Consider the following 70,358-nt stretch of genomic DNA (forward strand, 5'->3'; position numbering starts at 1 on the left):
TGCAGTGTAATTTGGTGCTTAGCTTCTAACGATCACAAGCAAAGTCTCAGGTATTGCTCATAAAAGGTATAAAACCACTTCGCGCAATAAGTCAGTGATAATTGCACGTATAGCTATTATGGCATGCAGTGAATTTGACGCTTAGCTTATAAAGATCGCAACCAAAGTGTCAACAAAAGGTATAAAAACACTTGAGATGTTTTATAAATAATACTATGTGTGAATAGGTTGGCAACGAAGCACAATTTTATGGTTAAAAATGGTGTCAGCACCACAAAGTGGTCAGAAAACGTTTATCAAAAGGCTGCAAAAGCAAGCAAAAGGCGTGTGTTAAGTTATTTAAAACACACAATCTTTTTGCCCCTGACCCCAACCAAGACCGCCGTCAAGCCTGAGCCAAGTTCCTCGTGGAGAATATGGGGACGACTCCCGCGCCTGTACGTCAATGCGGCCGAGTACGGCAACGGCCGATGCGTGATGGTTGCGATCAACGCCTGCACGGTCCAAGCTACCCAAGCCGCCAGCGCATGCTGCAACAACGCCACTGCGGCCGAATAGTTGGCTATCGCCCTCGCCATGACCGAACCGGACTGCGACATTATCCTCAGTGATTCTCAACAAGCCCTCCGCAACTTCGCAAGAGGACGCATCAACCCCCAAGCCGCCCGCATTAGAGAGCGAACAGCAATCTCGCCAGGCCCACGCAAGGAATTAAGATGGATCCCCACCCATGCGGGAGATTGTTCACCATATGCACCGAACCACAATGAGACGGCCCACAGGTACGCGCGCGCTCTCACCCACGGTGCCCCCACCGCAAGTGCCCGTCCGGAGTGGGAATGGTGGAAGGCGACTGAAGACTCACCGAGTGGATACGGAGAAATCCTCAAGAACATGAGGGCTGCTCGTCAGCTACACCCCTTAACCCCACAAATATCTAAGCAGGGAAGAAGCAGTACATCTACGACGCCTCCAAACTGCGTCAGTGCTCACACCGGTGCTCCTCCATCACATGTACCCCGACGATTGTCCCAGCGCACAGTGCGACATCTGCAAACAAGGTAGGGCCAATCGCTGGCACATCCTATGGGACTGTGCAGCCATACAAGACGGCGTCAGCTTCATAGAACACCCCGCAGATCTCCAAATCGCCATCACCTCAACCAACAAGTCGGATGAAGAGTGGGCCATCCAGCAGGTTCTCAAGGCGCTCGAAAGGCACGGACTCCGCAAAGGGGTCCCTGTAGAGTAGGGCTGCCCAAGAGAATGCAACGCACGGCCACGTTGAGGTCGGCCCGTCAACCGGGCTATATCTACTGCAGGGTTTACTCAATAAAACCTTTCCGTCCGTCCGTCTATTTATTTCTCGTAATCGGTTTAAGTAACATATTTGAGCTCCGTGTTTCAATGCAAGCTGTCTTGCGTTATCACCTTGATCGCCGTAAAAGACGGCCCTGGTCGCCGGTTGTATGACGCGGGAACGACTGCGAAACGCTACACCTGATAACGGCAGAGCGTACTGATGCCGCCGCTTCAGGCATTCGTCGGGCTCGAACTAAATCTGCGTAAAAATAAAAATAACCGTCAATTTCCCTTCTTTTCCAGGTTTACAACCTGGAAAACCGTAGTCGAAGAAATAACGTTTTAATTTATGGCTTAAGTGAAGAACCAAACGAAGGCAACAAATCCCTGCGAGAAAGAGTTATGCAATATGTAAGTAAGTAGTTACTTGGCGTGGAAGTTCATTCAATCGACCGGATTAACAGGTTGGGTTTTAAACATGCCGCGGAACACTGGCCGGTTATACTACAGGTTTTTGATTTTCGTAAAATTAATGGCATTTTGCTCTAATCTAAAGAAAACGCAGATTCCAGTATCAGAGCACTTTTTAGAAAGCCTGCTTGGCTTGCGCGGTAAGCTGTTGCGTTTTGCAGCTGACTGGGGTGGCTTATGGGGTAAAGGCTTCAGTGTCTTTTGATAAATTGAAGGTACACGACAAAGTTTACACCTCGGACCAGCATCTAAACTGCCGGGTCTAAACGCGCTCTGTTGCGCAGGCGGGACATGGCCCTGGTTCAGCTGCGCCTGCCCGTTTGACCACGCGAAGCCTCTGTAAAAATGACAATCTGTAACCAAAGTGCTCCGAGTGGTTTCGCTGAATGCGTGCAGCATCGTGAATAAATCTTCTTTAGTAAAAGATGTAATTTCCTGTAACCAACGTCATGTCTTAGTAATTACGGAAACATGGTTGCATGCAGACGTGCAGGAGTCGGACGTCGTACCATCTACTTATAAGCTTATTCGATAAGACGGAATCACGAGGGGGGGGGGGAGCTATCACCATTAAAAACAATATTTAATTCACTCTTCTGGATGGCATTTGTGACCCTAGAAATATACGGTGCAAACTGAATTTTTTTGGCAAAGTATAATAATAATAATACTATTTTTATTTTTCTTAGAGGAACAAAATACATGACGCGTCAGCCCAAGCCAGACAGGCTTGTCGGGCTGTACTCGGCAGCCACTGTCAGGACACTACAAAATACTGCAGGGGTAAAAGAAGAAAGAAAAGAAAAAGAAAAGGGAGAGGAAAAAGAAACGGTAGTACAATGAAACCAAAAGGAAAAAAATCAAGGAAGTAAGCAATATGTGATGCATACATACAATATGGCATAGGGTTACGCAACTTCAGAGAAGTTTTTTCTTAAATACATTTTCAGAGCGCTTTTAGATGAAATGGAGTAAATAGCAGTGGGCATAGAATTAAATATATCGGGAACGTAATAATTGCGTACAAAACGTCCAAATCGCGTATAACATCGGGGCGTGATAAACAACGGATGACGTCTCAGTGGTCTTGTAGGGACAAAACGAAACAAAAAATCACTATTCCAAAAATTGCGAGAGACAACAGTGTGCAAAAATAAAGCGTCAAAAGAAGGCAATTGTAAAGCAGAGAACAAACTGGTATTTTCGGGAATGTTGATATTGTAGGCTACATTTCTTAGCAAAGTTTTTATAATGCAGTTTATTTTCGTACGCCAAGTGAAAGAACAGTGAAAAAATACAGTGATTCCGTATCTCAAGATACTGTAGCCAAGTGCATGTAGGATAATCTTACGCACTGGAAAGGGGAGGAGGAAATGACTGTTATAAAGAGTACATGACAAGCCCCGAAGCTTATTGCAGAGCATAGATAGGTGACTGTTCCATGTCATATGCGAGTCTAAGATAATTCCAAAATATTTTACATTCGGCGATAATAGAAGAGGAGACTTCTTCTGGGTTTAGTATACAGAACGCCTAATGCTTACTGCAAATATTTAGAAGCCATGTACGACTATCTTGCAGAAAATACAAAATTCCCGATGGAATAATATAGTTACAGGAGACTCCAACTTGCCAGGTATAAACTGTTCTGACTTATCCCATAATGGCAAACAGCCCAAAACTGCTGGTGTACTGCTCACGAAAGCGTTCAATTTATCTTTACACCAACTAGTTCCCGATGCTAGTAGAGTTGTTGACTCGTCATCATCACTGTTTGATTTGGCATTTGTTAGTAGAACGCTTCAAGGCTCATGCGTTAGTGTTGAAAAATAGATATCTGATTACAAGTTGCTTCCTTTGTCATGTCCTGTCTCGGGTACACATTCTTTTACTAAGCCTTCAGAAATTCTTGCCAGAGATTACACCCATGTGGACGACAATGCCGTCTTAAAATATTTGGAATTGCGCTTCGGAAGTTTTAGCCTATTCACTGATGTTAAAGAAATGTGGTCAAACTTTAAATCAATTGTCGCCTTTTGCGAGAGAGTGTATGTACCATAAAAGGACATCGCATTAATAGAGAACACCCTTTTGTTCTCGCAAAAAATGATTCATTAAAAACAAAGAATTACGCGACGTCGGAAACGTGTTAATGCAAGGGACCTACAAAGCCCTATTTCTAATCTGAAGGAAGAAACGCGATTGGCAAATTAGCATTTCTTTTACGTTACTCTGCAGTCATTCATGAACAATGAACCGTGAAAGTTTTGGCCCTATCTCTCATAAGATAAACAACGCATTTCGGAGATAAATGTTTAAGGCGAAAGTATTGTTAATGCAAATGCAATTTCTAACATATTTAATGCGCTTTTCAAATCAGTGTTCAAGTGGACAGCTTCGCACGCTGTGCTGTTATATGTTTTTGATTGTCCTATGCCTGAAGCAAAAATAACAGAGGATGGTGTCCTCAGCCTTTTGCATAAACTACACATGAAGAAATCATCTGGTCCTGACAAACTATCCAATACATTTTTAAGTCGATACGCTGCATGGGCAGCTAAGCATTTACATCAAATTTACTTTGTCTTTACGAACTCCGACTATTCCTGATAATTGGCGCTCAGCAAAAATTGTTCCCGTGCATAAATATGGCTCTCCTTTAGACATACAACTAGAGGCCAGTTTCCTTAACGAGTACTTCTGATCATGATGATAATGATGAACATGGCGATAATGATTATGATGATGACGATTATGGTTCGTGTTCAATAGCGCAAGGCAAACGAGGGCAAAGAGCGCCAGAGAAATTATTTAATGAAAAGAAGTGATTACAACAACAAGTTAGGTATAAAAACGTATAAACCTGACACAGCAAAATCAATGAAAGATAATGGTGATAGCTGGTGTATAGGGCAAGATGTGATCATGCATGATAGGAAATGAGGTTTAAAACTTAACGTCTGACAAATACATAAACACACGTTTCACAGAAACCATTGCATCGTCCCCAGAAAAAACGATGGGTGTAGAGGAATATGTTGTCTGTAGATTTCTCTGAAGGGTTTGTGTCGGTTGTGTCGAGTGTCTTGCATTGAGTGAGTATGTTAACTACGGATAAGGTAATCTGAATGCAGTTTGCCTTATCCGTAGTTCACATACTCACTCGCAAATCGCCTCCTTGCGACTACGAGTCTCTCCTTCCAGGTCAATAACCGTTTGGTCAACCTTCCCTTAGAGGTCAGACACTCCCCAAATCGTGCCAACACTTCCCGTGGAGTAATCACCGTGGAACCTGAAGATTCAAATGAAACAATTTTGAATTGGATCCGCTGCGAGCAAGCGATGTCTTGGCGGCGCAACGAATAGGCAAAACAAATCGAGCAGTCCTGACTTTGGACTCCCCTTCGATACCACACGTGGTAAAATATTACATGGCTATAGTTAAAGTGTCGCCTTACCAGCCAAAGCGAATGGTCTGCTTCGCATGCCACAGCATCTGGCACATGGCGAAGTACTGCCGGCACCAACCGGTGTGCCGCAAATGTGGACGCGGTCATGCTGAAGCAGAGCCATGCGAGCGCACACTTTATTGTGTGGCTTGTAAAAAAGATGGTCATCTGGCGGTGGACCCCACGTGTCCTGCCCTCACTGCCTCCCCACCTCGTACCTATTCCAAAGTGCAAGATGGAGTATCCTGGGCGGATCGTGTACGTTCTAACGGCACCTCGAGCACCAGCACTGCCGATGGAGTGCCTCCCCCAGCTAGCGCTACAGCTGGTCCCCCACCTTCACTTTCGCCAACAGGTGATTCGATTCTGCAAACCGTACTAACCCAGCTTGATAGCCTTCGTTCTGAACTCCATCTGCTTCGTGAAGAGAATGCGCAGCTCAAGGCTGAAATTGCAGCATACCGCCAAGGGTCCCATACCGTGCTCGTCCAAACAGCTCCCTCTAGCACAACAGCGCCAGCAACATCAGCTATCGGTACTCAACCCCCACAACTGTATCCCCGACTACACATGCGAAGTTGGCCCTCCGTAACCCCCTGCCCCCGATGCCGAAGCAAGGGAAGAGCCGTAGTACTAGCGTCAAGCGTACCGCTACCTCGCAATGGGGTACTGAAACGAACGATATTATGCAAGTGCTGAAATTCATTCGCGCAGACATACAGCAAGAACGTCGCGCTCGGTTGGCTGATATGGACAAGCTTCGGACCTTCACACAACCGTATGCTCAGCAAACTACGGCTATGATGAACTTCATCCAAACCCTTCCCGGTGTTCCAAATGAAGTGGACCCACCGCCAAGAAAGATTACTCCCCGGAGTACCCTTGGACAATGAAGCGGTCTCTCTGCGTGTTGCAGTGGAACTGTCGCAGTTTTAATCAATCGGCTCCCATTCTTTCAAGTCGAGTAGCGTAAATTCTGCCTATTCTAATCCTTCTTCAAGAAACCAGATCCATGCCAAAAATTAGAGGCTACACAACTTATTCGGAACCGTCAATAACTCACCAAGGCAAAGTCTCATCTCCCACCCAACCATCAGTGGTGGAACAAGCGGCTGTCTTAGTGCGGTCAGACCTTGGTTGCTGCAAGGTGTCCGTCCCGGGCCAATGCTCCAAGGATCACGAAGTGGTCATAGTGCAAGTGCGCCTACCTGTTGGGAAACCACTACTCGCGGCGTCTGTGTATTACCGCCCAGTCACCGGCTCTCAGAAATCTGTAAACTATAATTGGTTACGCCGCCTTGTCTTGCAGTATCCCCACACCCCAATTGTCATCGGCGGGGACTTTAATGCGAAAAGCACTACGTGGGGATACGACTCTACGGATGGACGATTGCGGTCTCTCTCTTCTTAATGACCCTACGTTAGCCACCCGTGTGGTTCTTCATCGACGGCAGAAAAACACTTCGCCTGACCTAACCATTGCCACTACAGGAGTGATTCGCACGTGAAGCCCCTATACCACCACTTGGGGTAGTGATCATTATCCTATTCTTCTCACTCTCCGACGCAAGCGCTTCCGCACTCGACAATATATTTCGCACATTGATTGGCAAACCTTTCGAACCGCCCTCCATATCCCTCAGAATGCAACCTTACCGCAGTTCACTGCTGCCATACACTCTGCGAAAGCACACGCTACAGAGGAAATCTTATGTGACTCTGCAACACCCACACTGGACGCTCATCTTACCAACCTGTGGAAGCGCGTGCAAACCCTCACTACTCGCTATCTAACCAACGGCAAACGTCACCGAGACCTGATTCGTATTCGTCGTCAGTACCAAATCATCCGACAATACCAGCGCTCCCTTTCCAACGAGCATTGGCATAGTCTCTGTGCTAAGCTCGGTAAAGAACGAGGCCTTTCCAGGCTGTGGAGCACGTTTCGGAGCTTGTCGGGCAAGCGCAAGGGAAAACCTACTCTATTCGCTTCCCTCACTCTCCGGGACCCACCAGCGGACGTGAAACATCGCATGATAACGACTTTTTTCCTACGTGCCTCACTCAGTCCCCACCCTCCGCTGCCGACCATAATGGTTTCAGACGTGGATAGAAATCTCGATGCCCCATTCACCATGGGGGAGTTACAAGTGGCTCTTCACCAGGGCAAACCACATTCTGCACCTGGGCATGATGGCGTGACATGGCAGCAGCTGCGTAACTTGGACGAGTCTGCACACTCAGTACTGCTAAACATGATTAACACTTACTGGGTCTCTGGTGACGTTCCGAATGAACTCAAAATGACACTGGTTCACCCGATACCGAAGCCAAACAAAGACCCTTCTGTGCTGACTAATCTCCGGCCTATTTCTCTTACACCCACCATCTGTAAACTTATTGAACGCCTGATCAACAACCGCCTTCAGTATTATTTGGAATATGTACGCCCGTGGTTCCATCCGTCCCAGACTCTCTTCCGTCCTCACCTTGGTACTCACGATTGCCTTTGGCTACTGCGACGCGTTCTGAACCGTGCGTCACGAGCTGGTGATCCAGATTATGTCCTCACTTTGGACGTGCGAAAAGCCTTTGACAATGTTAGTCAGGCAGCGATCCTTGAAGAGCTCGCTATAGCCTTTCCAAGCCAAAGGACCCAAAACTGGATCAGGAATTTTTGAGAAAATCGACCGATTCGGCTCCACAGCACGCATCCAGGATGGAGCCCCAGGACATTTTATTTAGATAGGGGCGTTCCACAGGGCTCTGTCCTTGGACCGGTACTTTTCAATTTGGCCATGGCACGCGTCGCCCGGACCTAGAACGGGACACTGCAGCTCGTTTTGCCATCTATGCCGACGACCTCACAGTATGGGTTGAGGCCGCCGACTACGACTGCACGGAGGACATGGCAACAGAACTGCAGGCGGCGGTGAACAGCCCTTCCACTACTCTTCCAACTCTCGGCCTTGAGTTAGCACCCGAGAAGACCTAATTTCTCCTGGTCCACGGTCTGCACCAGCCACCCACTAGTATGCATCATACAATTTACATCGGCGACACACCCATTTCCTCCCACTGTGGTCATATTCGCTTGCTCGGCATCCCCCTCGCCAGCCACAACAGCGCTCGACAGTGGATAAGTCAACTGCGGAAAAATTGGAAGCCAATGCTCCACTTAATCTCTCGTCTCTCAAACAAATTTGCCGGTGCTCACCAATCGGCGTGCCTCACGCTCTGTCGGGCGGTAGCGGTCGGTCGTCTCACTTATGGCGCTCCGGCCTACAGCCTATCCCCGACTCATAAGAAACATTTAGCGGTCCTTTATCGGGCCATGCTCCGCACCATCACTGGACTTCCCAGGCATACCCGCATCGATGCTCTCGAACGGGCTGCTCCTATGCCTCCCATGGAAGAGCTTCTCGCGGAAACTCTCGGACAGCATGACCTTAGGCGGACATTAACGCCACAGGGGGCTGCACTCTCCGCCTGGGACCTGCGAATTCTTCCGACGCTTGCCTCGGCCTCACCACCGCCACCCCCTTGGTCACTCCCGCCTGTCACAGTGGCCCATCAGTGAACTGGTATCCCCCGCACCCGACCAGTTGCCCGTGAGAAAGCCCTTCAGCGTGTACTTGCGGCAAAATTGCCAGATGAAGTGGACATTTACACGGACGCCAGCCTTTCGCCTTCCCATATGGGTCTGGCCTGGCGCTGCCCAGCTCGGCCGGACTTGGATGGCTCTGTCATTCGGCCAGGATACCACTCGTCTCCCTTAGAAGCAGAACTTCAGAGCATCCTCTGCGTATTGGATCACCTGACCTACAATATTGCAACGCCACCCCCTCCACATTTTCGGATCCTCACGGACTCCCATCAGGCACTTCAAGAACTCCGCAAGCCCTTTAGTGATCACCCAACTGTTCACGAAATCCAACACGTGATCGCCATTTTGGCTCGCAATGGGACCACTGCCCGATTGGCATGGGTGCCGGGTCACACGGACTCGGAGGGGGGCAACCAGGCTGCACACGATGCAGCAAGGGAGTGTCTCACTAATACCCCTCCCCTAGACGACGACGCGTCGCGCCCCTCTCCTCACCCTCGCCTACAACTTGACCGCGCACGCCATGCTCGGAAAGTACGCCTTGCGTCCGTTACTCCCGCTGGCTACCTGGCTCTGGCTCCTCCGATGCCTCGCTCTGCGGAAATCTTCATCAACAAAACTATTGCTAACGCAGCCCTCACACCCCACATCATGAGAAAATGGATTCACCCGGCAAAATCTCCACCTCCTTACTGCCCCTACTGCCAAACGTTAGTGTTCGCCACCCTCAACCACTTAATCTGCCACTGCGCCGCATTTTCTTTGTACCACCCAATACTCGTCAACGCTTTGCCACGTGATTCCTCTCAAGACTAGCCCCCATTCGAAGACGCTAATTTTCTCTCAGCCCTCGGGGTGTTCGGCCTAGAGAGTGGTCTCTCGAGATTAGTGTAAACCGGGGCCTACCCCGGTCGTAAAAGTTGACTTGACTGCACTCACATGATCCCAGTAACCCTAGCCTGGCTCTGCTGACGGCAGTGATCTCTTATGAATCGTTCAAGGACCCACCATTTGTGCTACTCGGCTACTCCTCCCTGCCTCTTACCCCTCCTCCCTTATTATGGCCGCATGGCCTTCCCTTCGAAATAAAGGATTACAACACCAACAACTACGGATAGGGCCTCTCCGCACCTGCCAAACACAGGTGTTGAAGACGCTGTACACAGATACGAGTGTGTGACATGTGTGTGCCCTATCTTTAGCCTGGCAAGTGCACCTTCTACGTATCTACTTCGTGTTTAAATTGTATATAGTCCCAAAAATTGGCTTTATAACGTGTAATTTATTCTCTGTATTTTCACTCCAGTGTATTTGCCATGTTTTGCGAAGGTGTTGTCTGATGTGCGGCTTTGTGTCGGTGTAGGGTAATGTAGTTATGTCTACAGTATTCAAGAGTGTAGCAGCAGCAGTCATTTGATCTGCGGTTTCGTTCCTGGCCATTCCACAGTGGCCAGGAACTCAACATATTGTTATCTACAGACTTGAGCCGTATGCCGACATAAGGGCCTTAAAGGCAAGGCTGATTACAGGGTTTTTTGAAGGTTTTCCAGACACAAGTGCACTTACAACCCTAAGAGAATCCGTAAACACCATGGACTTTGAAATTTGATCTTGTACGACGTGATGTAAAAGAAGTAAAATGCCATGTGCTTCAGCCGTAAAAATGCTGTTGTGGGAGTTCATTCTTTTACACACATTGAAGTTCGGTCCATGTGCAGCAAAAGACACAGCCGTACCTGTCTTTGATGCATCGCAGTAATAATCTCCGCACTGGTGCTTCTGCTGCAGGCAGAGCAAATGCTGCATAATGGCTACAGTTGGTGCCCTGTTTTTATCACATTGCAGAAAAGACAATCACAACAAACAGCCGGGAGTTGACACGGTGCAATAAAATGAGTTATGGGTGTCTTGCGGATGTGTGAAAATGACACTGCTTGCACAGAAGCTTGTGCTCTAACTCTGAGAGGGAACAGCAAGAAAATAGATGGACGGTTTAAAAAGATCTGCTGTGAGAATGCATCCGGAATTATTGAATTAAAAGGATGATTGTCATAGACATAATTTTAGAGGCATACAACAAGTCAGTGTATGTCCTCTGATTATACAGGGCCATTTGTGACTGTATGCAAAAAGAATTTCAACGGGGCTAGTGCGAAAGGCGCCACAGGCAAGACGAAGCCCCAAATGCAGCACCGGTTCAAGCATTTTTAGCTCCGTTTTTGTCACCAATCCATACACGACACTGCCATAATCCAAGCTAGATCCTGCCACTGCAGTATAAAGGCGAAGGACGAGCTTCTTCTCAGTGCCGTAGGATTGCAGTGACACGACTTTAAGAAAGTTCATTGTTTTTATGCATTTCTGTTTCAATTGCTTCAAGTGAGGGATAAATCTGAGTTTAATACCGAATATTAAGCCGAAAAACTTCTGTTGTCTTTTGACAGGGATGACTACACCAATATTAGATATATCAGGGTCCACAGGAATCCCGCGCTTCCGGGAGAACACAACACAAGTACTTTGTACAGGGTTCAGTTGAAAATGTTTGTGTCCGCCCAGCAGGCAAGTTTGTTCACCCCCCGCTGGACTTTCCGTTCACACATTGACAAGTTACAAGACCTAAAAGACATTTGGACGTCATCTACATATACACAACATGGAATAGTTGGTGGCAATGCCTTCCGAAGCAAGTTCGTCTTAACGATAAACAGTGTACCACTCAACGCAACGCCTTGAGAGACGTCATTTTTGGGGAACGTATACATTCCAAAGAGCACTGCCATCCTTCACTTGAAAGGTCCTTTCCCACAAGTAGCTAGCGAGGGTGTGCAACATGTTTCCAGAGACACCAAACAACTTGAGGTCACTCAAGTTGCCATACCGCCAGGCCGTGTCGTACGCCTTTTCCATATCGAAGAAGGCTGTTATACAATACTAGTTATAGACGAAGGCATCTTTTATTACATGTTATTCAAACGCAACCAGTTGATCGTTGGTGGATCTTCCCGCCCTGAAGCCAGCCTGGCGGCTCTCGAGAAGACCATTGTACTCTAAGAACTACATGAGTCTCTTAATAATCATCTTCTCGAGCAGCTTACACAGACAGCTTGTCAGGGCGATGGGACGATAACTTGCGGGAGAGGAAGGGTCCTTCACCTCTTTCACAAAGGCCACTATGATGGCCTCAATCTAAGACCCTGGAAGGCTCCCCGAAAAAAATATTTTGTTTTAAAGGTTCAGGAGGGTTTCAAGTGTCTCTGCGTGTAAGTTTTGTATCACAGTGTATTTAATGTTGTCTGCGCCTGGAGCTGAAGGTTTACAAGTACTAAGGGCGATCGTCAGCTCATGAAGTGAGAAGGGCGTGTTGTAAGATGAAGTCGGATTGTTACTATCTTTCAAGGACTTCTTCTCACGGGATGTTTTTTTGTCTTTTAAAGTGTTGCTGTAGTGTGCTGAACGGGACACATGTTCGAAGTGTTGTGCGAGTGCGTTAGCATGGTCTTTAAGGCGTCCCCTGTAGTGTGGACAAGGGGCAGGCTGTGTGTCTGTTGTCCGTAAATTGCCATTTTCTGTGTATGACTTGATCGGAATGAGGAAGGTGCGCCAACTCTCTGTTTTCGCCTCACATTGCACTCGCTTCCCAAAAGCCTTTCCGCTTTTAAATAAATGAGATTATCTGACGTGGGGTACTGGAGAAGGACACCCCACGCCTTGTTCTGGGTCTCTCGGGCCCGCCTACAGTCCTCGTTCTACCAGGGGCTCCTTGGGTTGCGGGACGCCCTGGAGGCCTGTGGAATGAACTTTTCGGCGGCGTCGAGGATGGGCGCCGTGATGAAATAATGTGTCGGTGCGAGCTAGTTGGTACTTCATCATGTGAAGTGCTTGGCGCTTAACCTGTTCTCATGACGCTGCGAAGAGTTGGGCGGGTTCCTCCAAGTGTAGGTGGTTTATTTACATGTGGTGTGGTTTAGATGATTCTGTGAATGTACTCCAGTTTGCTTTTGATTCAAAAAACCTGTTATGGGAAGATGGACTGTTTGGGCCTTTACCTATGTACGTTAGTGAAGTGGTCACTACCATTAGGGTCCGTGCCCACGCCACACTCAAGTCATGGAAAGAGAACTGCGCAACCAATATTCAAGTGAAGAGCGAGTATGCGTTGTGTCCTAAGTAATGGTATGCACGCTCTTTTATTTTGTTGAAAAGGCATGCTCCAGAGAGTGTACGAAACTTCTATATCAGGCGGCCTCGGGAGTCCATTCGGGAGGAGCCCCAAAGAGACTTGTGCGCATTAAGGTCGTCTGTCAGAATGTATGGTTTGGGTAGCTGGTTAACCAGTGCCTCGGAATTACAGCTTAGAAGTGCAAAATCACGACGGATGTAAATGGAGCATACCATTATCAACCTAATAAATATTATCGTACAGGTTGCTAAAGCCTCAAGAACCCTGTTTAAAGATAGAGGGTGACTGGCAAAAGATTTGCCGGCGACAAAGGTCACACCACCCGAGGAGTGTGTGCAGCGAGCCCTGTCCTTTTTAATACCATGTACATTTTTAAGAAATTTGTTTGTTTGGAATTGAGGTGTCTTTTTTGGAGACAAAGGACACTTGGCTTATTGGCATGCAGCACCTCATACACATCGTCAAGATGTTTAGGGAGGCCTCTGCATTTCCATTGAGTGATGTTTTCTGTTCCCATTGCTTACATTTAGGAATGAATGGAGTGTGTTTGTGTTCATGTGTTGTCTTTCGGGGCTTTCACTCTGGGATTGGGCTTTTTGGCCTTACTGTAGGCTTGGAAGTCGAGAGGCCACTCCTTGCGCTACGTTGCAGGCAGGAACGGCCCGACATCCATCTCCTCATCAGATTTCAGAGAGGTACCCGACGAACTGAGCCCCCCGGACATGGCCCCCCTTCGGGACCCTTCGTTTGAACCGCCACCGCAGATGGCGTCAGGGGCGCACACAGGTGGCACGGTTGGTGCGGTGTGGGTTGGAGCGGATGCGGGAACCTGGTGTCCATCCCCTTGGCCCCCTCCAACGTACTGGAGGACGGGAGGTAGAGGCGAGAGTGGCATTGGTCCCAACAAAGGCGGTTGGCAGCACAACAGCTGCTGCATCAGCAAGCGGAGTCGTGTCTGGATGGGCTGCCTGGGGCATCCCTGTGGAGGGGGAAGGCAGGGACCAGGTCAGACTTGCTGAACTGGGTCACTGTGGAAACCAGACGCCGCTCCGTCCCCGGCGAGCTGCGTCGGCCAACTACCCCAGAGGGAAACAGGCGAACCTCTTTCGCGCCTCCGGGAAGGAGATGTCCTTCCCAGACGTTGTTCTTTATTATCTTTTTCTTCATTTTGATGTTTTTCACAATTGCGGGAGTACGCTGCATGCGGCCCCACGAAGTTCACACACGTGAGGGTGTCGGATGGGTAGTTGTCGCACGGATGATCATGCGCTGCGCATTTTGCACAGGTCGTTCGGCAAAGGCCCGAACCGCTGGCACTTAAAACAGCACGGCGGGTTCGGGATGCAGGGACGTGTTCATCACCGGATAAAAGCTGCATTTATATGTTGTGGAATTACTGCGTGGTGAAAGATCAAGATGATGTGCTTCGTGCAAATCTCCTTGTCGTCTCTGCGGATGGTGATGCGTCTCAGGGCAGTGACGCCCTGATCCTTCACTCCCGCAAGGAGATCTGCAACCATCTCGTTGAAAAGATCTGTCTCGGATATCACACCCTGCGAGCTGTTGAGGCTCCGATGAGATGTGACCCTGATGTATAAATCAGCGAGTCTAGTCTGAGCTAGAAGCTTTTTGGACTGCTGCTTGTCATTTACGTCGATGAGGAGTTCACCAGACCTTTGTTTTTTTGCCTTATGCGATTTTCCTATTATGGTTTTTAGATATTTTGCGATCATGAAGACTGACAGATGTAAGAGCGTGGGATAGACTGAGGGTCTTCATGACATTAAATCTAGAGTAATGATCCGGTTCAGGAAATGCTAAAGATGGCTATGAGGGAAACGATACTTTGGTGCGGCCCCTTTTCATGGACCGATGACGTTTGGGGGTGGGGTTGAAAATGCTATATAGCATAGTATAAAAACACAGACACCAGGGTGCCTATTTCTTCAGCCTTACCCTGATAGCTGAAGAGGTCCCAGAGCTGCCTGCTTGGTAAACAGACCGAGAGCCCATCCTCCGGAGCTTGTCCTGGTCAGCGACGGCCACCGTTTGTGGTTTCTGCCCTTCACCTTCCAACTCGTAGTCATGGTAGATTACAGCAAGAGTATACAGGCTCGAGGTCCGTGGTGTCGCCAACACCATCAGCAAGATTACTCCAGGTGCCCCGTGCGGGGACTTTTCGAACTTATTATCTATTAGGCCATCATTACTTGCCTAGAAGATATTTATTTGCTTTATTCCAAACAGTATAGTTTTAGATTTGGATTATCAACCGTTACCCAACTAGATGAAATGGCCGATAAAATACTTGTACAGTCAATACAAATCGCCAGACCAACGCTACATTTCTAAATTTGTCAAAGTATTTCATGCTGTTCCCTATTTCGACCTAATTACAACGCTACTCTCAATCGGCATTGAACGAAAAGTATTCGCATAGATAAATTGTTACTAAAGAAATAGAATACAGTGTGTGGCCATTAGGGTGTGTCTCCGAAAATTTGGACGTGTACCCAGAAGTCCCACAGGCTTTTTGCTGGGCCCTCTCCTTTTTAGTATATTTAAATGATATTTATCTTACTGTTGAGCAACCTATTTATGATAAAATAATCGCGGACGACTGCGTGTTATACAAAGCTCTTAAAAGCCGAGACGACCAAACAAAATTAAACTATTCCTTGCACTCAATTGAGACATGGTGTATAAAGTGGAGATTAAGAATAAATACTACTAAGACAACTTCCATTATATTCAGCAACAAAAAAGGCCCCTTGGCTTTGCTTATTCTTTCGGTAATGCCAGCATCAACATAACTGCTAGGGTAAATATCTAAGCATCAGACTTACAAGCAACCTCAGTTTGGAAACCCACGTTGACAAGGATTGTCAGGCCGCACTTCAGAAATTACCATTTTTTTTTTAAATTGCGGAATACCTTTCCTGCTGAGACATTAAACGCTTAGAGAGCACGCGTAGTACGACCAAGTTGGAGCGTGCAGATGTATAAGGAGCCCTTAACAAAAATGCTTGATTAATAAAATTGAGATTTCAGAACTTCGCTTCGCGTTTTCTTTATTCTGTTTAATCGCGTTACTCTAGCCTAACCACTTTAGGTAATAAGGCAGACCTGGAAAAACCCGAGCAGCGTAGGGTCATATCAAGCTTAAAACTTCTTTATCAGTTTTACTACGATCGCTTAAAGTTGTCATGGGATATACTACATCCAACAGCCTTTCAAACGTGCAGCGAGAAGACATCGCAGTTAGACTATTAGGCGACCGATTAGCCATATTATTGCTCATAAATTTTCTTCGTTTCCTCATGCAACTTCTTAGTGGATTAGGTTGCCTGAAGAAACAGTGAACTCGGTGTTGTTAGAAGTGTTTTTTTAACGAATTGGTAATATATGTTTTCTTTGAAGTGTTGTTTCAAAATTAGAATACATTATCATTGTGCTCTCGTCCACGCCCATTTGTGTCAGCATACTTACACCTTCACCTACGTGTGTTGTGCATTTTAAATATACGTCAAGCAACACTGATGTATTGTTCAGTTGTGTGTTGCAATTCTGTCGATGTATTTCTTTGTGTTCACTTCTGCATTGGCCCTCGAAGGGCCTGCAGTATCTGTGAAAAAATCATACAAAATTCTATTGTATTCGATCACGTAACCCACCAGCTTATTAGTAGGAGAATGGACATATTCCATGCCTCGAGTTCGTAGTAACGTAGACGCTTATATTGCCCTCTTATGCTGATGTTACCCAAAAATTTGTATTTTATTGCTAAACATAAAAAATGGGTGACGTTAATTTTTAGGCTCCGTTATTGTTTACTTGGAAACAGCAAATCTATTAAGTCTTTTGCTGGGAAACAGGTGTAATCCATGCTTCATGCGAAGCTGCACCTGCTGAAAATTCATGTGGAGTCCACGGTGCCGAAGGTCGGCAAAATATTTCACCCTATTTCACGGCAACGCCCGCCGCCATTTGCAAGCTGTAACGTGATATCACGTCACTTTTACGCGAGCTCAATTTGCCAATGCTTGATGTAAATGTTCCCTCCAACTGTTTATATTGCATCACGTCTCCTCACCCAATCACAGAAAGTTGGTGGCCTACAAGCCATGTTGTTATTGAATAGCAACAAGGGCCTACGTTGACATCTCTGCGGCACTTCGGGGAAGTTTTCACTGCGCGGCAATAATTATACGCTTTCAGTAGATAGGAACAAGGCGCGCTTAAAAACTGGGGCTACTAGACGCCGTGGAATGTCAACATGACGACAGCACAAACTACCGCTTTGTCAGCCGGAAGCAGGTACGTGCAGTTGCTGAAATCCAATCAGTCAAGGCTTCCGCCAGTTTCACATTTGACGGAGAATTCATTGAGTTGTGAATAGCATAGAGTTTCGTAGTAAGCATAGTAGAGAGAAAACTGTATCTGGTAAACTACGTTATCGTGGTGGTTTATGGGAAGACCCCTGCTTTTGGATTGGGCTTGGGATGCCAATGGGATTCTTTAGCGGTTTTGGGTATTTGCTTTCTTCACTATGCATCAATACGTCTACGAGCTACGAGGAAGCCGAAATCCCCGCTGTTTTGTGGAAGCCATGTTCGGTGAAACAGCAGGCAGTGCGGGATCGTACATGACATGGCCTCCCCGCAGGCTCAGGACGTATAACTGAGCGGGTAATACGACACACCGAAATGTGTAGCTGATGAAAAAAAGAAACAAAACGTACTTCGACGAAGACAAGATGCGACAGATACGGGTGCCTGTATTCGTCCTATCTTGTAATCGTCCATGACTGTTTTCCTATTTCTTAAAGTAAAAACCTCTCAGCAGTATGTTTTTTTTAACAGTAGCTGATGGTCGGTGCGGGGGTAAACCACAAAGGCGACGTTTTCATAGGATGGATGGATGGATTGTAGGGTTTAACGCGCCGACGCAACGCAGGCGATGAGGCACGCGGTAGTGGGGGGCTCCAGAGAAAAAATGACCACCTGGGTATCTGTAACGTGCGCCTAAATCTCACACACACGGGCGTTTTTGCTTTTCTCCTCTATCATAAAAGCGGCCACCGCGGCCAGGAATCGAAACCGCCTCCTTATGCTCAGCATTGCAAGGCATTAGCCACTCAGCCACTGCGGCGGGTGTTTTCATAGGCACGCTCAAAAAACTTTCCAAACTCTTCAAACAACTTATTCTTTTAAAAAATGGTAAAATTAGTAAGCGAAGAGCCTCTAATAAGTTTCCCGCCCAAATATTACATTGTTCGTAACTACCACCATGGCCGCAGAATAGTAGGCACAACCGTTCCGCCAAAAATACGCTTTACCTCCCTTTTCCTTAGTTTTAAAACAGCTGGCTTTAATTTCCACTTACATAATTGCACGCCATTCTTCGCGTTTTAGTCGCCCTTGGTTTTATTTGCGTTCTCTTAAACCTTTCACATCAAGCCAATGATGAATCTAAGGTGAGCGGTTGATCTACTGGCTGGCCATGACGACACTGACCGCCATGATGTGAGCTGCATAGACGCTAGTGCCATATTCCTCTCGAGTATATAATGTAAGAGACTCTAGAGTGAATAGGGCCCCGAATCAATAAAAGTAAACGAAGCAGAGTGGCCGCATGAAAGAAAAGCATTGCGCCAACAGCGAGTGATGCTCTTTTGTGGAGGGGTTTGTCTGTACAGCTTGAACAAACTGTCCTTGATCGCAGCGCAGTCGCTGCCCGCGGGTAACAACCCGCGCTTGTGCCAGCTGCGCAGTTACACGCACGCAGGGGTCACGTGCGGTCAACTCCTGTGCGGCGTGGTGAGAGACTGTATGGTTTTTATGCTCCAAAAGTTTTGGGACTGAACCAAGTATAGAAAAAAACCCGCGTCATTGCAAAAGTTCTTTTTGGAGGTGCAGTAAATGTCACTTCAAAAATCACTGGTATTTAATGCCAGGATCTACGAGAATCTATATTACCAGCAGCTTCGATGCAATCAGAAGAGTTCAAAAGCTGGCTAAAATTGTTTTTCCGCATAAAACTTTACCCATATATGAGAAAAAATACACCATTTATTTTGAATCTGCATTCATTTGACTTTTATAGTGTCGCGCCAAAGGGAGCGTTTATTTGTTGCTTGTGGTTTGGAATATGCTGACTGAGAAAGTGGGGACAATTTTGAGCCGAGCTTACCCTGGCATAAACCCTGATTGGCACGAGGAAAGGTGTATGTTTACTGTACATTTTAGAGCATTTTATAATGAATTTTGATGCTTTGGGTCTACTTTTAACCTGATTCATGCACTGTACTTTGCAACATGTAATCGGTAATATGCTACATAAATTTAATTCAGCATGATTTCTCAGTAATCAGCTTTGGTGCTTGATGCGCACTTTTTAAAGCCAACTGTCTTCGTTAGCGTGCGTTGCTTGAATTTCTCTTTGCAGCAATTCATGTGGAACAAGCAGAAACAAACTCGGAAAGGTTTATAAAGCTAAATAATATGTTTCAGTTTTTTGGTTCACTTTAGAACCTGCACTTGATGTAGACATCAGCGCTTTTTAGATAGCATTTCTTGAAGTACGCTCCACTTGTGAGATAACTGGATAAAAAAGTCCTTGTCTAGCTTCTTTTGGCACTTTGTCACGCAAGCGAGGCCCGTAAATGCATGGTCTCGAAGAGAAAGATACTCTTATACAAGATACCAGAGACGATGATACAAGAGGCGCTTATCTGAGCAGTATTAATGGACAGTTTTATTTCTGTCTGGGCAAAACTTTAGAGCGAACTGCGATTCGTAAGGGCAGAGCTCAAGATGTAAAAAACACTGAAGCATCCTGGTTGTTGGTTGATTTTGGGGGTCGGCGACGCTACGACGCGCCGATGCCACACAGGCCATGAGGCGCGCGTAGTGGAGGGCTCCCGATTAATTTTGACCACCTGGGAATGTTTAACGTTCACCGAAATCTTGAACACACCGGTGTTTACGCCTTTTGCTTCCATCAGAAAAGCGGCCACCAGGACCGGAAATCGAACCCACGTCCTTTGGTTCAGCAGCTCAACGCCATAGCACCTGAGCCGCCGCAGCTGGTTCCCGTTGCTTTTACCGTCGTATGAAACGGCAGTGCACAAATAGCAACCTTTGTGCCAAAGTTTCAGCGCGGTCAAATAACAGCGTGGAAAATGAATGTTCACGTGGATAAGCGCAAACAGCTTTTCGTCAGGCAGAACGTGGCTATACTTATCGCGTATTACCAGTCAACCCATACCCATGTGTTAGGTCAAACTTACAGTGTCATTGGGCTAAATTTATATTTATCACACGCATAGGGTTTTTTTATTAGAAAGGTGGGGGCCGCTCAGAATCTGCACTGTGGATACAAGCTTGAGAAACAGAGGTATAATATACAGGGCGATTTGGGAACGCTTTACTGCGATTGCAAAACAGCACAGATGAGTAATATTACCAAAGGCACTCTTGCAGCATGAAGCTGAATCAACGACACGCTTGAGGCACTCCGAAATATATAGTGCCGGGCGCGATATGAGAACGCAATATTTAACAGAGGCACGGATTAAGCACTTTTCACTTCGTTAAAATATTCGTGTTAGGCGTGTTATTTTTGGTGCGTTGTAAACTCCAACGCGCGGCTGAAGCAGTTGCCGCTTGACGCAAATGCGTGAGTACCTGGACACCTGGAGCGCAAGCTTCCATATTCAACGCCGGTAGGTTAAAGAACGGGGCGAGTACAACTGTGGAAGAGCCTCGAAGCCCTTAGGCCTTCCACAGTCGCGCTTCTCATTTTGCCCTGTAGCAGCCCGGAATCTCGGCTGTTGAAGGAGGAGAGAAAGCAGACGTGGAGCTGGTTTGGACTTTCACGACAAGACTGTTTATTTTAAAAAGATGCGTACGCTGAGAGCGTCCCCCGATGTGGAAAAGAAGAGGAACCCCGCGTCCTTCAAAGGAGAGAGCAAAAAGGGCTTCTAAGCGAGCAGACGGCAACGGCGCCAGGACTAATGCCAGAAGTCGGCCAGACAAAAAGTTAGTCTTCCCCGACGGTGACCGCTGAAGAGGGCGCGGTAATGACCTGCACAGTAACCGTGTGGTGCCGTCACGAATACGCTTCTTCCACAAAGGCGCACTGCCGTCAAGCCGGCGGCGGACCGGAGAGAAAGGAAAAGCCCCATCTCGTGGGAGCCGCTTGCCCTGGGTTACCGAGCGGCTTCCTCTACAGCCTCTTTCTCCAGGTGACTTATCGGTGAACCCTTAACACGCTGCTGGTGCCTGCCGTAAGAACGTGACAAGCTGGAAACGACACTGTCAAGCTAGCTGGCCGTTAAGTCCGAGATCTATAAAAGTGGGCCGCTTCCTCTTCGAAAATTTGTCAGGTGCTTGGGCATCGTACTTTAGGACGAACATCAAATGCGGCTTGTTCTGTTCAGCTATGCAAGCCCCAACACTTCCGACGAAGTAGCTCTACCTGCAGCAGGGTGTGATTGCTATGGGGGTTGCGTTGGATGAAAATAAATTACATTTTTGCTTTGCAAGAATCGGCTTCTACATCCAGTTTTCTATATCGTGCATGCGATGTGCATTTATTTCCATGCATTCGTCATGAACTTTTACTGCACCGCAAATCTTCCAATCGCACCCGTCATTTCTAAGCCGCTTGTCGGAGAGGTGCAGAGCGGTGCAGACGCAGTTGAGGCAAAAGTATTTGGCGCGTTGGGTTGCTCTCGATTTTTGTCTTGTATACAGCTCCGGCTTTCGGATGTGGCATCATCTCCTGGGAAAAGGGGATAATACATACTTGGGCGGGTAACGAGCTACGAATGGGGTCTTGCAATTAATGGCATAGTACTGGCACGTCTAGATCGCCACATTAGTCCACCGTGGCACTGCATATGACATGAGAGCTATTGTAGATCGGGCAGTTTTGCTCAAGAACGGGTGCTAAGGATCGGCTACAATTAGGAGCTGCAAAGATAATACCGCAGGTAACGCAGATGGTATACAGACTGCATTTTAAAACGGCAAGTACAGTCTTTAAGGTAACCCTAGGTTGCTAAAGACAGTTCCGCCCTTGTTTGAGGCTGGTATATGCTAGCCTTTGCGCATGCAACAGTGCGAGCGTTTGGAGTCGCATTAAGCGGAGATCATGTGGTGAGCTTTGGGCAGCACTAGTCTACGAGCATGTGTTTCTATAGTACCTGCTTAACTTACGGCAGGTCGCCATTGAAAATTAGACGCGAAATGAAACACGAACAAGAAAAGAATCGCTTACTATCAACATAAACCTTTACTAAAGCGAAGCTTCTTTATCCCACAGATGGTGACCCCACACGAAAACGCACTGCAGAACCACGGAAGCGCAAGTGATGACCATGGGTGTCCACAAAGGCACATCAGGTGCCTCAAAAGAAAAGGAAACACAACCCGTGGTGGGAACCCAACTATGGTGCCTCACGTTATGAAGCCGACGTCTATCTGATTGTATTATTTCGAAACGGTCGTAGCACTTTGGGTTTGTCCCTTGAATTTCACTCAGGTTAAGTAGGAGGATGCTTCGCGTTTCAAACATTAATCTTGAGGAAGTACTGACATGCAGTTTTCCTGCGACGTTTCATTTGAGCTCCTATCGCTGACTAGCAGCCCAGTAATCATTCAATTGCACACTAAACTGTCGATCGCAGCATAAATAATTATGTCATTTTATTTTTAAACGCACCGACGCAACGCAGACGATGATGCGCGCTGTAGTAGAGGGCTTAGGATTAATTTTTAACAACTGGGCGTCTTTAACGTGCGCCAAACTTTCGTATACGCGGGCGTTATCGCTTCTCACGCGAACTCCATCAGAAAAGCGTACGCCGCAGTCGGGAACCGAACTTAAGAGACAACACACTCGCCAAAAAAAAACGATATAGAATAGAAAATGACACAGCCTTTCAAAAGTCGACCACTGACTGATGCGTAGTTTGAACAAACGAATATTGAGGCAGCCGGCATAAGAGTACGGCGTTTATGGGGTCACTGTTCTTGTCGCATCCCGGCTGGTGTGGACGTGCACCCGAGCGCACAGTCGTGCCACGGTCTCCTCCATCTCCATGCGCCCAAGCAGCACGGCGTCAATCTTAAAACCGCGACGTCATACACACGACGCAAGAGCGCGCGCCAACCGTAGCGAGCGCGCTGGTCACGTTGCGCTAGTCCCGACGTCGGTAGTTTGGGGCCAGGATCTATGCCAGGACTGGATGGCATAATCATAAAGCCGGTGCGGAAACGGTCTTGGTTCCGAACTTGCTCGTGTGCCCAAAGATAAAATGGGTTTGCAATATATCATTCCTATAGTTGGTATTCACTGAAAAGTAAAGCTGGCGATTTCTTCGCTTGGCAACATTGAAAACCGCCATGTCTGTGGCCACGGTGCCTGAGCAAAAGCTCTGCGCCCGCATCTCGCAGAAAAAAAAACACCAGCCTGCATCGCCTGCCGCCTTTCAACCCGATCGTCGGCGGTGGCGTTGAAAGATATATGTTTTGTCTCTTCGCCGACAGTTCACAGTTGTAAACAATTGATCTTCTCCCTCTTGCTACGGTACTTTGAATGTTCTGCAAGGCAGCGTTTTAGGACCCTTGCTATGTTTAACATGCATAAACGATCTGCCTCGTAACTGTTTCATGTTTGTGCAAGACCTGGCTAATGCATATTAAGAAATCTAAATGAAAATTTATCTCTTTCAGCCGCAAGCATACCAATTCTAAATTCAAATACTCTTTAAACACCTCACCCGTCTCTTAAACAAGTTCATATAAATACCTCGGTGTTCACTTGCTTCCAAACCTTTAATGGGCTTCCCATATCACCACAATTTGCTCAAAAGCCTCGCGATCATTGGGGTATTTACGAAAAAACTTAGAAAATGCCCCTAATACCTTATGAGAGCTGGCCTACGTTACGTTAGTCCGTGCTCAACTGAAATTTGCTAGCCCTGTATGGCCTTCTCACCAAAAATATCTTAAAATGCTTGAAGCGGTGCAAAATATAGCATCCAGCTTTGTTTCTTGCGATTATAAGAATTCTCATAGCGTCAACCACATTAAACATGATAATGACATCACCTTGATACACGACGTTCCATTGCGCTTCTGTGATTGTTTCACATGTACCTTTATAGTAATATGCTGCCACCCCTTCCTCTTGAATGAAAATTGCGCCTGTAAAAATGTTTGCATAATAATCTCAGTTACTCTCGCATTTTAGGTCACACACTAACTTTAAATAGTTAGGCGCTCCCACGAGCCACCTATCTGTGGAACAATGTGCCCGATAACATCGTTTCCATATCAAAGTATGCCCCCCTTCCACCCCCGTCTAACCAGTCATTTCTTAGGTTTGCTTTCTTAAATTGTTCACTGGCTTTTTGTTGTCTGTCGTAGTTTTATGAACTATTTTGTGAAGTTGCATTTCGTATGCACTGTGCCTTATAACCCATAGTTACTTCCTGGCCGAAAATTGTGTTCTTGTATTTTCGGGCATACTGTTCTAAATGCATTGTTAGCCTCACCCGATATATAATATGTTTAGCTGCTCTTCTAGTGCTTTTACTGTTTTTTTGCCTCCCGTTTCGCTATGCCCCTACGGGGGCCTGTAAAGTTTTCGTAAATAAAAGTAAATAAATAAATAAATAAATAAATAAATAAATAAATAAATAAAAATAAATAACGTGCCTATTCTTCAAACCTAAGAAGAATACCAGAATGGACGTAACCATTTCCGAAAATGCTATTCAGCTCTCAGCAGCCCGCCTTGACTGCGTATTTTCAAATAACGTGGTAGAACGAATTGGTGATAATATATATATATATATAAATTGTAGATACTTGATCTCTACTGGCATTCTGATCTGCACTATTACGCTAGTTTTGATTCAGTTCTGCAAAACATTTTGTGTGGCAGCTGACCAGTTGTTTATAACTTTTGCTTGTGCTTGAATTGAAATAAGAATTGTATTCAGATAGATTTAAATAGAAAGTTCTGCACCTAAAGAAATTGTCGGTATTGGATTCCGCTAGCTCGCTACTAATTTACCTATTGAGTTTGAGTTCATTTAAACTTTAAATGAGTACGACAGTGCGCTTTGTCATGCGCTGTGCATAGTATGATGTAAACATAAAAAAAGCAGCCATGCTCTTTCTTGAACCCCCTTATTCCCAATACGTCCGAGGCAAACCTTATTTCGTGCACAAAGCCTAAACGGATCGCGCAATATATATAAAGTGGTCAAATAAAGCTCACAGGAAATGTTTAATGTCGAAAGTATTATATTCGCAACTCGGTAACGAGCGCACAAATTGTTTGTTGGTTTTTGTTTAAAACATTTACGTCCACTGGTTCTCAGCTTACTCCATCCGGCGGAAAGAGTTTGGGGGGAGAGGAAGTTGAGATGAGAAGGCGGGAAAGGGAGTCACAAAAAAATCTTAATGGACGAAGAAGAAGCATACAGCTACATAATGTACTGCTATTACATGGAGCACACAGCTGCGGAGCGACGGTTAAAAAACAGTAATACAAAGTGAACTGTGCTTTTTCTGACTGCCGTTGTCTAAAACGGTAAAAGAGAATGACGCACATTTGGACCAAAGAACTCACCCCTGCGTTTACTCTTCCCGTTTTTATTCTACAAACTGCATCCTGGGATATGAGGTTTTGAGGCGGATACATTTTGTCGCAGGTGGGCTTCGGCGGATGGTATAAAACGAGCCATGCATGCCCAGATCCGCACTCGTCCACTGAGCAGCCGCTGCCGTTAGAAACGACGAAGGTGGCGTATCTTGCCGTTGCTGGGGGTGGCTTTACGTTCCACTGGTAAGGAAAAAAATATCTATTACATTCGCGTTTTTAATGCTGAAGCTGCATACTAGAATTTGTCATCCTTGATGCTGGTACCAGATTTCTGGACTACAAAACCGGGAATTGTAGTTTAGAGATGCGAAAAAGGCATTTACTATTGATGATAATGTTGTTTAAAACTACTATTTGGGTTTTTTAGGACAACTGTTTAAATAACATTGATTTGTGTGGTGGTTCGAGGAGGCTGAGATGGTTTACTTGAAGGGTCGAGGCGTACAGTTGCTCTGAGCCTTTAAAGCACCGATAGTGTAAAGTTCGGAATTGTACTGGCCGCAGGTGGTCTTCCATTGTTCGACCAATTCTTCTACTCGAGACAATCACAACATTTCAAAGTCGACGGAAGGCCTCCTAGAAAACTTTAATGTACCAACACTATGATTTAAACATTAAAATACCTCACGCCCTAAATACCGCAGCGCCGCTACGGTCATGGCAATTACAAAAGTCTGCGGTAGTCCTCTACCTTCATTTTTTCCCGACAATGGCAGAAGCTGGTACTCGTGGGAACTGGAATGTGCATATATTTTTTGTTGGTCTTTTTGAACTGATGCAATATAGTATAGCACGAGCATTACACTAAAAAACCTGTAAAAGGCTAATAAAGAATCACGTAACGTAGGATACTAATACCCTTTCTTTTCCCAGCGTTACAGTAGGCTGTCATTAGGCTAAGGCTATCTTCAAGTAACACATGGTTATGAAATTTGCATGCTCTTCACAAAAATTGACACCATTTGCTTTTATAAGACCGCCAAGAAAAGTTGACTGAAATCAATGCTGTGAAAGTGATTGGAAAGCAAAGCTTTAAACGACACCCACAACAATTGCCCATGCGAGGTCACTTGAATTCACACACGTGGCTGTACAATGAGTGAAACCAGAGATCCTGCCAGCCGTTACCTGGAATTCACGGGGGCGGTGTCCCGAACGCAGCTGCGTCGGCCACGGCCACGCTAGAACTGCAGACGCCGCCGGTGTAGCCAGGCCCAGCGTCGGTAGAAAGAAAATAGCGAGGAGTATCTTTCGAATGGTGGGACAACTCAAACTAGCCATCGTGATGTGCTGGCTCACGGCTACACCACCACGCTACACAAGTGCAGACACCGAAACCATTCGGCCTGTGAGGTTAGTGATTCGCTTTTGTGCCTATTAAAATTAGTCTAGTAAACTTGACAATTGCGAGAAATCTGAGGGAACTTTTATAATCGCTATTTATAAGAAACAGTTGCTCGTTTTGTCTTTTGTACTGCCTCTTATAATATAACCGAATCGGCATTCACCAACTTTGACAACCGAGTCCCATTCGTTGCAAGCCGTGCGCAAAAGCTAGCTTTTCTCTATCGGCCAGATGTCTGCATGTGGTCTCTAGATTTTGTTTCCACCATGCAAACCAATCCCTAAAGTATCTTTGCCATATGACCAGTTAATTCGGCGGTGTCCGGGTTACCCAAGAGGTGCTGTCGAACAAGTTAATCAAGCCGTGTGAAGGAATCGCGCAAATGCACTCGATGCCGCGCCAAAACAGGCCCCAAAAAACCGTCGCTAAAGCAGACGACAAAGCTCTACCGCCGACACGCCCGCCGGTGAGCAGACACCTCCGTGCGAGCAACAGTGGATAAATTCGCGGCGCCATCTTTAGTGTGTGAAACCGTGAGAAAAACCCCCCGCCTCCGTTCCCCCCCTCTCCCCCGCCGCCTCTGCTGCGTGTTCAGTTTGCCCCGCACGCCACGAAAGCACCGTTGGCTGGTAAAGCTAAAAAGGTTTGCTTTGAAGAGCAAATTATTGTCCGTATCGATTTCGTATAAATGGGCATACCGAAAACATACGGAAACCTATTTCGCGCTTTATTCAAAAAAGAAACACAAACTCTGCAAAGATCCCCAATGCAAGAAATGTTCTGATTCCTGTTTTTGGAAATATCTGCTTTAGCTTACCTTTGGCGTGTCTTTCTCCGAATAAACTCCATATTCTCCATACTAGGTATGTATGTGGAACGTTTCAGTACGGATGTCATATTTAATGTAATCATATTACCAGGGTGTCAAATTTCTACAAGGGCGTTTATGTTCAATGTAGCCGCAGTTTCTATTTTTCCCATGGTCACACTACAAAAAAAGAAAAACAGAATTCATCATCGTACTGGGGTGCGCTTGCTTGCTCTGATGGCGATAGCCTGGCGGTACTTATAAACAACTTCTTGCTAATACATTGTATTGGTGTCACTTTCTTCGCTTTTGTTTCTCCGTATTTTGGCACAAAAAACTTGGACCGCTTTGCTTTTTGCTACGTCGTGTATGCGTATCTTTATCCGCATTCACTTCGTCTTCCTGCGCGAATAACATCAGCTAGCAGAATGGGGGACGCCACGTCCTCCGTAGAGTCATGGTTCTGCGCGGGTGCCGCGAACGTGTTTTACTCACTTACCATCACGAGCAGCTGTAATGCGGAACACACTACCGTTCAACTTTTACTTTTCCAATTAACAGTTATCTGAATTATCCTTTTGTTCCACCGCTGACACCTTCAGACACCATTTTTTCCCACTGTCCACAACGTGCAGCGATAGCACATATGCATAATTCTTTGCGGGAACAATTCGACTGGTTCCTATTTTCAACGCAGGTGTGTGTTTTGTCTAATATTAGGCATTTACGCTTGGCGAACTTTTAGTGTTCTCTTGTCTTCCTGACTATGTAATGCCGTTGTACTATCGATATGTTTGAGCGTATTCTCCGGTGCTATAAACGAAAATAAGAGATGCTGAGAAAGCACATTTGGTAGTGACGGTAAAGACATCGGTTGAAATGGCACCGGTCAAGCTAGTGCTTTTTTTTATCTCTAGAGCGGCGGCCATTTTTTTGACCGGAAAGCATAAGTGATTTTTGTGAGAATGGGGCACCTTCGGTTTCCGCCTTAAAATTCGGTTGATATTGATGAAGAACAAGGGTTTAATTATTATTAAAATGACCGAGAACTCACTTTTATAATTTTCTAGCAGCTACAAATACCTTATTGGACAACTTGTTATGCTGCAATAGAGCTCTTTCATACGTTTCTCATAACAACTGGAGAAAACACATACACGCAATGAAGAGTGATCCCTGAGGAACACTTTGGAAATAAAGCCTATTTTAAGCGTAAGAATCGATATTTATGTAATGTAGTCTTTGAAACGATACTCATTTAGGAATGATGCGTTAAAGTGACCCTGGCAGCGTCAGTATTCCTAATAAGAAGTGCCTGCCGAGGTTCCCGTGCTAGCGTTACGAGCCTGCTTAGCGTTTGGGCCGAAAGCGGGACTTTCCTTCTGGTTTTGCTATCTTGGATGCGACGCGGTTTAGTCACTCAGTTTGGGTGGCAAGGTCTTTAGGGATTCCGACTCTTTTCTGCGCTGGCTGCTTCTGTACTGCTCTCAAATAGTCGAGCTTTTTCTCTTCTTCTCTTTTTGTTCCTTCAAAAAGCACAACATCAAAAAGCACGACACAGGCAGCACTCACCTATCAAAAATGGCAACGACCAACTAGTCAGGCTAAAGTGCATGTTATAGGCCCTCACAAAACCGGCGAATGAATGTTATCAGCGTCGCCTTTTATAAGGTGGCGCGCTGGCTGACCAGCCACAATCATCTACGGGCGGCGAATTTAAGTCGCAGACAGTTCCATGTTGCCAGCTCGGCAGTCAAACGAGCCAAAGCTTTGGAAAATTGAAACTAGTGGTCGGGCGTGGTTGCTCGTGAGGGTTTGTGGTGTAAGGATAGCACGGATCGTACGCGAGCGTCCCTAAGTGCACGAGGCGACAATGGGGATTGCATTGCTCTCGATCCAATGAAAGTTTTCATGGGACTGTCCGAATACTTCTTAACAGCCAGAAAATTGCAGCACTGAGTAAAGTGGTAGCGGGGCTCTACTGGAAGCCGACTCAAAGGTGAAGAATACAGATTATGATCTTTCCGCTCTTCTTGTACCCTCCACCCCGTCCTGGGCAGAATAAAGTTTTTCTGCAACTAACACTACTACGGTATGCCTTCTCCAGAAAGCATTGTTCGCAAGGCTGTAGGAAGCAACGTGCCCCCACATATACATTCAGTTCGAACGCAAATTGTTTGAACCAATTACATCCCGGCAGACAACCAAAAAATAAAGGGAAGGCAAAGCAGTGGTGGAAATATTTAAAAGTTGAATGGTGGCAATTGCGGTGGCAGTGAGGGCACAACAGGTCAAATCACAGGTCAAAAGTCGGAAATTACATTCATATCTTCCTGCAATGGGAGATTAAGTACTTTCAACTGAACCAAATCCGAGCTCACATAACCGAGATGAGGGAAGAAACCGTATGTGCGATACAAATGGTCTCGCATTTTTAAACCTGTATCGTAAATCCTCATCAAAGAAGCCTCCTCCGTGAAGCCTCTTTTGCAAAACATCCCTTATCCACCCATTTATACCCCGCCTGCAAATAGGTCGATGCGCAGCAGAGGGAGCACCCCAGGCGCGCGTAATACAGCGCAAAAGTAGCCATACACCGACCCTGTGCCTCCAACATCATCAACCCCTACTTGCAGCACAACGTATGACGTTGCTGCGCATGCAGCAAAACTTGAATTAGGTATTTCCAAATGTTAAGGATAATAACACGTTAGCCCCAGCGTCACGCTTCAAGGTTTAACGACCTCATCTCGTTTTTATAAAAAAGCTAGTGATTTTCTCATATTACGCCTCTCAATGAGTACCAATTGGTGGTTCAAGACCTTGAAGGCAAGCGTTAAGCCTAAGCGGGCGTACAACAGACTGTTGCTCTTCATCTTCAATATAAATTCAGAGCAACAAAGTAGCGCAGACTTACTGCGATGTATTCGAAGACGCTTTTAACCTTGTGCAATCTGAGCATACACTTAGCCATCCGCAAAATAAACAAATCATTTAGTCGCAATCATTCCTCCATTCTGCTTAAAATTTTTTGCAGTCGAGGAGCTTCCGGTGCAATTGAGAAGCCTAAGTAAACATGGTGATAGGCTCCTCATTGCCCCAAAACTAACCAACAAAATTTCAAATCGCCATTATGTGCTCAAAAACCATGTAGAAGTGATTTAACATGCCAATTTGAATAAATAAATCCCGGAAATAAAAAAAATAAACGGCAGGACAAGGCAAGCCCAGTCATTAGGAGTCAAAGGGACACTGAAGGCAACCGTCACGTTGGTTTCAAATGAAGGTCTTAGCATCCCATAGCCGATTTAGCGTTGATTCGATGCAGAAATGTGTCCTAATTGCTGATCAATGCAAATAAACGCTTATCAAACGTGACACCGACAGCGACTATAGTTGCTGTTTGCGTCACAATAACCGGAAGCAAGCGACGCAACGGTGATGTATAGCGGTATAGAGGCAACCGGATACACCACTAGCACGTAGGGAGCTGTTTGGTCAGTTTCGGTCAAATGATTCGTGCTTTCCGAACCCTCACGGCCTCTGCAAGTCCGAAGGGCTAAACAAAAATTATCCGTAATAAGGCACAGGATCAGTGTTGACGCTTTGTTGAAGAAAAACATCTTTTTGCGAAACCGCGAATGTCGGCATCGAACCTACCGCTTCTGCATAGCCCACGCTTCCTCGAAAAGCTGCTCCGCCGCCACGGGTATGGACGAGTAGCGCCATCCTGCGGCCGCTGGAATAACGTTGTGCACGCCAGAAGATTTAAGCTTTTCCAGCGCAAGTTGCGCGGTCGAGCCAGTGGAGGCTACATGTGTCGTGCCATTATCACGATTTTATACGTTAGTGGAAAAAGCTACGCGTGATAGTGCTGTATTTGGTGTTCTTGGTGAACTAATCTATCGATCAGGACCAACGTTTAGTTTCACTTCAGTGTAATTTTAAGAGCCACAAAGTCACTCATAAGGCCTCAGAGAGGGGAAGTGCTACTTCAAGAGGAAGTGCCCACGCTGTACAGATTTTGGAATGGAATGCCGTGCACGCAACTAGAAGGGTCAGAGAACGACAAACTGAGCGAGTTGGTACTGCTTCATTGTAAAAGTTGCACAGAAACACACTCACCCAACAAAAGAAGAAACATGTCACAGGCGCAGACTATCAACTACGTTTTATTGAAAGTGAGCGGAATATATATAAGGAGCGTGGAAAACAGCAAAATAAGATTAACCAGTAACCTCAGTGACCTCCACGTGATGAAACCCCAATAATAAACATTCTTCTATATCTCCACTGATCACATCGCAGCGTGCCCGACGACGAAGCGCCAAGACATCTTTTTTCGCTTTCAGTGAGCGCCACCGACAACAAAAAATTCCTGCTCGCTCTCAGAATGTCCGGCGCATATCTTCCGCATATACATATGTTTCAAAGGCGCCCAATTTCGCATGCTCAGTGGGGAAGTTTCTGACAGCCCTATATTAGGAGTAGTCTACGCTGATTTCGCTGTATATTCAGTAGTAGAGACAGCAAAATATTCTATTAAAACTTTTCACTCCCTGAACTGGATACAGTGGTGTATGCTCCGAACGTACGCACCAAGTGTTGTATTTACACGCACGTTGACAAGAACAATGCCCAACTGTGGCCGATGACCTGCAGGAATTGTTAACTGTGCGGCATACACATAGGTGAGAAAATTTCTTAACCAGAAGATTCTTCGCAAAGTTGATGCCAGCAGTACGGGCCAGCAGTTGATGCCAGCAGTACAGTGAAAAGCTGTACCGCTTGTCACTTCCCCGGCTGCTCTCTCGGGCACCGTACCGAGGGTTCTGAGTGTTTTGTTATAACTTTCCCGGGCGAAATCGTGCGTAATCGCAAGTCGCTTTCGGGCCCCGCGGGTGTGATGCGACGACCCCAGCTTTATCTGGTTTAAGTCGAAGTCATACAAAACCGCTCTGCTCGTTTCATCTTAGCTTACTATAATCATACAACTAGCGTAACTGTCAAGAAAGCGACGTTACATCTTCCATTGCTTGCGGTTCCGTCCGAAGCATTTCCGAATTCTTCTTATCCACACGATATTCTATCACAATCCTCCGTTGCGTTCGCTGTGGATTGAACGTGTGGAATTACTATCATCTCGTCGCGATCATTCCCAAAACTTCAACGTGCCTCGCTGTAACAGATCAGCGTACCGATAGTCCTTCTTTTCCCAAAACAGGAATCAGTGGAATTCACTTCTAGCCCCCTTAACAAGAAAACCTGACCGTATACTATCTAAAAATGCATTGTAAAACCTGGTTTAGTGGTTTCGTGTATCATGCACTTATTTTCTTCTTCTTTTTTCTTGGTGACGATTTTTTAACTTTGTATCTGCTTCCTTGTGCACCTTTTGTCTAAATGTATTACATCTTCACTCTCCCCTCTGGAATGCACTTCAATGTACCATGGGGGTATTATCAATAAGTTATTAAAGAAATAAATAAAAGCTAGACCCCAGTGGGGCATAGGGCAAGTACTCTAGAAACCCCGCAAAGAACAAAACTCACTTCGCTTTAAAAAGAAGACTTCAAGGAATCAGAAGTAGCTTTGTTTTCTAGAGAATGCGTGCTCTCTGAAATGAAATGCGCACAGCCTAGGAACGAGATTATAATAGTAGGAGAAAGATTTTATGCCTAGTTCTACGCGCAGGCAGTGTCCACCCAGAAGGTGATGCTGTAACCAATTACCCCTTTGACGAAGTCCCAATATTCCCCAAATACAACGTTAACAAGGCGTTTGAAGGTATAATATTAAACAGGAACGCCGAAAAGCACACTATAGACCTCGATTTCTTAAAGAATGACGGCGAGGTCAGAATTATAAAGTTACGAAAACAGCCACAGAAATCCTGAGAACTCTAAAAGGGCTCGCAGTCCTGGAACAAAACCTTAGGTCATTTATTTCCGGAATAAAAGACATCGCAAACCTTATGTACACGCCCGCCAGTCTATTCTACTATGTAAGCACGTTTTTACCAAGGTATTTTTTACCGCCGTTAGCAAAATCCTAGAACTTGAACAACCGTAGGTATAGGCAAGATTTGGGAGAGAGTTTTCAACAACATTTTCAAAATCATGACGTCACTCAAGCAACAGAAAACTCTGCGGAACGTTACTCAAACATTTTACGCTCAAGTGCGGGAATACGAGAAGCGTTTGAGTCTGTTGACACCTCTGCAGTATTAGCAGCATTGAAGAAGAAGAAAATGGGTGAGGCTTGCATAATTCTCTTGAATGACAAATACACGAAATACAGGGCGAATCCTTCACAAGAATAAAATATCTCGTTCAAGGAGGCACAAAAGAAACAAAATGCTTCCGCTTCAAAAATGTTTGCGGCCTTTCTCTATGGAGATGGGTGTATGTACCCGCTTCGACAGTGAATGTCAGCGACAGGAGTGAACACAGAATCATTGAATCGCTTGAAAGTTGCAGACATGTTTTTCGATGTATACAGAAAATATGTTCATTGAATGGTACAGCAGCTAAATGCAGGAGATTACCAATGTAATTTAAAGAACGCCCGGATAATATTTAGAGGTACATTCCACAGACCCACACAAATCCTCCAACTTAGGATAGGTAATAAAATCTCGGAGAAATGAATGAATGAATATATCTTGGAGACGTCGATTCGGAGGTGATCCCAACCAAGAAACTGTAAACTGGAGCAGAAATATTATCAGCTCTGGGGCATTCGGCATGCCTGTTCAAATGAAAAAGAGTAACTCCCTTTTATGCCTGAAAAGAAAGTCGTATGCATACTTCCAATGAGGACCTAAAGGCCGATACTTGGCTGCTTTGTAAGCGGCTCTAAAAACAACCTAGGGCGGCCCTAAAGGGAAGTACTACACAAACGAGAGGAATGGTGATTTGGGATGTCCTGTGTGTACGGTGCAGATGCCCCGTGACATTAGTTTAGTACAGGCAAGCTGCAGTTCTCATGCAGCGAATCCATCCAGCGGTAGTACCACATTTGCATTACAAGTTTGAGCATGCTAGCTTTTGACTAAGCTCCTGGCAGCCGGTAGGAACAATTTTTTTAGGAAGCGGTGCTCTTTGCAACTTTTTGCTCAGAAAAAAAATATCAGAGCCTATATTACAATTCGGAGATACAATATTTCCTCCAAAATAGTATGCTTGAAAAGTGGTTATAAAAAAGAGCTTAGTTTTATATATAGTCAAATTACTTCTTATGTCAGTGAATGAACGCGGCTCATTGGAGGAAGCAGCTTGATATTGGCATAAAGTATATTGCTCTCTGAACAGTGACATCTCCACAGATGGCATGTTTTTGAGTGCAGTACGTCAATTTATGCGGTCTTGATAAATTATTCGTAATAAATTCACTGTAAAAAGTCAAAACGCTTTAGTTCTCAACTTAGGGTGCACTGACTCCAGCACAGGGTTGTCTCAAAATGACTCATTTCCTTGCGACTGTAAAAACATTGCTGGGCCAAAACTGCTCTTTGTGAGCGAAAAAAGCGCGGAAATGTGGTGACAATATGTGGGATATTTGCTTTAAGATTCAGATCGTTTCATCTTCTGCAGAGTATTTCTTTTGCATCTACGTTGCAATCAGTGCCTTTTCTCAGTGTTTAATCTTTAATCTGTGCCTCCTAGCAGCTGGCCCAAAAAACATTAAATGGACGGCCGACTTATTCAGCGCTCTTTTCACCACGCCTTGGTAAAATAGAAGAGCCCTAGTAAACGGAAACAACAACTTTCATTCGCCGCTTTTCTTGAGTGGGAACTGAGACTTGATATAAAGTTGCAATACCGATGTGTGCTATTACTATAAAGCGAAAGCGAAAGCAGCGGCGTTGAGATACTGGAGCGCGTGTGTGGCAGCTGTGAAGTCAGGCCACATGATCTGCTTCAGAGATGCATCACAGCTGGCTCACTCACAGCCTCGCCGCTGCGGTACCACGTCACTAGGCGAAGGTTGAACTTTTACTTTGCAGCTGCATGGTAGATCTGTTTCTCTATGGATGGCCAACCCCATGCTCTCTCTGCTTGTGCTTCAGCGCGGGTGACATGCTGAATCCAATCATCTAGTAGCTCAGCATTCATGGATTGCAGTGTGCATAGTCCTTGAAAACTGAAGTTAAACAAGGTTTCTTTCACCACAATTACCCTTTAATTCTTTCAGCTTGACTCGATTTATGACTCCATTTATAACCCTTGCGCTAAAAAGAAGCATTTCAATTATTTGGGGTGACTAAGTGGTTAAGAACACTTTTCTGGGAAGAATGTGGCGAAGAGGAGGGCTTCCAGTTGCTTCCATTCTCCTGATAAGGTTATCCCACTGGATGGAACTTAGCAGGATGATCCAATTGAGTTCTCTTTCGGAGAGGTGATGACGAACTAGGAATACCACATTAGTGACTGCAAAAGCATGACTGAAGCAGCATACACAAGCTAGATGTAATGTAAAACAGCAGCATTCTTTATGTGAGCATCAGTACCAAATGATTTGATTGCGATGGTGACTTCACCGTAAAAACACTAGTATTATTATATATAACTTGCCGCTACGTTGCGGAATGAGATCAATACTCTGCCAGAGTTAGGAATTCACGACCACTGGTGTGAAATAGGAGATAGTTTGGGCGATTGTCCTGGCTTGATTTTTCCGCATTTTGTAAATGAACATTTTGACGCTCAAGAAACTGGAGTAACTGAGTGCTCATCGCCCTATTTCACACAGTGTACTGAATGCACTTCTTGCCAGTTTTTGTGCAACGCGACTACGAAGATGACATTGCACTTCTGCTTGGGTCTAAAATCGAATTCGGAAAGCAAGGTAAAAATTGCAGACGGAGACCGAAGCACTTCGAGCTACCATGCCGATACCAAATACCTGACGAAATGGGAATGGCTAGCAGGTGCACAGCTTATTACCGTGATGCTCAGTTACAGTTCTCTGAGATTGCGACAGGAAACATTATAATGACGTGCCACTTCGACGTGCCCTACAGCCGGCTGCTTGGGACATGGCGTCATAAGTAACTCTGGACGCCATGAGATCATTCAGAGTTGACCCTCCTTCCCGAAATAGGGGTCGCGATACGTTGTTCACGTTTGTTGCTGTCTACTCGCTTCACTTTTGTTTTTCTCTGCGTGCGTGTATCTGCTTGCGACGTGGCGTCATGAGATCATTCACAGCAGGGGAGAAATCAGTATTCTGTAGATACACGCGCGCAGAGAAAAATAAAAGTGAACCGCGGAGACAGCAACAACCATGAAAAAAGTATCGGGAGTCTTATTTTGGAAACGCGGTAGCCTGGCACAACAGAAGACAGACGATCTGAAACCAGTTGAGCGGTATTTAAAACAATGAACAGTGACTCGCATGAACTTCTATGTCAGCATTTGTGTCCTTTACAAACTATTGACAAAAGCAATTTTCTGATCGTCTGCAACCTTTGGCTCCTTCCTACCATCAATCGCCATTGCGTGTTTTGTTTTGCATACCCAGGTGGCACCGTCGTTCCACGATTAGCTTGCACTGCCCAATTGGCCTCCATTTTCCCATATGCGAAAATCGTTATTTATTTTTACAACAAACAGTTAAATACTGTCGCTTCTTCCGGTGTCAAAAAAAGACCTGAAAATGCGATTTTCGTGTGAAGTGTGAGCGCGAGCGAAGCTGCGGTTTGCTTAGTAAACCGCAGTTTTTAACGTGTTTTATTTATTGATGTTTTACCCTTTAAAGTTCAATTACAAATACAGGAAGCAATGTAAAAAAACGGTGTACTTCATGCACCGCGGTGGGGTTTTTGTTGGGAAGGGTGGCTGATATAGTTGGTTATATTCATAGGCAGGTCAAATTTAGTTTGTTAGAACGAGGTTTAAAATGAATGGTTCTCTAAGGCGATTTCAAGGGAATTTATGTTGCTTTGTTGTATGGATTATTTTGTTATAAACCATTACGTTATGACGAAGTTTGAGGGTAAACGAAAAAAAGCTACAGACTACCAAAATATTCTCGCTTAAGTAGCGCAAGAAAGACGGGCGTCTTTAATGACACCCTTGTCCAAATCACCAAATAGAATTTGAACCTGCTCCTGTGGGACCCCACTTATAAATACGATCACCACTGTCTCGTTTGATCGTGTGGCCGGAGCCTCGCCTTGAAAAAGAGAGTTTTGGTGTTCGAAATCTGGAGTATCTGATGGATCCAAATTTACACCGCTTATACGAGCATGACAACGGCAATTTTAAAGGATGCCGAAAACAACTCATGGTCCTGTAAATTAAACTAACACAAAAACTAACACAGAAAGGATGCAAACGATGGAACGAGGCCAATGCACCTTCGTAAATAGCGAACGGTAAGTAAGGGGGTTTGAAGATGATAAAGATCAGGTCACAAGTTATGAGGCCGTGGTGCTGTCGTTCTTGTCAACCTAATATTGCTAATTGTCTTCGTGAAAGCAACGAAGATTACTGCTACCCGAATGTAGCATTTGGGCCTATCGAAAACATGAATTGGCAAACACTCATGAACGGGTTATTTGCTACTATTGCATTTCCAAGCAATCTAAAACTAAGGTTTTTTGCAGTCGGGATGTTATCTACATTCACTAATGTCTACGCGTTTCCGGGGCATAAGTTTACAGTGAAACTCTTCGCCTCTTTATGGTTTCAGCGGCATCAGATGATGGTGGCTTCAGCTGCAGATAGCGTCTGCCTTCTTGATGGCCGCGCGGCTAGCTTCCGTTGTCACTTTGCGTTTTATTTTGAGGCTTACAACCACCGGTGACAACATTTCCTAGCCAGTATAATCAACATTAACCCAGTGTAAACAGCATCAACACCCAACTCGCTCACAGGGGTGCTATTGTGCAAGCTCATTATCGTTGGTCATGATCCTTTTTTACATGTCGGCTTTTCTTTCAGTAAATTCGACCCACTAGCTTGGCCGCTCACCCTTTTTCGGCATCTGCATACAGTATTTGCATGAATGTTCTTTTCTGCGTTTGTGATTACTATGCCTGTGATTATCCCATCCCGAGTACCCTCGAGATGTGAGTTTTAGTCTGCTTAACACCATGGTTGTCATGCTTTTCCTGTTGCATTGTTTATTTTTTTGTTTTTTGCTTCCTTGCAATATTTTAATGTAATAGGTTAGCGTAAATATGGTTTCCTACTTCCGAAACAACCATGTTGAGATGACGTCTGTCTCAGCAATACAGCGTTATTATAGACCCGAAACCCCTTTTTAGTCAGATACCGCTACACACAAAGTACGTAAACCCTTACTTAGCAAGAGGCAAAATAGGCTGCGGTTCACGGGATGCGCGTTGGATTTACCTTCCGCACGCCGCGGTGTATAGTAGTTTTCTTTTTTTAATTTTATTATTTTTGCCACCTGAGTAATTTCATCTGGAACGATATTGTTCACAACAAACTAGTAGAACTCCTCACGGGAAGTTTAAATAAAAATATCACTTCATTTGTACTATACTAGGTGCTTCATTGAGAATGTCATTTTTACTTTCGCGCGCTCTTATTTCATATAAATAAAAAGCGCTCGTTTTCTAGCCTATATTAGTAATATAAACGTCTGCGCAGAAGTACCCGTGTGTCTTAGCCGCCAGAATGCAGTACTCTTAAGAAATTGCATTTGTAACTATAGTGCCAATGCATGTGCTTCTTGCATCAACAATAATTGATTACGGCAAATAAAACGCACTATATTTGTGATGCCTTTTGGCAACTCTATGAAAAATAAGATTTCTGCCTCTTTTTGTTGTACTAGTATTGCCGACGAAATGAGTTCCCCGCAACGCAACGACACGAGTCTCGGAGGTGATTGGGTCAGAACCGCAAAAGGCGTTGAGGCTTTCGATCGGTGGACGCAAGCGATTAAGAAGGATAAAAGCATCACGCTCGACTTCTTCATGGCAGCTTTTCAGCCCATTGTTGACGCTGACGGAAATGAACCCCCACCTCGCCAGTGTATCGACATCGGCTGTGGTCCGGGCAGGTACTGTAGGCGAAGCACACATTTTGTACGCGCTAAGCGGCTGCACAGACAGATAGCACATCAGGTTCAATGTTTTTTTAGCGGTATGCGAAATGCACCTGAGCCTTAACAAATTGTGGACCGAAATTTCCATTCTGCAATTTACAGATGGGAAGTATTGCAAAAACATCAAGTTTACTGCAATCCTGTCATTAAGCGGCAGAGCTGCGAAGCACCACCAATCTTCAGGAATCAATTACGAATCGTTCAAAATTGGTCGCGCTAAATGCAAAAAATAACTAGGTTCACATTTAAGAATTAGCGAAACTCTGAGCATCACCATGATAAACTTGGAAGACAGTTTATTCCTGTGGCCGCTATAATGTTTTGATAGGGCTTCAGAATACGGAATAGAAAAGTAGTTATCTTCAGGTCTAAAAATAAAGCACTTTACCTGCAAAGAAACATAATTTATGAGAATAAATTTATTGACATAGTACACGAACCCAAGATTCTGGGCGGTACATTTTCTGCACACCTACGTTGGGACACACACATAGTTAACTTTTGTAATAAACTGTCCTCATTCACCGGAGTATTATCGCAATGCCGGGATTTCCTTCCTGCAGAAGTCAAACTGGCAATTTACAACGCATTATTTCCATCGCATGTTAACTATTGTAGTCTTGTGTGGGCTAAGACAAATAAAACAAATGAAATAAAAATTCTGAGGTTGCAAAAGAGAATGATTCGAAATATCGCCAATATTTCGTATTTGGCATCAACAAAAAATGCTTTCCTAAAATACAACATTATCAAAGCAAACCACTTGTACAGGTTTCGTATTTTAAGTGCATTTGTTTGTGCATCAAACGCACTAAAAAGCGTTTTAATATCACTCTTATCCCTAACAGCAAGGGATGCCGATTCACGCACGCGCAGCACAGAACAATGGGTAGTGCCGCGATTCCGCACTAATTATAAATATCAGGCTCTGCACTTCAACATTCCCAACATTCCAAATGAGCATAGTCATACACATTGCTTTTCCCGCAAACAGTTGCGGCACTACTTCGTAAACTAGTAGTTTCCATCACTGTTACAATCATAGTTGGTGTTTTGTATTTATGCGCTATTGCTGTTTTTTCGTGTCTTCCTGTGTACAGAACTGTCTTTTTGTGTTAATGTTTACGAATTGCGAATTTTGAAACCATAATTGTTGTAAAACTTTTCGTATTCAGCCTATTGTGAACTATTTATGAAGGATGTACTCTTTCAATTGCTTTTGTTATGAGTGATTTTTTTTCCTTTCTTGAACCCTGCCAAGTGAGGGTTTCCGGGCCACTGTCAGGCTGTCTTTAGCAGCTTTTAGCCCTAACGACCTTCCAGTTTCTTCTGGAGAAATAAAAATTTTCTTATCCTAAAATATTTGCGCTTTCCAATAACTTGTGGTTCATTGATTGCTGAATTGCTTTCAACTTTTTTGAGCAATGTCGCATGTGTTCACAAACCGGTGGGGCACATAATCCGATTATTACATTTAACCACCAAGGGGCCAGAGATACTAAGTGGTTCAACTAGATAAACTTAGGTAACCCTTCCTACGTATCCTGTTGGGACACCTAGGCTACCTAGGGGACTTGATAGGTTAATGAAAAGTGGTTACCTTACTGTGGTCATTCACTAGAGATGCTTCATATGTTTTTGTAAGCTTCTATGATTCTGCTTCCAAATGACAACCTCGACACGACAGCGCCGTAAGACCAGAGATCCGTTGCAGGAGCGAAGACAGCTGCAGGTTAAAAATCTACACTTTAAAATTTTGGAATGGCGCTTTTATTGAATAGTGCCTGCATGACCGGTTTGCGTTATTATGCGTGGTATAGGAAAAGCGTACAAGAATGGGTTAATGAGTTTAATGATCATGCTGCTGATGTGCGGTTAAAAGGAATGCAATAGCGTGGTAGGTTCTCCTTGTTAGAAGCCTGTAATAACTCCCTTGAAAACACCATGGCAAATTCTACAATTTTTCTACTATTACATTTCGGCATCGACGCAATGTTCTTAGAAAATCTCAAAATCGGCTCATCCGAGAAGTTTTTGCAGTACTCCTATTTGAGCGTTTCAATTTAGAACGCGTGGGCAAAAACCCAAGCACGAGAGCTCGTGCTCATGGCGACACAATACGCATTTATTTAAATTTTTTGTACTACTGCTTTTCGGCAATAGAAGAACTGTTCATAGAAATTCCTATATAACTAAAAATCGGTTTATGAGGAAAGTTCTTGAAGTACTCATATTTGAGCATTTCAATAAAAGCACACGACCAATCATCCAACCACGAGAGCTCGTACGCATGCGAACACAATATGAATTTATTTATATAATAAGGTACTCTCAATGACTCGAGCGTCATTGTAGAGAGGAGTTGAGAAAAGTATACAACGTTTGATATGGCCATCTTGAGTGATGATAGGTCAGGGCTGCTGGCCACAGAGTCGAAAAGTTGATTCCAATAGTTGACTGTCTTTTGTAAAAACATGTTGAAGTACAGATTTCTTTTAGAAGTCGGTACGCTAACTTTAAATGTGTAATAATGCGATTTCGAAGGTAAGCAGGCAGTCGTGTTCAATATCAGGATTCGTGAAAAAACTTTTTGGGAAAAAAGGCACAAGACACTCTTTGTCTGATAAGTTATTAAGCAAAAAGTCTCATTTATTAGTAAATACTATTGCGTGCGGGAGCAGTTAGGAACAATAAAACGATCTGAGCGGTTCTCGTTTGGCTATACTAAAGAAATATACAGCTGGTTAAGGTCAGAAATCACTAGAGCATACGCAAACTTAGTTATAAGAAGCGTTTTGTACAGAAGTAATGTTAAGGACACTGGAGGGAGCAAAACATGTTGACTTAAGCAGCCAAGAGCTCGATTAGCGTTTTTAGTTGCATAGTGAGTATGCTTTTGCCACGACAGATTGTTGCTAGTGCCAACCCCGACATATTGGTAGGAACGAAGAGTCTACTCAGTTGTAATACGAAAGTATTCAAGCAGGTTGTGACAATTAAAGTCCGTAAATGCTATTTTTTTTCTGCTTAGTTTGGTGAAGGTTCACGACTGAGTGGTCACTGAAAGATGGCACGTTATTTAGGTCACACTGCATTACAGAACACTAAACACAGTCGAATATTTTACAATCGATTCCACCTTCATCTGCACAAGGCCGAATTTAAGAAGAGACGTGGTCAGCAAGGTCACTAGTGTATATGAGAAAAACCAAGGGTCCCAAGACCAAGAGAACACCATACGTAAGATGGCGTTTTTGTGCACTGCAGTAATTCGCTGATGCTTTCTGTTGTAGATCTGGAAAAGAAGCTTCGGTCAGTCTAAGTAGGCTACAGTCTAAACTAAGGTCTTGCAGTTTATGACAATGAAGAGGGTTTGACGTGGAATCAATTGTTTTACTGAAATCAAGAAAGATACAGTCAGTGACGGATAACCTGATCAAATGTAGAGCACGGATCATTGGTACACAGTAGTAGCCGCGTTTCGCAAGAATACTGTTTTAAAAGTTCAAATTGGCATTCAGTACCAACGTTTTTTTAGAAAAATAGCATGCTCATATAAGAGAATGTTCTATACTAATATAATTGTATAATAGGTCATATACTATTGCTATGTTCATATAGTATATTGATATACACGGTGCTTCTAATAACGTAATGAATCGAAAGTGCTACTGTTGGAAGTAGCACTTCCAACAGATCGGAAGTGCTACTTTGCTGGGGCACTGGGACCACTTTACCCACCTTCCAATCACTGCGTAGAGTTCAGCATTAAAAAGATTGGGTGAAGATATAAGACAAGACTATGGATGAAGGAGTTTCTGTGCACCTTCAAAATTGAGTGGGAATCCCATCAGTTTCTTGTGGTGAGGCTTTCATGTTAATCACGGATGCTATTCCCACGCAATCAATGAAAACAAAATTTATTGACGACAAAGGCCCATTGTACTTATGCAGGGGTATTGCATATGTAATTGTGCACAAACATACGAATTTATGCATGTTTGTAAGCATGTATGCATGCGTGTATGTGCGCATGTATGTATGTATGAATGTATGTATGTACGTATGTATGTATATATGTATGCATGCATGCATGTATGTATGTATAAATTTATGAATGTATGTATGAATGTATGTATTTATCTATGTATATATTTGTATGTATGTATGTATGTATGTGCATATGTATGTATATATGCATCCATGTAAGTGTGCGCTTGTGTGCATGCATTGCATAGTACATAAGTATGAGTGTATGTATGTATCAGTCAATATACATGCGCGAACGTAGGTATGTATTAATTCGTGCATGTTTTCATGCATGTATACGTTCATGTACGTGCACATATACAAACATGCATGTACGCAGGCATGTATGTATGCAAGTACACAACAGACGGTGAAACTCGGAAGTTAACCCCGAGGAAGGCAAATTTAAAGCGGTAGCTGATGAGTTAAGACACGTCTGTTTAGCGAAGCGTAAAAGGGGCCTTGGTTTCGGGTTCAAAACAGCCCACACGTTTTTATCCCTATCGTTGCCTCATAGCAGCAAAACGTTAACATTTTGCGATGACGCACCATCTACTTCCTTTCTACACGACAAGCTTTGCTAACGGCTGTCTATGTTTTCAGTGTTCATGCAACCCTACTGAACAAGAGCAAGAATCTGAGCGAGTTAGTAACAATCCACGACGAAAACAGCGCAAGGAACCAAACGTACATTCCCGGCTTCGGTCAGGGAAGAGCATATCGAAGGCCTCCAATCAAGCAGTTTGGTTCTTTACTTAGCAGAGGAGCGCTACCTACTTGTCAGCAGTTCCTGGAACTGTAGACGTCAGAGCCCTGACGAATGAACACGTTGACCTTTTCATGAAAGAGGTTTCTGAAGCAAATTGTTTCTAAAGCTCCAATGTGAAAGACGCACTTGTAATCTTGAAAGAAGAAATATTTTCGACAATGTCTTGTATTTTATTTGTGGTCCTGTCTTTGCCCTCTATTAAATTCGTCGCAGTTTTACTCTGGAACACCTCCTGCCCCGCGTGCCGGCATGGTGCGAGAAGCTTGTGGCTGTGGACAACTCTCAGGCTATGCTGCAACTCGCCAGAGAGAAATATGCACACCAGAATATTGAGTACAAAAGCCTGGACATCACGGTGGATGCTGACGTCGCTACCTTCATCGTAAAGAGCGGCCGGTTTCCGCTGGTTTACTCCTCAGGAGCCCTGCGCTGGATCCGCGATCAGCAAAATGCAATGCGAAACATTGCGACACTTATGGCGCCGGGTGGAGAATGCTTTGTTACCTTCGCTGGGACGATGATCCTGATTGACATTTACGTAGCAATGATGGAGTCTCCACGCTGGACGAAGTACTCTGAAGTAAGAGAGCAAAATACGTTTTAAGTATGCAACATTTGCACTTCATTGCTTGATGTAATGTATCTTTTCTCGCAAAACGGTATGTTTTTTTGGTAACTGGCTCTATGTTCAAACTATAACCAAACAGGCTCTTACCAAGCATTCATTGCTATTCAGTCGCTATAAGTGCTGAAACTTGTGAACAGGAGTGAAGCGCTGTCCACCACAGAAAACTTCTTTCGCAAGCATTGCAAATAAGTACTAAAAAATTAAACACCCTACTATCAATCAATTACCCATTACTAATCAGCTTAATTTCAACCCGGAGGTCTTTGTTCAGCTGGACGCAGCATAAAATAAAAACAGGATACCGCAATGCTTAGAACCAAGTCATGAAGGGGCTTACACAGCAACAGCACGATGCAAACTAACTAGATACGCGGAACAAAAACCAGATGTTGAGGTACACCGCCCACATAAACGGGTGATTCTCCGCTGCATGGTTGCTGCGCCCGCGACTGTGAATCCAGAATTGGCGCGAATACGAACTAGTTCTATAGGAGTATTTACTTCAGAACATCAAACCACCAATAACATGCAATATATTGTCCAGGAGATCGTCCTATAGGTGGCGCCGCTGAAGTTAGGGGGCGCCATGGTCAAATTTTAATAGAGCGAAAACAAACGACAAAAATACATGAGTTTCTATAGGGCACAAGTCAGTCCAACAAGATTCCTTTAAAGCACGGGGAAATAATGCGCAGTGGGGCAGTGGAAATCTACGGAATACACATCAAGCATTAGCTTGCATTGCTTTCCGCAGCCGGAAACCCAACGCAAGCTCTGGATATCAAAGCTAAAATTCTGAAGGAACGTTGGACATGGCCTGTAATACACTTCAGCGCGGAGTGTTTCAGGCACATCTCAGACGGAAATGACAACAACAGTGCAGAAATTGCCACAGACACGAAAAGCCGACACATAAGGCTTTACAATCATTTGCGGCGGTGCAATCACTGACGTCTTTAAAAGAACAGCTGTTCCGTTGGACAATTTACCCGTGGTGAACACGACAAGCCACCGAAAGTTGAAAGTTTTTCAAGAATTCTCATTGAACGTTCCCCCTTACCAGGCACAAAAAAAGTTTGGCTCTGGGTCACTTTTGATGAACGCTGTGTGTACGTAGTAAGTGTTAAGAAAGGGGCGGGCGAAGAGAAGCAGAGAGGCAGGAGGCCACCGTTTCGAGCAGTTTCTTCTTCTTCTCTTTATTCCTCTACCTCTTTTTCTACATTCTCCCCCCACCAGAAGATGGAGGTCCCATTTCTAGGAAATGAAGTGTCTGCACCGGTCTCTTAATTATCTTCCCATCCTGCGTCTTCAAGCTACAGCCCCGAGTGAGCCCGTCTCGTCCAGGAAAAACTTCTGTAACACGGCCCAGCAACCAAAGGCTCCTGGGGGTGCCAGTTGCCTCCACCAAGACCACGTCCCCAACTTGTAAACTTCGGTTGGATGCACTTGGATGATGATGAAAGGACCTCAGCTCAAGGATATACTCTCTTCTCCAGCGATTCCACAAGTGGTCCAAAAGCTTCTGCCGGTACCGAGGCTTGCTAATTGTGGTTTCACGTGTCACCTGGTTGATGTAGGAGTCGTCCTCATTGCCTGGGCCAGGTATGCTCAGCAAGGAAGTTCCAAAGAGAAAGTGCGCAGGGCATATAGGCGAGGGCTCCTCCGCACTGGTGTACGTATAAGTAAGAGGCCTTGAATTGATGACAGCTTCTACTTCTGTAAGAAGCGTGGTCAGCTCCTCTGCGCTCAGGCTCGTCTTTCCAAGCACCTTCCGCAAGGCTGACTTTACGGAGCGAAGTCGAGTCCAGTTACCTCAAATGGTTTGGAAGCCAGTAGTCTGTCCTCAGGCAGCGGAGCATGTTGTACGTTAACAGGTCTGCTGCTGAATCGTTTACAGAGGAAGCAAGCACGAATCACCTTCTTCACCTCCTGCCGAGCATGAATAACCCAAAAACGTTGACGTAACTGGGCCATAGTGCTCGCTACGCCCCCATGAAATACACGACAGTGGGCTTCAACAACCATTAACCTTGTGAAGGCATGCCGCTTGGGTAGTACGACCGGATGCTTTTCCTCGTAGGTAGCTTTCATTCCCTGAAGGCGACCACTTAGACGAAGAACTCGGTTGTTGTCGAAAAATGGGTGGAGGTTATGCAGGACAGATTGTTTGTCGACACAATGGCCACATCGAAGTTGCCCGATCTCTCGGTCGAAAACTTCATTTTGGGTATGCCGTATGCAGAAAATCTCGGCCCTGTCCATCTCCTCGGCGGTGATCGACGCAGGAAACGACCTTCGCGTACGTCGACAACGTTCCATGAATCTGAAAACCTGTGCTGTGATACGCAGCAGCTTTTGCAGACTGCTAAATCTCTCGAGGCATAAAATGGGCTCTGAATTTCCCTGTGTCTGAAGAAGCACCCCTGCAAACTGAGAGACCTTATCACCCGGCTATGGAGGCACCATCTGCTCCCCGCAAGCGTCTTTCAATCTGCTTGGGTCAGTAGGCCAGTCAGAACGCGGTTTCGGTAGCCATTCTGGGCCTCTCCACCATAGTCGACTCTCACGTAGAGTAGTCGCCGACACACCTCTCGTCAACAAATCTGCAGGGTTATCTTCACCTGGGCAATATATCCAGTCCTCTGGTTTGGTTACAGTTGTAATTTCAAGTATTCGGTTCCGGACAAACTGGTTTTGTTTGTTCAGATGCCCTCGGATCCAGTTGAGTACGGTTGTAGAATCCGTCCACATGACAACGCTCAGCGACAACGTATCCCACGATGTTCGCAGGTATTTCACCATTCTCGTTCCTACCACTGCGCCCATCAGTTCCAGTTTCGGAAGAGTCAAGGCTTTCATCGGTGCCACTCGAGATTTGGCCATAATCAAGGAAGTGACAACATGATCATTGGTGTCTGAAGCCTTGAGGTATGCGCACGCTCCATATGCTTTCAAGCTGGCGTCTACGAAAACATGAATGTCAGCAGCTTTCACTACTGTATCAAGCCCATGTCTCACGCACCGTGGGATCCTAATCGAAACCAGCTGGAGTAAATCGGCGCACCAGGCTTTCCACAACATAGCTACATCGGTGGGTAGCTCAGCCTCCCATAAAACCTGCCTCATCCACAATTGTTGAAACAGGATCTTAGCTGTGACAGTAAATGGCGCGAGAACTCCAAGTGGATCGAAGATCCTGGCCGCCGTCTTCAGCAAAGAACGCTTCGAGTTAGATGTGACCGAAGCCAAGTGCTGGGTTACTGCTTTGGGCGATAAGTCAAAACAATCATGCTCTGTATTCCAAAGCATTCCCAGCACGGTCCCAGAAGTTGATGCTCCGTCAACGTTTTCCTCTTTCTGGTCAAAAACCTTCTGAAGCTGCTTGTTATTAGTTTTCCATTTACGAAGATTCATAGCAGCTTTACTCATTATAGATTTCGATCTCTCGTAAACGTCCAATCCTTCGTTGTATGTGTCCGCTCCTATGAGTAAGTCATCCACGTAAAACGACTTCTTCAGTTTTCTGGCGAAGTCATGGTCGTCCTCGCTCACCGTATCCAGATGATGGTGGATAGTGGCCATGAGCAGAAAGGGACTTGAGGTTGAGCCGAATGGCACTCTCGTCATTCTCCATTCGACCATCTTTTCCGTGGAACTGGTGGGAATGTACTCAAACCAGAGAAATCTGAAAGCGTCCCGATCCGTTTCTTGCACTTCGATTTGAAGGAATGCCTTTTCTATGTCCGAGTTTATAGCTATGGGATACCACCTGAACCGCAGCAGAACCTGAAGTAACTCTGGGTTGAGGTTCGTTCCTTTGTCGAGACAGTCATTGAGGGATGGCACACCTTGTGAATGTGAGGATGCGTCAAAAACAACTCGCAGCTTGGTTGTCAGTGACTCCTCGCGCACGACCTCGCGATGCGGCATGTAGTAAACCACCCGATCGTCAGGAACTACTTTGGGTACGACTTCAGCATGGTTGAGCAACAAGTACTGCCTGATCACTGTGTCGTACCTCTATAGCAGCCCTTCTTGGTGAGAAAGTCGCTTTACTAATCTCTGCAGCCGGTTCAGTGCGATGTCACGATTGTCCGTCAAGGAATTCTTCCAGCCTTCTTTCCAGGGGAGTGCAACAGTGTACCTTCCGTTGTTCTTCTGAATTGTTTGTTTAAACTGTACCAGGCAATCAGTAGATTGTTCGCTTGAGTCCGCTATGCCCATTGATTCCAGTTGCCAGAAAGCCTGCAAGAGCTCTGACGCGGATTCGTCCTCCGTGACGCTGCTCACCCTCAGAACGCAGACCATGAGGTGAGTTCCCCCATCTAGGAATGCCTTCTGTCGAGACAGACCTTGAAGCGTCCACCCAAAAATAGTGTTTATCGCCGCCAGGCCTTCGATATCCGGGCTCCGAATAACTTCTCCCGTTAGCAAACGCCAAAGGTAGTCGGATCCAATGAGCAGACCGAGGCCGGGCTCTGAATCTACTCCTATGAACATCTGCTGGTCAGCAAAGACCTTGCCCTGCCTTCGCAGATCTTCTACGAAAGAGATATCAGCTGATGGTGGTGATACATCTTGGCAGATGACAGGTACCACTATCGCTTCGATGGAGTGTACATCTGTAGCGTGTTGGCTCCGAAGGGGAACTTGAACGACTTTTCGCTTCTGCGCACACGGAGTAGAAGCATTGCCGAACGTGTTGAATGCGACCGTCGTCTCGTTCACAACCTACAAACGCAGCTTGGTTGCGAGGTCTTCGGTGATGAACGACCTCTGGCTACCGCCGTCGAGTATACCTCGAATGAGTCGGCTCCTCCCGTCGTGGCTCAACCATGCTCGGAACGTCTGAAGGTACACCCCATTGTCTTTAGAACGATCGTTCGACTGTTCGTTGCTGCTCTCTCCAGACGCTTGAGCCGGGGCCGATACGCAGACCGTTGTTCCCGGTGCAGCCTCGGTTGCATTATTGCCTTTGAACGAAGGGTCGCACATGGTGGTTGCATGCCTCCCGTGGCACGACGCGCAACTCAATCTGGCCCTGCAGTTTCTCGCTTGGTGACCCTTGGTCGTGCACCTAAAACATCTTCTGTCCCTTGCGAGATGTTCTTTCTTAGTAGCCAGCGAGAGGTCGGCGGTGCATGAACGCGTGCTGTGCTTCTGGGAATGGCAAAAGAAGCACTCCTCCTTTCGGTCTTTGCGGGCAGTGACGTGTAATGCCGACGCCGTGAAGGGGCAACTTCGCTGCTTCTCTGGTCGGTTGCCAGCAACGTGTCGCTGGGGCAACTCGCAGCACTGCTCGCGGCTCTCTAGCTCCATCCTCACAAAGGTGAGCAGCTCTTTCAATTCATCGTCCGCTTCAGCTGTCACTGCCAATGAGCGGGCTGGGAGTGCCTCGTCTGCTGGGGAAGGGTTCAGCTCTCCCGATGAATTGGCTGGAGGAGGGCCGTACCCTGGGGAGGAGGTCAGCTCTCGATGCCGCTTCTCTTTAGTAAAATTCAGCACAATATCGTGTGGGAGCGCGTGCTGCAATATATCTACGAGCATGGCAGAGAAGCTGCAGGTGGGCACCTTCAGAGAGTTCAAGCAGCGGCTATGCAGCTGCACCGCATCGTAGAGCTGCCTGAGCCCCCGTATGTCAGCAGACGATTTTACAGGCGACAGATTCCTCAGTGCGGAAAGATGATGCTGCTGAATCCTTCGCTTGTTCCCGTATCGCTGCTTGAGGATTTCTATAGCATCCGCATAACAGGCGTCTGTGGTCGGTAAGCCTGCGATTGCTGCAGCCGCCTCCCCCATCACGTAACGGCGCAGATAATAAAACTTCGACGTGGGCGTCAGAGCGTTGTTGTTGTGGATGGTTTGCTCGAACTGCTCCCAGAAACCCATCCAAAGCTGAAGCTCACCTCGAAAGACCGGTACGTCCAGCGGCGGAAGCCGAGGTCCCGAGGTCGTGGCCGCACTTTCCTGTCTGAACGGGACCATTTCGTTAACAGCCGGCGAATGTGGGGCGTTCTGAGCGGCTCATTCAAGAAAGTCGATCTTGCATCGAATTTCCGCCACGTGTCGAGGGTCCTATCATTGTATTCCTCGGCCGCTTGATACTCGATGTCTTGTTCCTCCGCCGTAAGGAAGGCCTCGAGCTCCTCGCTGATCTTCAAGAGCTCGGCGTGGTTGGCCATGAGTCGATCTTGCAAGCCCGTGAGCTTGGCGATGTCTTGACATCCAGCGTCGAGCAACGAGCGAGCTTCCTTTATAAGCCTCGTATTCTTGGCTCTTCGCGGAGAAATCTTGCTCTTCAGTCGCTCCATTACGCGGTAGGCTGCACCTAATCGTCCCCCCAGCCGTGACGTTCCAGGACCACATCGTTAAACGATTCCTCCCCCACTCGCAGCGCGAAGGGGCGGAGCAGATGAAAGACGGGCCCTTGGGGTCGTGCGTTGAAGTCAATCGTTGCCGCACGGGGTTTTTCGGCACCAAATGTTAAGAAAGGGGCGGGCGAAGAGAAGCAGAGAGGCAGGAGGCCACCGTTCCGAGCAGTTTCTTCTTCTTCTCTTTATTCCTCTACCTCTTTTTCTACAGTAAGTTCCATACCTACGAACTGAGTCCCGAGTCACGGCGGCAGTATATAAGGCCCCGCTTGTTAAGATAATTCATACACCACAGTCCACGCTACGCCGAAATGAAAGTTGCTCTGAAAATATTTTTGCTGGCCACCTTCACTTCAAAACAACGCCCCTAAGAGTGGTCTAAAAACGCGTTCTTTTGATTTAAAACGCGTACAAGTAACATCAGCGCCGGTCACCTGCAACGCTCACGCCGCAGGCCACCGTTAAAACAAGCTGATGTTTCCAAGATGAAAGCGCTGATGAAGAAATGGCAGGATATGGCTCCGGAAGGAACCAAAAAAAGGACCATAGCACAATGACACAGAACTATTTCTTTTTATTTCGCACCTGTTGCGCTACAGTCAGGACCGCTGTACTTACAGGTAGCAACGAAAAGCACGCTCCTAGCGCGGACGACCCGTCATTCGAGCAAAATAGGTAGGGCTGCACGTACCACGCACTATGTTGTGTGAGTCCAATGGTCATTAGACATCATCGCACGGAGAGCCGGCCGCGCATATAAGACAGGCGAGCTGAAACGCAGTGATGGAACAAGCACAGGTAATTGAAGGCAAACCACGAAATGTACACACCATAGAGTTTCATAACTCTATGGGACACACTGCACACCGACAGAGACAAGCTAACTCAACGAGCGATAAGCGCACATTTCCCACGCAGCCTTAGCACGTCGAGAAAACCAGTGCGTTTGAAACAGAAGCTGCCGCCCCGACACCAACACTCATTGGCCTAAACAATCACGCTACCCGTGGCTGTCTGCAAATAAATGCCTACAAAGACAAGTTGACGTTGAAGCAGGGAACGATGCGGAGGGGGAATCTCGCCGCCACGTTCACCACCCCCTCTATTCTATCCCCAGCACTCTGCGCTTATTGGGTGGTCAGAATCAATACTAACACACAAAAATGCGAGAGATCACGGCTATTTTTGTTCCCCTCTCCTAAACAACAGCACGTGAAGAAAGCGCGGGCAGCCGCTGGGCAGTTAGGGCTCTAACATCCGCGCGCGATTACCGAACTTAGCGGAGCTTTTCATGCCTATATAAACGGGCCAGTGTCACGCGTATTTGCACGTGTATAGCGTGCGAAAGCCTCTGAAGCTATTATAACTCTGCCGCCTTCAGCGTCTACTTTGTGGCCTTACGTTCAGTGGGGGAGACAAAATTGTGCACCTGTCGGTGGACCAGTACACCGACGCGAATGCAGTTTCTTGCCAAACTGGAATTTCACTCGAACGCCGAGAACTGAACAACGTTGAAGACTTCGCTCATCTGTTTCTTCTTTTAGTAACTTTTCTTGTGCAGCAGTTGTACGGATTTACATAGCCATGGTAAGATTGACTGTGTGCGGCAGCTGTCGTAGAGGGACGGGTGAATGTTAGGTAAGTGGGGTTTTAGTTCCGACAAAACGCTGTACAACAGCGAGCAAAATCTTCTCCAGAAATGTGTAGATTTGGAGTAATTCTTTCAGATCAACATATACTCAAAAGTGCTCCCTAGAATTGGATAAATGGTTAAAAATTGTTTTCCAGGAATATAGGGTACGTCTCCGGCATGTGAAAAAGGCTGTGTCGTCTGCTTTGTTTCCCTCTATTCAGTGTCTCGTTGGGGCCGCTAAGGGCGCCACTGTAAAATCTCCTCCACAATTTAGGTGTTTGAAAGTGGTGCAAGTAAATGGACCATGGACCCTTGTGGACAGTCTCAAAAACATTTTTTGTATTGAAAAATAATTTTATTTACAGATTGTTGATTGGAAAAACAATTAAACGAGCCAAACAGAATTTTGACAAACAAAATTGGGTGCTAGTTTAGGTAGTTGATGTACATCTTTCAAAAGAGTAGGACAATCAATGCTAAGCCGGTGCATTCACCGTACCGAATTAAGTAATTTTCAACCCACATTTAGTGCATTAGCAACAGCCTCAGGCTCCGGACTGCACAAACCTCGCCCAAGGACTTGTTGCTTGGAAGATGCCGCCATGTCCTAATTGACTTCGAGAATAACAAAGTGATATTCCGACTGCCGGTTGGGCAAAGACATATTGACTTTGGCTGCTCCGTGACTGCTCAGATATAATGCGTTTCGTGGTATCATGTTTTAACTTTATTCCACACATGCACGTTTGCTGGGAAAGGGGATATACCGTTTGCACAATGGATGTATATCAATATATGCAACAGGGATATACTGCCCACCTACGAATATAGTATTTCTTTAACTCGCCTGGTAACAGTTTGCATCGATAGTGTCGGACTTTCAATGAAGCAAAGCCAATATCTCCCGGCTTCAAATGGGCAACAAATTTGGCGTGTCAGCAAAGTTGACGCATTTTTTTGGTCATTTTCTTGTCGCTCTGGAAAAAGCGGCTGCTGTAAAAGAGCACATAACGACAGAACGGAGACAGCGCGTGAAAATATTTACCTTGAAAACGGTAGAGACAACCTAAGGTACCCTGTTCACATCACAGTGGAGGCAACAATTCGACGAGCGATTCCACGCCTAGATCTGGCACAATAAAATAAATGTTTTTACCCAATCAACACTTGCAGACGTAAAATCTAGCCTGCAGCCAGTGCGGAAGGCAGACGAGCGAGGTTTAGGAATGACGTGGACGAAATAGCGATACTGCCGGGAAGCGTAAAAACCAACAGGCCACCAGTGCCGCTTGTTAAGAAAGAGGCGTGTCCACTGACGCGCTTGAAGCGCTTAGGACGGCTGGCAGTATGAAAAAGATAGGTGCAAAGAACGCCACCTTGCGGACGTTTTAAAACAAAACGTGGCGTGCGCATCACGCCGGACCCACAGCTCACAAGGTAGATGAAGGAGAGTCTGACACATTGCCAAAGTTCACAAATAGTACTGCACTTTTAATTGCATAGATTTGGGCTGACAAATTTAAAAGTGGGAGGCACAGCAGTACCGTTTCTACATAGATGCTTTTCAATCCGCAGCACCTAAAGAAGCTTGTGCCTGTTACACATGGAATGGACGTGACGACGCTTCGCTCATACACCAGGAGTCTTGTGAGCGCAGCTAAATTAGTCCCCCTGACCACGGAAGTGTTTCCTTGTTTTGTCGATGTGACAACGTGTGGGGAGGAAATTGCAGGTAGGTGTAATGGGCGAACAACAAGATTTCTATTAATCGCATGTGCGCTTATTTTTACGTTAGAATGTCCTTCAATAAATCATAAGCAACGCGTTGTTCTGTGAGATTTTGAAGGATTCATGTTAACCTATTTCCAGAATTTTATGATTTGTCTGAAAAGAAATGCTTCGTAACAAACCAGAAACTACGTAACAACGCCTTTGTGGCAACTATGTGCATTACCTATAATAACCTACTTAAAAAATTCAGTAGTCCATAGAACTTGCAACACAATTATAAGGATTACTGCATATAGCCCGTGGAATATTACCCATAATTTGAACTGTAAGTTATGAAGTGTGCGTAACCTAAAGTGCTACAGTGATACATGAAAATTTGAACTGCAGATTGCGCGGCATTCGCTACATGTCTCCCATCTCGCCGACGGGGATAGTGTGCGCCAGAGGAACAACCTATGAGAGTCTCTCATAAACTTTGGTATGGAAAGACCATCTTCTTTCCACCGTTTGTTGGGTGCTCAGCACGAATAAAATAATAAAGGATAATGGCTGCGTGCGATGTTATCGCAAATCGCAGCGACGACGATACATAAAGCTCGCGTGAGCGGGCGCCGAACGCGGCGGATAAACGATAATCTTTCCCTAGCTAGGTGGGGACGCGAAATGTCGTACCTCGTACTGCGCATACACGGCTGGCCGCAGGGATGGGCGGCACGCATTGAAAGCGACGCAATCCGTTGTTCGTAATTCAATGTATCACGATAGTACAGAGGTCAAAGCTATAACCAACAACGCGCAAACTCGTGGCTTTCGGTACATACAGCGCCGCCTGCTAATAGCCATCGGCGTGACCAGCGAGATTAGGTGACAGCGCTGCGGCGGATTGGCATGGGAAAGCTATTGCCGATGCTTCCTTTTTTTTTGGGGAGAGATTCGACACCAAAAGTCCCTCACCACGACCGCCGCGAACGCCTATATCAAACATTATCTGACGCTGATAAGCAGCGCAGTCTCGTTTTCGCCTTTGGTATAGTTCCCACATTCTACCTTTTTTTATATTCGAACCATTCAAAAAGGCTACGACAAGACTGCCCTGGTTATCAGCGTAAGATAACGTTTAATATAGGGTTTGGCGGTGGTCGCGGCGAAGGACTTTAGGCGTCGAACCTTGGCCCCTAAAACACGGCAGCATCGGCAATAGTTTTCGCGTGCCAAGCCACCGCAGCGCCGGCACGTAATCTCACTGGTCACGACTGTGGCTATCAGCGGGCTGCGCTGCACGTATCAAAAGCCACGCGTACGCGCGTTGTTTTTTAACAGTTTTGACCTCTGTACATGCGGAACGCTTTCTTTTGGGCACACTTCTGGAACTACACCAATATTTGCTTCCTTGCAAAATAGATATAAGAATATATATATATAAGGATGAGTGCACTATTGAACCGAAAGTTTTTCAGTTTTGAAATTTCTAGAGATGACAAAAACGCCACAACCTCGATCGTCCCCGAGGACTCACGATATGACAATGCAGCGCCGTGTACCACGGTTTGTCGTGCAAGGAGCACTTTGTACTTGTAGTGATATTTACCAAAGACCAAATGATGGTTTGTTTTATTTTTCCTATGAAGTTAGCGTAACAAACAACTAACTGAAGAAGAAAGTATATCAGTCAAATTATAATTGCGGCACAACCCAGTGCCACCATTGGGGGATTGTGTGTGTGTTATCCTATTCTGTGAAAACACCGCATTAAAATACGCCGCTCTGAACGTTGCCCTTCGCGCTCATTTCTTTCGCCACTCAGCATGATTTACGGCCTATTGACGAACGTTAGCCACTCCTCTTACTCTAAAAGAAGGATACGCATGAATACGCGGGGATAAAAGAATGACACGCCTGCTAAATACAGCGATAAAAAGCGCGATGGCGTCCTAAGCCTTCCTCCACAGGCCTACAACTGCTGAGTGTCACTATGTTCGTATTCTTATTCTTACAAATGTTCTGGCTCACGCCAGCAGCCAAACTGGGAACGTTACGCGAAGTTATTCAATATGCGAAATAAGAGCTGTGCTGAATTGACTTGCATGTATTAAGCAGTTAAAGGGGCACTGACAAAAAATTTTGAAGGCGAGATAACGTCGGAGATAGATTGGTGGGAACACATATACATCATCTGCAAAATATCAGCGGCGAATACAGCCTAGAAAATATTTAAAATCAATTTTGAAGTATGCGAAACGCAACCGAGCAGCCAGCAGAGGACCACGCGCAATTGTAAATACACAACATCCAAACACGTCAAGAGTTTGTGTTTGCCGCTTCCGCACTACCGGCGTTTTACGCGTGCTCGCCTGGCTCGCCGCTCCAATCGGAGGGCCGGAGGGCGGAGCTTCTGCTCTCGAGAACGAACGACCCGATCGTTGGCGGCGGAGGCGCCGTGATTTCGTCAGCTAATCGGGCAGCTGGCCGCGACCAAAGTTCTACAGCGATTCCAGGCACTCTGTTTCTATTACTGTTTATTACCATTGGATGCGAAAACGCGCCGGAGGCACGAAAAGCCCACTGAGCTAGCCGCACGGTCGCTGTGCAGGCGGCGGCCACGGCCGCGAAGTGGCCCAGGCCGGCGCAGGTAGCTCGAGTGAGAGCTTGTTACCGCTGCACGAAATTGTCCCCAAGTCCCGACCATAGTGGCCTAAATGAGAAAGGAGTTAATGATGCGATGGCGGGTTGCATTAAAAATTGTCATCTGCACCGCTTACGAGAGCGGCACTCGAATATCCGCCGCAGTGCTGAGCCGAACACATCTGTAGGCGGACCTGTAGGCAGACCGGCGGCTGCTCCCAGCGCGCGTCTTGCCACCCACCGCCTCGAGCGTCGCGCGTCGTTCTTTAGCCGCGGTAGCATTTGCACTCGCAGCGCCTGCGTCACATCCACGGTCGCTTTTTAATTAAGCGCCTCACGAGATCAGTACGTGGGGGCATTTGCAGAAACTGCCGTCGATGCGGATTCGACAGTGCTACGGCGGCTCTGCTCTGTGATATCCCTCCGATGGTCACGTGGTCAGCTTTGTTCACACAAAATCCACAAAATCCATCGTTTCGCGGCACTCGCTGAAACCGAAACTGCGACTGGCCGCATTTAAAATCCCTCTAATTAAACAACCGTCGCACGCTGAAGCAAATGAGGTTTCTACAGGTTATAAGTAGGTCACTAGCTACTTATCGCAACGAAAAAAACAAGATGCTAAATTTTTGTGTCAGTGCCCCTTTAAGCAGAACAGTAAAACATTGTCTGCAATCTTCACTGAACTGGCCCAGTCTCACAGCAACGGAGGTATATGTAGTAAAATAACATTTGCGGGACTTCCATGCGTACGTGTAGAAGTAGCCCAAATTTAGGCAGAAAGGAATAGTAAACCAGATAATTCAACAAAAGGCATTCCGTAATTAGTTTAAAGAACAAAGCAAGGGCCTTTTCATGCGCCGCAACTGAACTGAAGAACATTAGTATGGGTACATTTTAACGAAAACTTCAAAAATGAAACCAAATAGCACACATTTAGGGCTCACAACGTTTCAAGGTCTTTGTTTTACCCTTCTTATTAATCATCAGTTGAGTTCCTGGGAACGGAAAGTGTATTTCATTACCCAAAAATAGCGTCAGTTGAAGTAACGTCGCCAAAATGGAGTTCGGCTAAACGGTGAGCTCTTTGGTAAATAAATCTCAAGTATTGAAAGCAAGAAAATGCCAGAACTCTTTTAAAATGCTCCGAAGCGAACGCGCCAGAGAGATCAAATTCATCTAAAAAATGCCACGACATTTTTTGCTTGGGTAATTGCCAAAGGGTTGTTGTTGCAGGAGGTGTGATTTTCGACTATCGCGTACTGCTTTTGCTAGTAAAGTTCCGCATGAGTATTTCTAACAAAGAAAGGTGCCCAAACCAATGAGTAATTGCTTGAACCAGCAAATATCAATTATTTCCCAGTTATTTGGTCGCCATATTGCACCTATGCCAGTTACAGTATCCAGATCGGAAGGGGCGTTTAAAAACGTCTATGTTGTCTACTTGTATATTGCGCTGATCTTTTGTGAGCGCTCGATATAATTATCGTGGACTATACGTTGGCATGTAAATAATGTGTACTGCTTAGGAAGTTAAAGAATACCTGTTATAAGCAATGCCTTTCACTTAATCATTTGCTTTACACCGTGAGACTTCTAAATTGTAACCTAAAATACAGCGTAACCTAAAATACAGCCCTTTACAGGATTATGTCGTTTGGACTGAATTAGAGAAAATATTTGGTTGAGAACTTAACCCAGTACGTCTTGCTGATACTGAAAAAAATATTATTCAGATAGCTAGAAATAAGGGGAGGAAGATGAAAATCGGAGCCTGATTGACTATAGCGAGCTTCAATCTGCCAATGCTTCTATGGTTTCCGCAAATACCCTGGCATTTAGGTTTGCTTACCCGTAACAATTTTTTAGTTCTTTTGGTATGGCATTACGCAGCAAATGGCTTAGAAAATAAAAAAATATCTACCTTTTTACGAGCACCTTATATTGGCTAAAAGGAGATATTCAGGAGGATAGTTTTACAGCAACTCATTCTGAAAACTGTGAGCCCAACTGATATCAATAAAAGCACTTATTCACTGCCTAGATATGCATATAAGCTTTAAAGTATGAGTTGGACGGATTTACATTCATGGTATAAAAATCCACAAATACGCGAAACTTCCTAAATCAGACCGCACAACAAAGATTTCAACATTGTCAAGTGGAAAAGCTCATACTCGCGGATTTAAAGATACTTAGGTATTTGTGGAACTGTTTGCTGTGAATGCAGTATTATTCTTCGTTAAGGATGCACCTTATTCCGGCAAGGTTAAGCTGTTAAAAGTAGACGCTTGTTCAAACCACTTTGGACAACCACAGTCCTTTATCTTCAGTTCTTGTGTCGTATACTAAGCGGTGTCTCTTTTCACTCTCTTTCTTGAGTTTGGTTGTTTTTGCACTGTTTACTCTTGTTAGGCGTATACCAACTTGCCCAATCCTTTGTTTTAGCAAAACAAGTGCCTTTGCGTGACAACAGTGCATGGACACTTAAAAGTGAACAGCAGAATTTTCCTTACTAAATACAATCTCTGTGGTTCCAAATGTCCAGGTTACTACGCCAGTTCAAACCCAGTCTACAGACTACTTCCGGACCATGAAAAAGAAGAATTGAAGAAATTCACCTCTGAATTTATTGAAGACATAAAAAAGAGGAACGCTGGAAAATTAATTGCGGACTCACAGAGGGTCGTGATACATGCCAGCAAGCCAGTAAAATAAAACGGCCCGAGAAAAGACTCAATTGGAGACGCATCTGCATCAATGACTAGATGGTTTCTCTGCCTATATTTTGCCATTGGCACTACGAAATAAAAGTCCTTCGAAAAATTTCTTCCTATTCCGATCAAATCTTTTTTGGAATTCTTGGGAGGGGATATAATACAGCCCACAAGTCACACACCTCGGCATTGTACAATTGTTTGCATCGCAATCTTTTCACTTTGCCGTACCCACAAAATCACAAAATGGGATGTAGAGGTGACACACATTTTCTTGAATCAATGAGACTTGACATTTAGAACAAATGCCTGCAAGTAAAATATCGCAACCAGTGCCAACCCCAACCATTTCACTGTGGTAAAAGATAAACGATTTTTAAAAAAGAAGCGGGTTTGTTATAGCTAATATCACCCGAAACAAGTTTCCACTATGCGACTAAGCCGTGTCAATTAAAAGACCAGATCAGTTTCTGTAACATTGCCGGTAGGTTTGACAGTGTAATTGTGCAGCGAATAATTAATTGGGATCCAATGTAGAGGGATTGGGGTCCACCTTTCGCACCAATCTAAACGCTATTGTCGCACAGCTCATGCTTTTAATTTTAAGAGTTTCCATTCAAGATCACGGCCTCAAAGACTGAAACACGTGCTGACTGGTACAATACTCACACCCAGACAAATCAGTCATGGCTTTCTATATCACCTTAAAGCCTTAACGACGCTCCAGACTAGATGCAGGCATCTAGAAAACGTAGAAATGCACATCGCCTTCCATACTTTGCTCCTACAGTCTGCATTCTACAGCTTAGACTGCATAAGAGCGTCCACAATGTTATCCAAGCCCCCCAAAGTAACAAAATTACCCATCTCTCTGTTACCTGAACTTTTTGTGCTGTCCCAACTAAACTGCACCTCACACACTAACCGCACATGAATGTCTTATGCGCATTCTTTCGGATATTTGTAATCACGTACCTGGCTCGCCTATCCCCAAACTTAAGTGCAGCAGCCACAACCAAACAAGGCGACAAGCCGGGGTATGGTTCTGAAGTCATTTTACCGTTAAAAAGAGGCACCCGCTACATGTACGTCACCCCATTGACATCGATTTGCACATGTACTGGCTGTATACAACACAGTGAAAACGTGTCCGGCGTTCTCATAGCAACTGACGAAGAGAACGTCCTTTGCCTCACAACCACTGTACTCTTCACGAGCAATGTGACCATTCATAAAGCCTAACAGCGAGCGTGCCTCAACTTTCAGACAGGTCGCATCTCACTCCGTTCGCAAACATCTCTAGCAAAACCAGAATATTTCTTACCTGAAACTTATACAATCCCCGGTCACTCTTCAATTAGATGGGAGAATGTCCCTTATGTCCTTGCCTGCGACATCTCGTACCGGGCGTTCGAACAAGGTAGAAAAACTAGGCGCCATCCCCGACCCTCCCATTTTGCTCCGGCGCACTGGAATCTTTTGCCACTACTGCCAGGCTAGAGCATAGTATCCTCCGTCCTCATCATCAGCGAGCCCCCGAGATGCATGCTGATGGAGATGACTTTAAAGTAATACCTTTTAAAGTGCTCTGTCCTCCAACGCATACCACGTTAAAAGACGCCAAGAACTTCATGGCCCAACCTCCAAAACCCCACTTTGTTCATTCCCTTTAAAAAGCGGAGTAGAAAATGTAGCTACCCCCTCGTGGCTTGGGGATTACCTGTAAATAGGGTGCCAGAAGTAGCTTCTCCTCACAGCCTCAATAAAAACGAAGATTCTGCCCCCATTTACTTCATATCGGCGTCAATATAGGTTTTTGTCTTCCTCATTATTTGTTTTTCACGGTCCGCTCTTTAAAGTTGCCGCAAATAAAGAGCATGCTGCTGAGTGGAGACGCAAAGTAGTAAAATATACCGACACAAGGCATACCTGAAAATAGTATGGGTAGTTCAACCAACCAACAAGTTTTAAAAAAACTTCACCAAACATGTGGGTCCTACGAAGACCTAATACCAAATTTGCTAGTGTGTCGCCTTGAACGCAAACGTTAGGCCAGGCCTGAAACATGAGATGGCATAGCTCAATTTCCACATGGTGTAGCCACGTGTGAGTAACAAACGGCGTCGTTTGATTAGCATGTTTTGCAGATCAGCAGAGCTATGCACCAAAATGGCATCTAAGTATAAAGGGCCCATCAGTTACACTACAGGAACTTCAGGTTTGAGAGATCTTGGCGGGGAGCACCTGTTGCCTTGAACCAAGTGTGGCCAACAATGAATGTTTTGTTCTCATATGCTCACGTAGAAAGAGGTCCTGCACTTTCGGTATCCTTCGAGCCTTGCGCGACATCATGCAAGCTTCTCCAGTTTATTTTAGGAGCTCAGGTTAACTCTGCTGCTTTGTGGAGTGTCTATGGCTGCACTTTATTTGGAAAAGTCAAATGAAATTCGGTTCGGAATGTGGGCTAATTGCTCGAAGTTTTTTACAGATATTACTTAGGATTGTTAAGAACTCCACTACCTCGGAGTTCTTTTTAGCCAAATACATAACAGCGGGCCTAAGTGGGAGTCAGCGCTTTTAAGAGTTAAGCGGAAGACGGAATTATGGATGGGGCCAGAAGGATGTGTATCTGCCCGTGCTCAAGTGTGCAAAGCTTTTCTTGTTTCAAAGATTACCTACGTCCTGCTAGTCCTCCTGTGTGAAAGGAATAAAATGCAAGCCTTGCCCAGGATGCCCACATTTTTCGTGCGCTGTTCACGCTCGGAGTCTATGCGCGGAAATATTCTGTTCCCATGCAATCTGGTAGTCATGGTCTTGTCGACATTTTTTACACCAACTGGTTTCCCGCTTTTTCCGTTAGAAATATCTACCACCCGTTTCTACGAGTAGTGGTTCAATGTAGGTTCGGGGCGCAGTGGTCTCATTTAAAACCTCCTGTGCGACCAATGGTGACTAAGGCTCTGTGGTAATTTGTAAAGTTGTTGACACAATCAATTTTTTGAAACTGCGTTCCTTCACTGGAAGACTTGTTTGACCTTTCCAGGGACCCGTTATTTACTGGAAAACGTGTTTCCTGTACGTATGCATTGGAAGCATACGTGAATATTATGATGAAAGTGTTTTTATTACATGTATTCGAAGGCATACATGTATGCGAAAGCATTATTCCTAATATTACATACGTCAAACTTTAATTTATATCTATTTATTTATTTATTTATTTATTTATTTATTTATCTATTTATTTATTTTTTTATTTATTCATTCATTTATTTATTTATTTACACTAGGGCCAGCCTCCTCTCGAGACGCTAGCAGCAGGGCTTGCAGATTTTACATACACGTAGTCTACCGCAGAAACATGCAGAAAGATGTGGTATGCAAGAAAAAAGAACTGTAATCTTTACGTGGATGGTTCTGAAAGTATAAAAAGCCGAATACAAAATATGTTTCACTATACATATACATAAAAATATTAGCAATTCCAACGATAAGCACATTAAAACCAACATATTTCGAAACACACATGTGTAGCCCGAAATACAAACACGCATTTCAAACCTCACTAACGCTAGCACAACAGGTGTTTTACGTGACATATGGTGAAACACTACAAATAACAGCACACCTGTAGAGTATTTAGCCACTCAAACGGTTCTACGGAAGGTTGTAATTCATCTAAGAACAAAGGCATGGTGGGCTAAACTGTTGTCTGTTCTATCTTTCAGGCAAAGTCTTTTAGCGAATTCGTGTTACTAACGGAGGAATTTGAACTATATAATTCCCTTATAACTAGAAGAAAAACAGTGCTTGAAGGTGTCGTTTTGGAAAGAGTATTCTCGTAAAGTATGGGAGTGTTTATGCTGGGTTGTGTGGGACTGTGATAGGAGAATGTAACTGGATTTGTCGTTTGTTTAATAGTTATGAAATAGCTGAAAAATAAATTTGAGCGCCCCTGTTTTTCTCTAGCCGCGAGTATTGGAACGCCACAACTTGATAACGCCACAACTTGATATTTGTCAGAGAATCAGTGCGCTTAAACCTATTGCAAACGAATCCCGCTGGCTTCCTTTGTACTTTTTCTAGTTCAATTTTGTTAGTGACTGTGTGGAAAAACCATTGTTTGCTGGCGTATTCCCGCACAGGTCTCACGTAGATAGTTTAGGCTAAAAGCTTGATAGATTGTAGAGCCAGTAAAGACATCTGCGAAGATAAAGTCACTTTCCCAGAGCATTTGAAGTTATTTTGGCAGTGTGCGCATCCCATCTTATTTCTGGAGTAATGGTTGCACCTAAGCATCTGCGTGGGTCTACTTTTTAAAATCTCGCGCCATTAATACTGTACGCGTAGTTCACAGACTTACTTTCTTGTTAGACTCATGCAGATAGTTTTTTTATAGATTAATCAACATTCGCCAATTCGTGCACCACTTGGAAAGATGGTTTAGTGAATCAGCAAGCACGAGGTGATCACAATGACAGGTAAAATTTATTGTATACACTGCAGTTTTCGGTGAATAGCTTTATGTTACAGGAAACATTTTCATGATAATATATGGAAGATTATAAATAACTGTGGCCCAACAACGGAGCCTAGTGGAACCCCAGAAGTAACAAGAACGGCTTCAGGTACCACTTGCTCAAACATGACAAATTGTTAACCGTTAGTCAAGAATTCTCTTATCCAGCGTGTTAGTAGTCCGTCCCCAATTGTGTTTCGGAGTTTCGAAATCAATGTATAATGACATACGAAATCAAATGCCTTTAACAAGTCTAGTAATATTACATCAGTTTGCAAACAGTTGTTAATAAATAATGCTAGGTCATGAACAACTTCTCCTAGTTCTGTAATTGCTTATAATCTGATGATGATGATGATGGTTGGTGTTTCATGGCGCAAGGCCAGCGAGGGCAAAGAGCGCCAGAAAAGAAGTTATATAATGAAGCGAAGTGATTACCATAAAAAGGTAGGTATAAAAACATGTAAATCGGACATTGTAAAATCAATTAAAGGTAATGGTGATGGCTGGTGTATAGGGCCAGATTTGATTATGCGTGATATGAGATAAGGTTTAAAAACTTAACATCTGACAAATAATCAAACACACGTTTCATAGAAACACTGGCATCGTCACCTAGAAACAGCGATGGGTGTAGTGGGATATGTTGTCTGTAGAGTTCTCTGAAGTGTTTGTGTCGTGTTGTGTGAAGTGCCTTGCATGTATTAGTATGGGGACTACGGATAGGCCCTCCCCGCACCTGCTACACAGGGGTCTTGGAGATCCCGTGAGCAGGTGGGAATGTGTTGCATGTGTGTGGCCTATCCGTAACCGAGCCAGGGTAACTTCGTTGTGTCTGTTGTGAGTATCAGTGGTGTATGCTCCCAAGAGTGGCTTTATAATGTGTAGTTTGTTGTGAGTCTGTTGATTCCAGTGCGCTCGCCATGTTGTGCGAAGGTGTTGTCTGATGTGTGATTTGAGGTCGGTGTAGGGTATTGTTGTTATGTCAACTGTAGTTGTAAGGGCAGCAGCGGCCGCCATTCGGTCTGCGGTCTCATTACCTGGAATTCCAGAGTGCCCTGGCACCCAGCACACGGTCACCTCAAGGTTTAACGCATGCACAGACATAATAGTACTAATGAGAGCCTTGACCACATGGTTTTTAGACTTCTGTGAGGATAATGTACGCACAACACTTAAAGAATCAGTATAAATTACAGATTTCGAAATTCGACTTAGAACAATATGTTTAACTACAAGAAGTATGCCATAGGCCTCTGCCGTAAAGATAATTGTATTTCTATTCATAGTTCTACAGACATTAAAGGTACCACCACCATGCGCAGCACAGGAAACAGTTGTGGCAGTTTTAGAAGCATCTGTGTAAAATTCAGCACACTTGTATTTGTGCTGCAGGGACAAGAAATATCGCACGATCGCGCTTCTAGGCACTCTGTTTTTCTCGACACTTGTAAAAGATACATCACATGATATCGGGCGAAGCTGCCACGGTACTAGAAGTTCAGTAGCGGAGGTTTTGATGGTGTCTGAGAACATGACATCAAGTTGTGACGCTTCTTCTCTTACTCTGAAAGCGAAGGGAGCAGAGACTGATGGGCGATTAGTAAGAAGTTGAGATATGCATGTATCATAAAAAACTGACGTAAATAATGGTGAGGCATTGATGAGATTTTAAAAGCATAAAGCAGGTCTGTGTAGGCTCGCTGACGTTCTAGGCTCCATTTGTTGCACTCTACATACAGACTTTCGACTGGACTAGTCCGAAAGGCACCACACGACAAGCGGAGCCCTAGATGAAGCACAGGGTCCAGCATTCTGAGGGATGTTTTAGTGGCTGACCCATAGACAACGCTACCATAGTCCAGTCGTGAGCCTATCAAGCTGGTAAAAACACGTAAAAGAAGTTGTTTGTCAGCACCAAAAGAAATGTGCTACAGAACCTTCAGGATATTCATTGTTTTTAAGCATTTATGTTTTAGTTGTTTTATATGTGGGATAAACGTGAGCTTTTCGTCAAAGATTATACCTAAAAACTTGTGTTCTTTCTTGACAGGAATCGAGACACCATTGAGATGAATGTCTGGATCCAGCCGCATGCCACGCCTCTTGGAAAACAAGACACAAGTGCACTTCCCTGGATTAAATTTAAAACCGTTGCTGTCTGCCCAACCAGCTAGCCTGTTAACACCAAGCTGGACTTGGCGCTCGCAGACAGACAGGTTACAAGACTTAAAGGATAATTGTACGTCGTCTACATAAACGGAGCAGGAAATCGACGGTGGCCATGCCTTCCTGGGGGAATTCATTTTTACAATAAAAAGGGTGCAACTTAAAACTCCACCTTGTGGCACTCCATTTTCCTGCACATGCACCCTAGAGAGTGCAGTTCCAAGTCGCACGCGAAATGTCCTTTCGGACATGTAACTAGAAAGCGTGTTCATCATGTTACCCGTTATGCCAAAGGACTTTAGGTCGATTAGGATACCATACCTCCAAGCAGTATCATACGCCTTTTCTAGATCAAAGAATACTGTCATACAGTACTGCCTATGGAGGAAAGCATCTTTTATATACGCCTCTAATGCAACGAGTTGATCGTTGGTAGATCGCCCCGCCCTGAAGCCTGCCTGGCAACTCTCGAGAAGGCCATTGTACTCTAAGAAGTACACGAGTCTCCTGTTTATCATCTTCTCAAAGAGCTTACACAGGCAGCTTGTCAGGGCAATGGGACGATAACTGGTAGGAGAGGAAGGGTCCTTCCCTTCCTTTAGGACAGCCACTACAATGGCCTCCCTCCAAGAGCGAGGAATGTGCCCCGAAAGCCATATTTTGTTGTACAGGTGTAGGAGTGTTTCAAGGGTGTCTGAGTGTAAAAATTGTATTATTGTGTAAGTAATCTTATCTGCACCTGGAGCTGAAGGTTACATGTGGTCAAAGCCGCCTTCAGCTCATAAATTGAAAAAGGAGAATTGTAAGAAGTGTGCGACTTGTTGCTATCACGCAGTGACTTCTTCTCCGCAGATGTTTTGTGTTTCATGAAAGTATTTGTGTAATGTGCTGAGCTGGACACGTGTTCGAAGTGTTGTGCAAGCGTGTTGGCCTGGTCTTCGAGTGTGTCCCCTGTTGTGCTAACCAGGGGCAGGCTGTGTGTCGGTTGTCCTTTTAGCTTGCGTATTCGTGTCCAGACTTTGTGAGTGTCGGTGTATGAGTTGATGGAAGTGAGGAAGGTGCCCCAACTCTCCCTTTTCGCCTCACGACGCACTCGCTTCCCAAGAGCCTTTGCCCGTTTAAAAGAAATGAGGTTATCTGAAGTGGGGTACCGGCGAAGGACACCCCACGCCTTGTTCTGGGCCTCTCGCGCCCGCCTGCAGTCCTCGTTCCACCAGGGCCTCCTTGGGGTGCGGGACCCACTGGAGGCCCGGGGAATGGACTTTTCGGCGGCGTCGAGGATGTGCGCCGTGACGAGTTGGGCGGCTTCCTCCACGTGTTGGTGTTTTATGGATGTGTGGTGTAGTTTAGATGTTTCTGTGAATGTGCTCCAGTTTGCTTTTGATTCATTAAACCTGTTATGGGAAGATGGACTGCATGGGCCTTTATCTATCTGCGTTAGGGAAGTGGGGAAATGGTCACTACCATATGGGTCTGTGCCCACACCCCACTCAAGACATGGAAAGAGAACTGCGGAACCAATCGCCAAGTCAAGATGCGAGTATGTATTGTGTCCTAAGTTATGGTATGTGGGCTGTTTTTTGTTGAAAAGGCATGCTCCGGAGGATGTAAGAAACTTCTTTATCAGGCGACCTCGGGCATCCGTTCTGGAGGAGCCCCAAAGAGAGTTGTGCGCATTAAGGTCGCCTGTTAGTATGTATGGTTCGGGCAGCTGGTCAACCAGTGCCTCGAAATCAGAGCTCGGAAGTGCAAAATCAGGAGGAATGTAAATGGAGCATACCGTTATCAATCTATTAAATATTATCGTACGGATTGCTACAGCCTCGAGGACAGTGTTCAGAGTGACAGGGTGGCAGGCTAAGGATTTCCGGGCAATTATGGCCACACCGCCAGAAGAGTGTGTGCAGCCATCCCTGTCCTTTCTGAAGACCATGTAACTATTCAAGAAATTTGTGTGCTTGGAATTCAAATGTGTTTCCTGAACACACATTACACTTGGCTGATTAGCATGCAGTATTTCGTATACATCGTCAAGATTTTTAAGAAGGCCTCTACAGTTCCATTGAATTATGTTTTCTCTTCCCATTATTTAGTGTGAGAGCTACTGGAGTGTGTGTGTTTGTTTATGTGTCGTCTTTCGGGGCTGTGACTCTCGCCTTTTTTGGCTTGTCGGGAGGCTTTGGCGTCGGGACGCGTTCCTTGCGCTGCGTTGCAGGCAGGAACGGCCCGACATCCATCTCTTCGTCGGATGTCCGAGGGGTGCCCGACGGACCGGGCCCCCCGGACTTGGCCCCCCCTCGGGAGCCCTTCGTTTGAGCCGCCACCGCCGAGGGCGTCCGGGGCGCCAGAGGTGGCACGGGCGGTGCGGTGGCGGTGGGAACCGGTGCGGGGCCCGTGGTGTCCATCACCTCGGTACCCTCCAACGCACTGGAGGACGGGGAGACAGAGGCGGGAGCGGCACCGGTACCGACGGAAGAGGTTGCCACCACAACCGCTGCTGCCTCAGCAAGCGGCGTGGTGGTGGGTTGGGCTGCCTGAGGCAACCTAGGGGGGGGCGGGGAAGGGACCAGGTCAGACTCGCGGAACTGGGTCCCTGTGGAAACGAGACGCCGCTCCGCCCCCCGGCGAGCCGCGTCGGCGTACCTCCCCAGGGGAAAAGAGGCGAACCTCTTTCGCGCCTCTGGGAAGGTAAGGTTCTCAGTTACCTTGATGTTAATTATCTTTTTTTCCAGTTGGAACTTTTCACACTTGCGGGAGTACGCTGCATGCGGCCCACCGCAGTTCACACAAGACAGGGTATCGGATGGACAATTGTCGCTTGGATGATCATGCGCCGCGCATTTCGCACACGTCGTTCGGCCACGGCAAGAGTTGGTACCATGCCCGAACCGCTGGCACTTAAAACAGCGCCGCGGGTTCGGGATGTACGGACGGATGGAACAACGGATAAAACCTGCATTTATGTGTTGTGGGAGTACTGCGCGGTCAAAAGTCAAGATAATGTGCTTGGTGGGAATCTCCTTGTCGTCTCTGCGGATAGTGATGCGTCTCACGGCAGTGACGCCCTGATCCTGCAAGCCGGCAAGGAGATCCGCATCCGTTTCGTTCAAGAGATCTGTCTCGGATATCACGCCCTGCGAGCTGTTGAGGCTCCGATGGGGTGTGACCCTGATGTCTAGATCAGCCAGTCTAGTCTGAGCTAGAAGCTTCGTGGACTGTTGCTTGTCATTTATTTCG

The 70,358-nt window shown here is 45.6% G+C and overlaps 1 protein-coding gene across 1 annotated transcript; it reads left to right on the top strand.

Moving 5' to 3' along the window:
- Nucleotides 1–25,789: 25,789 nt before the first annotated feature.
- LOC144141983 (juvenile hormone acid O-methyltransferase-like) lies at nt 25,790–60,545 on the top strand. Its single transcript, XM_077673414.1, has 5 exons — nt 25,790–25,879; nt 39,661–39,888; nt 44,945–45,311; nt 54,939–55,095; nt 60,265–60,545. The coding sequence occupies exons 2-5, from the start codon at nt 39,674–39,676 to the stop codon at nt 60,432–60,434; spliced, it is 909 nt and encodes a 302-aa protein (XP_077529540.1). The 5' UTR covers nt 25,790–25,879; nt 39,661–39,673; the 3' UTR covers nt 60,435–60,545.
- The last annotated feature ends 9,813 nt before the right edge of the window (nt 60,546–70,358 follow it).

Source organism: Haemaphysalis longicornis, unplaced genomic scaffold (genome assembly GCF_048455015.1).
Source record: "Haemaphysalis longicornis isolate Haplotype H1 unplaced genomic scaffold, Haemaphysalis longicornis Haplotype H1 scaffold_6, whole genome shotgun sequence".
Taxonomy (NCBI): Eukaryota; Metazoa; Arthropoda; class Arachnida; order Ixodida; family Ixodidae; genus Haemaphysalis; species Haemaphysalis longicornis.

Excerpts from the sequence above, each read along its gene's own strand:
- LOC144141983 (XM_077673414.1), top strand. The coding sequence starts at position 39,674 with ATGAGTTCCCCGCAACGCAACGACACGAGTCTCGGAGGTGATTGGGTC. Across the intron at positions 45,312-54,938 it reads GCTGGACGAAGTACTCTGAA|CACCTAAAGAAGCTTGTGCC; the intron begins GTAAGAGAGCAA and ends TTCAATCCGCAG. Across the intron at positions 55,096-60,264 it reads GTGTGGGGAGGAAATTGCAG|GTTACTACGCCAGTTCAAAC; the intron begins GTAGGTGTAATG and ends CCAAATGTCCAG.